This window comes from Psittacula echo (genome assembly GCF_963264785.1).
Source record: "Psittacula echo genome assembly, chromosome: 11".
NCBI classification, from domain to species: domain Eukaryota; kingdom Metazoa; phylum Chordata; class Aves; order Psittaciformes; family Psittacidae; genus Psittacula; species Psittacula echo.
The window spans coordinates 1,448,968-1,519,411 of record NC_137746.1 but is presented as its reverse complement, the minus strand read 5'-3'; the positions used below and the strand labels follow the sequence as shown (position 1 = coordinate 1,519,411).

At 47.8% G+C, this 70,444-nt stretch overlaps 2 protein-coding genes across 3 annotated transcripts in view; one reads left to right on the top strand and one right to left on the bottom strand.

The window, feature by feature from the left end:
- Positions 1–13,645, top strand: part of NDFIP1 (Nedd4 family interacting protein 1) — a 15,164-nt gene extending 1,519 nt beyond the window's left edge. The window contains exons 2-8 of one of the 2 annotated variants that reach the window (XM_080627100.1): positions 6,163–6,250; positions 7,376–7,506; positions 8,754–8,841; positions 9,017–9,141; positions 10,517–10,583; positions 10,960–11,065; positions 12,658–13,645. In XM_080627100.1, the coding sequence (XP_080483226.1) occupies positions 6,163–6,250; positions 7,376–7,506; positions 8,754–8,841; positions 9,017–9,141; positions 10,517–10,583; positions 10,960–11,063 (603 nt within the window). In that variant the 3' untranslated portion in view covers positions 11,064–11,065; positions 12,658–13,645. Of the gene's footprint in view, positions 1–6,162; positions 6,251–7,375; positions 7,507–8,753; positions 8,842–9,016; positions 9,142–10,516; positions 10,584–10,959; positions 11,066–12,634 lie in introns of both variants that reach the window. The other variant, XM_080627101.1, reaches the window with a different exon arrangement.
- A 21,736-nt stretch (positions 13,646–35,381) lies between these two features.
- SPRY4 (sprouty RTK signaling antagonist 4) lies at positions 35,382–36,281 on the bottom strand (the record flags this gene model as incomplete). The annotated part of the gene is made up of 1 exon (XM_080627365.1): positions 35,382–36,281. One exon carries the CDS (start codon positions 36,279–36,281, stop codon positions 35,382–35,384), a length of 900 nt encoding a protein of 299 aa, XP_080483491.1.
- Between the last annotated feature and the right edge of the window lie 34,163 nt (positions 36,282–70,444).

Below are 70,444 nucleotides of genomic sequence, written 5' to 3'. Positions count from 1 at the left end.
ACATCAGGCAGAGAGCAGAGACCACTGGTGCCTTAGAGCAGAGCTCTGCAGGGCACTGCAGAGAGCAGGCTGCGCCCCAGGGGTTTTACTGCTAGTGCCAAGCAGATCATGGAGGCCCCAGGAAAGCAGTGGTGTAACTGGGGTGCACAGTCAGAAACTGCCCTGTAAATATATTTACTTCTCTGTAGCTGTTTACAAATTGATTTTTTCCCTTGACCTCTGCCAGAACCCAGGTATTTCAGAGAATCCCAGCCTGGTTTGGGTTGGAAGAGACCTTAAAGCTCCTCAGCTCCAACCCCTGCCACGAGCAGGGACACCTTCCACTAGAGCAGCTTGCTCCAAGCCCCTGTGTCCAACCTGGCCTTGAGCACTTATTTGAGGTGGTGTAACGTGTGTTACTGCTGAATCAGCTCCTAGTGCTTGTGTAGCTCCCAAAACCTCTGCAAGCTGTGAAACTAAAGAGGCAGAGTTGGTATTTAGATGAAGAGGAGATGAGAGAGTGGGAGAGTCTCTCCAGCACTGAAGGTGTTTCAGCAACAGCTGATCCTTACTGTGTGCATAGATGTACAATTAATGAATGTACCATGTGCCAGTGAAGACAGACTTGTAGTGATTTGATATCTGTATGTGTGTACTTTCAGAAGGAAAAAGTTGATGGTGATGAGGATGATCAGAGCACAGCAGGGATCGGTAACTGGGCTTGAATCTGGCTGTTTCTTCTTCCACGCTGTTCCTCAGCCCTGCAGATGACGAGTGAGGGGTGGCCGTGCACCCCAGCAGCCTCCTTGGCTGCAAGCTGGCAGCCTGTGTCCGTTCACCCACGCGTGCAGTGTTCAAGGGCTGTGCAGTGGCACATGATTTGTTCTCTAAAGCTAACTTTCTAGCTCTTGTGCTCTGTGCAGGCATTAGATAATCTGAGGAAAAAATAGCCTGCGATGACGCCTTCGAATGATGTTGCAGTCTCATCTGATACATTGAGGAAGTGCAGCTCGGCGAAGAATAAAGCTAAAACTCCAGAGAAAGGATCTCGGCTTCCCCCAGCCCTTTCCCATCAGGAGCACAGGCTGGAGCAGTGTGCCCAGGGCAGACTGCTGGTTTCAGTTCCTCCTGGAACCTGCTGTCTGGGTGATGGGGCTGAGCTTGCTGTAGATGGGAATGGGAGATGTCTGGAGGAAGGAAGGCAGCAGCACGCCCTGGTGTCGTTATCCTGGGCGGTGCTGTGTTCCAGAAAGGGACACTGGGAGTCTGTTGGCATTTAGACCTGCCTCTGGGGAAGCTGTACAGGGATGTTTGTTAGGATTAGGTGGCTTAAAGCCTTTTGGGCATGACCTGGATTGTGAGTTCAGTGGCAGAACTGTAGTTTGTCCTTAGAATAGAAACCAGCGTCCATGCTGGAAAAAATAGCCAGGCTTTTAATAGATTTATTTACACTGTGTGTTCACTGCAGCTTGCTTTTTACTTGAAGCTTTTGAAGATATGTGTGATGCATATGAGTGATGTAAACCCACCTAGAAAATGGTGGGTGTGTTAAATAGTGAAGACACAGTCCTTTCTAAGTGATAGTTCTTCCTGTTCCATTTGTTGAAGGCATACATGGATCCTGAATCACTTCATAAGGGGAGGTGTCTATGGCAAACATAAGGAAGAAAGATTTTGCTGTTCCTTTCGTTTTCTTTTGGTGAAACTGCAGAAGAAATACATTGCTGAGGATATAATGTGAATGCAGCTTGAATCCATGGAGGACCACAATGATTACTTACTGTCTGGGAAGGCTGGAGTGAACCAAGGAGCCAGTTGCCACCTTGTGCTTACCTTAAGCTTGTACTTAATTTTTTCAGTTGAAGCAGTCATGCAGATTGAAACTCAAAGATGAGAATATACCAAATCTTTTAATGTCAGCAGTTACAATTAGTGGTGTTGGTGCTGTTCGTTTCCTTGGTGAGGTGCTTGCAGTATGCAGAAGATGTGCTTGCTATAGATACAGGCAACAGATAAGAACGATAAGGAAATTTCCAGAGTAGGTTGTTTTCAGGTTTTTTTGCATTCAGACAAGCAGAGTGGGAGATACCCATTGGCATAAACCCAGGAAAGATTCAGAAAAGAGTTGCAGACTAAAGTGATGCTCTTGGATTCTGCTGCAACCGATGGGGACCACACTCCTGGCCTGGAGCTGCCCGATGACCAGCCCAGAGTGTGTTGAGGTGTCTATAGTCTCACTGTTTGCCTCTGGAACACCCACCCCTGTAGGCAGCAGTACCTGTCAGGTAAGGCTGAAAGGGTTTAGTGATTCTATCTGAAAAAGTAATTGTGGAATTAAAATATAGTCTCTCTTACAGGACTTGGGAGAGGCGGTGAAACAGTAGATGTCCAGCGTCATAAATAGCTTGTGTAACAGGAGAAAATAGCCTTGCAAACTTCTAAATAAAATATTATCTTAGGTATCAGGATTCTTCCCTGTGAGGGTGCTGAGGCACTGGCACAGGGTGCCCAGAGAAGCTGTGGCTGCCCCATCCCTGGCATTGCTCAAGGCCAGGTTAGATGGGGCTTGGAGCACAGGTTTGTGCTGGCCCAGGTGCGTGTTTACAGTCCAGCCAGACCAGTATAGTTCCCTGTTTGAGCAGAGGTGTGTTTCGCAGGGCCGAGCTGTATTTCCATGTTGGCAGGCCATTAACTGCAGTGAGTCAGTGAAAAACATCCTCATGAGCACAGGTGGTATTTTGATGGATATCAAATATGTTTTGCTTTGTGGTGTTCACCTTGGTAGCTGGGGAGGTCATTGCAAACTGACCCTTCAGGTGAATGCTCCTGCGGGTTCCTGGTCTTTGTCCGTGCATCCCACTGTGTGGGTGCAGCTGTGTGCTCACTGCATGGAATGTTTTGGGAGGGGGAGTGAAGGAACAGTTCTCAGTCCTGTATTAAAATAAAGGAGAAGCTGAGGCTGGCAGAGGCCTCAGGATTCGCTCCCCAGAGCTGGGCTGTGCTCAGGGCCCAAAAGAGAATCTGTTCCCTATCATGAGGCCTGGGCAGGAGCATCAGCATCTCCCGGGGCAGGGAGGAGCTAGGGAAGGGTTTGCTTAGACTGTGACTGCTGAGTGTCACTGCAGAGCTGACAGCACACGTGGAGCTGGGGTAGGCACTATCACTCCTTGGGCTAAATGAACTGAAGGTGCTGACAGAGAAAACAGTTATTTGCTCATCAGGGAGAGGCCTGATGGATGTGGGCTGCCTTGTCTGATAGCTTATCAGTGCTTATATTATATATCTATTATATATATGTCTGACATCTTATATGTTATATTCCTGGTGATTAGTAAGGGGATGGTAAGTTACGGGAGTCTGCAACAGCACAGGGCAAAAGTCAGGATTCCAAGTCAGGGGATGTAAGGAAGTGTAAGTCAGTGAAAATAATTCTCTTCTTCAGAGTTGGCAGCAACTTTCATTTGCTTCCACAAAGCCAGAGATATGGAAGGAGAGGAATAAGGGATGTTGCGATGGGAGTGAAGTGTAACCTGTTTGTGGGCAGGCTCTTGCTGTGCTGGAGTACTCCCAAATTTAGTAGTGGTCCACATTTTAACTTACTTATTCTTAGCATTTGGCTTGCCAAAGTGATGATTCCATTGCTCTGAAAACATTGATCCTGTCGCCTTTTAAAACAAATATCAGTTCTCTTACTGTCATTAGCCTGAATATCTGCCTTCTGAAATCGCAGAGAAACTGCAGTAACAACAAAAATGGGATCTGATCAGGGTTGTCTTCCTCTGTTGGATTTGTGTGCTGTTCTACCTTGTGTGCCAGAACATAAAATAAGAACTGGAATGCAGTAAACACGGATGATCTGTGGCTCAGTTAATGTATTATTGATGATCTATTGCTAAGGCGAAGCTTGTAGTAATGCTGAATTAGTGTAAAGAATATGTGCAAAGGGCAAGGGGAGGTTAAACCCCCCCAGGATCTAAATTGTGTCAGCAGCCCCTGTGCCAAGTTCAGCAAATTTGGAAGTATTAACAAATATATTTATTGGAAATGCTTTCTGCAAAGTTCACATGGAACTGTTTCAAGACAGAGAAGCTGTGGCTGCCCCATCCCTGGCAGTGTTCAAGTCCAGGTTGGACACAGGGGCTTGGAGCAACCTGGTCCAGTGGAAGGTGTCCCTGCCCGTGGCAGGGGTTGGGATTGGATGAGCTTTAAGGTCCCTCCAAACGCAAACCAATCTGTGATTCTTTTGATTCTTTTTTAAAGCCTCAAATACAGGAATCTTGCTTTAAAAGCTAAAATTCATCAGTAAATCGAAGAAAGAAGGCCCACAACCTCAGCAAAACAGGCATAAGTCAAACCCTGCTTTCACCAGGTTCTCTGGGTTCTGAGGACTCAGCAGTGGCCCAAGGAGGAATCAGCTGCAAACCTGAGTAGCGTAACTGAGTGCATCCCTGGTGCTACGTGGGGCAGACAGAGCATGCAAGGCGAGGGCAGAGCTGCACCACACGAAGCCTGGTGATTCATTCTTCCTGCCACATGAACCCTTGCTGCTTTGCTAATAGGCACTTAGTTGAATTTTAGATGCCTGGGATCATTAAAAAGGCTGGCAGGCATTTGTGTACATTGTCCATTAGAAGAAAAAGCTGTTTTCTGTAGCTATACCTCCTGCAGCCTTGAGCTCCACTTCCAAAAGTAACTGTTTTTTGTGTCATTACCTGGATTGGAATGGTTTGAAGCCAGCAGTAAGCTCAGCTCGCTTTCTCCCACACAACATTGTTGTAAAAATAGGTGTTCCTTTTTACTATTGAAAGAAGAACCTCGTAAGAATTCCAGTGGTAGGAATTAATGTTCCACTCAGTAATCTGTGTCCTCTTTCATTTCATCTCTCCCAGTGTTGTCACATCTAGTGCTTTCCTTCCCCCTCCTTGGTGATGGTGCTTTTAAGCTGTATATGTCTTCTTTCTTGCAGACATTAGGGCTTTAGTTTCTGCCACCCCTTCACCAGGTGAGGGAGTAGTGCAGAGAATGCAGTATCCAGAGTGTTCTGGTGTGTCGGAGCCTTTCCTCCTTTGCTAATAGAGTGGGTCTTGCATCCAAACATCCGGTGAACTGCGCTTCGAACATCTGAGAAGGTTTTGGCTTTGACTTTCACAGAGCAAATGGATGTAATCTGGGCTTTGTTCTTGGGCAGTAAAAACCTGGGACACACAACAGTTATGTATGAAACAAGCCCTTCAATTAGAAGTGTGAGCTGATTTTGATTTTTTCCTTATAAGACATGAAGTAAAATAGGAACATATTCCTACCCCAACCCTTTGCATTAAATGCTTAGGAAGGACTTCAGTGGCAGCATGTCTCTCCAGAGGAGAGAAACCAAAACATCATGGATGGCTTCAAGAGTATTAGTGTGGGTATATGGGAGGGGTAGATCAAGGAGATGTTAAGGAAGAGGTTGCAGGGTTATTCCTGTGGTGATTACCCAAGAGGATAGTTGGTGAGATGATGAGAAACGGAAAGAAGAAGAAAATGTCATTAGGTGGCAGCTGATTTACAAATTCCTTTCTGGTGGGTTCTGCTTTGGATGCTTCTGCCCTGTTATTGCTGGATTCTCTGGCCAAAGCCTGTGTTCACGTGCCTGCTTCATGCAAGTGACACTCTGTGTTCGATAAGCTGTGTGGTTATTTATACAGAGCCTGTGGGAGGCACAGTGAACAAAATAACCCATCTCCTTTTCAGTCATGCAGTGTGAAAGGTTGAAAGGAAATGGCAAGATTCACACTTGTATGTATCTTTATGTAATGTATCCATGAAAAAACCCTTCCATAGCAAAGCCACAGGCAGCAAGGGAGTCTTCTATTGGGTATCTCATGGCGTCCCTTCGACTAAACCAGGTGTAACTGCAGTTCCTAAGCAGTGTGAGCTGAAGAAGTGCCAGGGGAATGGGAAGGTATGAAAAGGTGTGTGCTGCGCTTTGTCAGGTGTGTGAGAATACGACTAAAGCCACATTAAAGCTGAGATCATTTCAAGTGGGAGTGTTTGGAGGGAGGCTGCGCTGCTTCTCGTGTGTCCCATGGTGCTGCGCAACAGTTGTCCAACAGAAGAGTCTGTTGTGTGCAGTTAAAACTATGGGGTGATTTCACAGAGCTTGGGATTCCCGTTAACCTCTCTGTGTGTGGGTCTGTTCAGCTGCAGAATGAAGAGGAGCCAGGTGAAACTGCACCCGTGCTGAATGATGCCCCTCCACCTTACAGCAGCATTTCTGCAGAGAGTACAGGTACATTTCACTTACAAAGCCAGGTTTGCTCTGCTCTTCTTCTTTGCTTGTTCCCCTTATTGATGGGTGGCATTGAAGCATCCTTGCCAAGGCTGCAAAGGACCAGAATTGATCCAGAGAGACTGCTGTTACTTGTGGTTTAGGATTTGCACTTTGGCTGCATTCATCTGATGTCATCCCATCAAGTGGAGTTCAAGTTACATTTCACGGTGTTCTCAGCAGATTGAAGACAGTTAAAAATCAAAGTGCTGTGAGGATTTGTGGTTCCCCTCTCATTATTTGCTGTTCGGATGATGCTGTGCTCCTTCCAAAAAGGGCTTGTTACTTAAAAGGGATTAAGAATTCACTCTTCCTGCAGTTTTCAGTAACTAAAGACTTTGTTCTAAGGATTATACTTCTGAATCATCACACTGTTATGTCCCTAATAGGTTTTAGCAAAGCAGCTTGGTTTGTGTTGGTTATGTATCAGAGCATTTTCGCTTAGGTGAATCTCTTTTTTTTCCCTATTTTTTTCATAGTCAACTATTCAGATAAGATTTGTGAATCAAATGCAGCATACTGTCAGTGTCTGCCAGCCAGCTATGGATAGAAGTTTGGATATTGTGTTTCTCAAGCTGCCTATTGAGCGTCCTGTCTTGGCACAGTCACCATGAAGATGTCCCGTTCTAGTTCTTTAGTGCATCTCAGTGACTGGGGCTCAGAAATGTGATGTCACTTATTCTAATCCCTTTTCCATCCAGCTGGAGTCTCTGTCTGGAAAGATTGGTCACTGGTGGGCTGAGGCTTGCAGTGAGCCTTTGACTCACTCAAAGCACTTGGATTTGAAAACATGACTACTTATGATCATCAAAGTCAGAAGAGACACAGCCTGTATCATTGTTTTAAACAGGAACAGCCAGGCCTGTTACAATGATACCCAGAGCACTGCTCTATATCAGATAAGGTGCTCCCGTGTTTTCCACTTTCTGGTTTGGGATGGCAGGAGGCTGGGAGGGAACAGGAGGGGCCGGATCTGACAGCCTGGAGTATTGACGTCTTCTGAAGTCATCCAAAACACAGCTCATTCCCAACACAGTGTTCTCAGGGAACCCACAACTTACCTTCTGTATACCCTTTGTTTTGCAGCTTATTTTGACTACAAGGATGAGTCAGGATTTCCTAAGCCTCCATCTTACAACGTGGCCACAACACTGCCTAGTTACGATGAGGCAGAGAGAACCAAGGCTGAAGCCACAATCCCCTTGGTTCCTGGAAGGGTGAGTACACTCAGCCAGCTCCGTGTCCTTCACACTGCTGGTGGAGAACTTCTGGTTTAACTCCTACTGAGCAAGTGCCATGACTTGTGTTTGTTCTGAGCTTCCTGGGGTGCTGGTACCACATACTCCCAAGAGTCTGGGGCTAATTTGGGGGTTTTTCTGCTGGTTATTTTTATTATTTGTAATTGCCAGTGTTCCTGGGGGTGGCTGTGGTGATGTAAACACCTCAGCAGTGCCAGCATCCAGATTAGCGGGGCACGCTGACAGGGGAGCTGTACTGTGTCCCTGTGCACTGCCACTGGGGCTTTTTAAAGACTTAGGATTAACTGTTCAGCCTTGATACTCCTGCTTACTTAACTGACTGCCCCAGAGGTCAGTGTACCTGATACAAGGATGGTAAAGCCATTCTGTCAGAATAATTAGTTTTTCTTTTCATTTATTCTGGGTTTTTTCCAGCACTCTCTCTTGTTCAGCTTCTTCCTCTACCACTGCATTACATGGCCACTGCTTATTATGCTCCTTCGTAGAAGCTAAATTCTTTGCTGAGATGACAATTTTAATAGCTTTGATGAGTAGGGGGGTTCTTTACAGTGAGACCAAGAACAGGCTGGGTCTTGACTATCTTAAAAAGATAAAAAAATCATATTGTGTGTATAATATTTCATGCCCAGCATTGTCTCAGGATTTGAAGCATCCTGCTTACATTTGTAGCCCTTTGTGATTTAGGATTCCAGCCCTCTGCCCTACAGGGGACTTTTCGTAGAATCCCAGCCTGGTTTGAGTTGGAAGGGACCTTAAAGCTCCTCCAGCTCCAACCCCTGCCACGGGCAGGGACACCTTCCACTAGAGCAGCTTGCTCCAAGCCCCTGTGTCCAACCTGGCCTTGAACACTGCCAGGGATGGGGCAGCCACAGCTTCTCTGGGCACCCTGTGCCAGCGCCTCAGCACCCTCACAGGGAAGAGCTTCTGCCTAAGAGCTCATCTCAATCTCCCCTGTTCTGGCAGGTTAAAGCCATTCTCCTTGTCCTGTCCCTACAGGCCCTTGTCCCAAGCCCCTCTCCAGCCTTCTTGTAGGCCTCCTTTCTTAAATGTAAATGAAGCATTTTGGATCCCTCTGTTGAACCCTGCTTTCTGAAGGATCTGCAATTTGCTGGCCCTTTCTTAAAGAGCCCCATGCAGAATTTGTAGTGCTGTATGAACTGGTCTGACACAAATCCACCCATGTCTCGTCTCCCTTGGATTTGCAGGATGATGAATTTGTGACCCGGGATGACTTTGACGACACTGACCAGCTGAGGATAGGAAATGATGGCATTTTCATGCTGACTTTCTTCAGTAAGTCCATGGGGGGGCTTCCCCTTTTTTCAGGCAGTGAGCGAAAGTAGCTGGAGTTATTTTCATGCTTAGGTTTATGTAGCACTAGAAGAAAACTGTATACGAAGGTTTTATGTTTTCTTTGACTGGGAATGTAAAGAGGATTTGACCTGCTGCTTTTCTCCTGCTTTCTCAGTGGCATTCCTCTTCAACTGGATTGGATTTTTCCTGTCTTTCTGTCTGACTACTTCAGCTGCAGGGCGATATGGGGCCATTTCTGGGTTTGGTCTGTCTCTCATTAAGTGGATTCTTATTGTCAGGGTAAGTTGTGTGGTGCAAACCCGTGTGCATCGGCACTAGCTCGGTTTTATCCCCCTTACGCTGGTTAGCTGAAGTGGTTGGGAGAAGCCCGCTGGTGCCCTCTGGTGCGACATGCCTGCGGCACAAGCAGGAGGGGATAGGAGGAAGCACACTTCTGTTTTATTTCCATATAAACTCGGCATATCCGGGCTGTTTAAACATCCACTGTGCTCCCCTCTACCGGATCACACAGGAGAGGAAGGGGATGACCGGTCAGAACTGGTTTCTTTTATGGAAGCCTGGATGCAGAGAAAGGCTGACGTAGTGTTTCTAAAACTCAGCAGAGGAAAGAGAAATGGTTGTGGGGGAAAGCAGAAAGGAATTGAGATGTGCTGGTGCTGGAAAGAATGGAGGGGAAAAAGCCAAAATGTTTTTTGGAGGGAGTGGGAGAAAATGTTTCTATCAGGAAAGCTTTATTTGGAGCCCATGGGAAGGTAGTGTCTGTGAAAAGGGCACACAGACATCCCAGGCTGAGAGCTTAAACTGCAAGCAAAAAGGCTCATTAGCTGTGCATCAGTAGAGAGCATTGGGGTTAGGGCTGTCACTTCATACCTGATCTTTTGGGGCTAGGAATTAGAATGTGTCAATACAGCATCTGTTGACTTTTCCTGTAGGAAGTGGAGCTTTTTGTGGTTGCCTGGCACCAGTGGTGTTAAGAGCTATGTGCTTGATTAAGAGGTGTGACAGCAGTAGGTGACCTTACCTGTGGATGTGATTTAAACTCTGATGACAAGCTTATCTTTTGTTAGGTTTTTAAACTTGAATAGAATGAAAACAAAAAAAACCTGCTATATTTACCACTGACACAATGAGCTTCAGTGCTCTGATAGTGTCAGTGCCTTTCAGTCAGTGGGCAGTAATTTTCCCTGTAGCCTGTCAGAGGGCTCCACAGGTCTGGGGTTTCTTTTTCAACTGGACTTCTGTTTGCTGTGCTGTCCTACCTCACAGTGTAATTAATGCACTGCTGCAGACCTGGTCTTCCTTTTCACAAACCACAGCTGTGGTTTACAAGCATCAAAGATGTAAGGGAAAATAGGGGTATTCGTCCAGCAGCACCTTAATGCTCCACTGATTGCAGGAGTTTATGGCTGGGCATTGTTCTGTTCCATTCCCCTTGGTTAGAGTTGGCCTGGTGTGTGTGGAAAAACCTTAAATGAAAGTTTGTGGAGGTGGCTTGTTCCCTGCAATCGGGGCAGCTGATGAAATGTGGTGTTCTATAAAGTCTCTCCTGTGCACATCTGGCCTTGATCTGGTTCCTGCTGAAATGAGTGGGAGCAGATTTGGATTCAGGCACTTCCGTATGCTCTAAGTTGTATGTGTATATTTTTTTCCCCAGTTCTCCACCTATTTTCCTGGTTACTTTGATGGCCAGTACTGGCTCTGGTGGGTCTTCCTTGTACTAGGTGAGTATTCGGGAGAAGGAATGCATGCTTAAAAACTGTTGTCAAGTGCAGTTTGGGCTTTACTGGCTGTTCAGATATGTGCATATTGATATAAAATGAAACGTAACTGTCCTAGAACCCCTCCTCTTACTGAATGCCTTCAGGGTTTTAAAGGTACACACAAACGCTATCCTTTTGTTTTCATTTCTTGGTGGCAGCATCCTGAAGCACTGAAAGATTGGGTGTCATTGATTGAAAACCTCAATTATCTTGTATTTAATCAGCTATTGTGCATCCCAGTAACAAATGTCTCTCTCTATTAGTAATGCTGGGTTGAACTGCTCCCTCTAACTGAAGGAGCAGCACCTGTGTTAACTGACATGGGTTTTCCGTCTAGGTTTTCTGCTGTTCCTCAGAGGGTTTATTAATTATGCAAAGGTTCGGAAGATGCCAGACACCTTCTCCACTCTCCCCAGAACCAGAGTTCTCTTTATTTACTAAAGGTAAACTTTCTGCTTTCCTGATTTTGTTCTCTTTTGGTTTTAACTCTATTTAGTGACTCTTTCAGGCTGAGCTTTGCTTTGGTTTGAATATGTTTTAGGCAGCAGACAACAGTACTGACACAACAGTGTGTCCTGAATGTGAGTAAAGGTCACAAAATGTTAGAAGATTGTGCCAGTGTCTTTGGCTTATGCCCCAGACAGAACCGTTTGTGTGGATTTTGCATTCTGCTTGAATTTTCTGCCAAGCTCCTGAAGAAATAAAGCTTCTGCAGACCTTTGCTTGTTAGAAACCCCTCCTGCATACTTGAACATAATGCACTGTCCTGCCTGAGCATCCTTCAAAGACCTTAATGCCTAAAAATCTTTCATTTTGAAGCCAAACCTTAACTTTGCTGCCTTCTTAATGGGACTTTAAAGGAGGAGGCTTAAGTAGTTGAACCCTTCTAGCATAATTTCCTGCTTACAGCAGATAATGGCCTTGCATTAACTGTCCCTCCCTGAGGGAAAGGAAATCCTGTTGCTTCCCAGATGGTGAATGCAACATGATGCTCCCTTTAGAAATATCATAATAGCAGTAGATTTCCCCAAGACAGGGTTGAAGCAATTGCAGCTGGGACAGTGGTATAAAGAAAGCAAACAAGCCCCAGCTTTAAATTGGGGGCCATTAAATTGTTCAGATTTTAAAACTGAGGCTTGATTCTTCCAAATTCACTTTCCTTTCATTAGAAACTGCAAATTGCGTAAGATTCTGCCTCATTTCTAGGCTGTAATGAGAACAGGCCACACAAAACAGCCATTGTGCAGTGTTTTCCAGCCTGAGTTTTCCACTGGTGATTGTGTGTAAAAATAGTTCAGTCCATTTATTGAAGTGTTTCAGTTCTGTTTAACACAGTCATGGTTTATAGCCTCCTCCAGGATTTGTAATATCCTCTCGTATTCCTGCTGAGTCACCAGAGGGTTTCTTTCCCCCCGCTGTATGGTCACGTAGCGTGAGCGTTTCAGCATCTGCAGTTTGTTCTCGTTGAATTTGTGCTTCTTTACTGAAACTTAACTTTTCATGGAGGAGGAGAGGAGCAATGAGTGTCAGCCAGCAAATACCAACTGGTGAAACTGAACGGAATGGTTAGCTTGGTGTTCACTGTTCCATCCATGTGTGCTGGCGATGGACGTGACAAGTGCAAGGGGCTTGTGGTGGGTCTCAGGCTTAAACAGTTCCAGTTTAGAAGTAGAGGATGTATCTTTCAACCCAGACACTTGATGGAAAGATACAAACCTCATCATCACCCTGGGTGGATGCTGCAATTAAAGACAGTCCAGTTTTGTTCTCATAGTACAGTGTAATTTGGTAAACGTGTATGTTTAATGCTGCTGTTTCTAAGAGACTTGTCTGGTTCAGTGCCTGTTTTCCCCTGAGGAGTTTTAACTCTTCAAACACGCACAAAAGCAGTGAGCATTTTGCTAGAGTCATGTCATTGTGTACTGAGATACTTCATAAGCCTTTAGACATCCTGCACTCTTTGTGAACTACATCCTTCTTTATCCAAAATAACAATCTAACTATAGTTGCAGTCTTCAATATCCTTCTCCAACAGATGTTTTCTGGCAAATGTCTTCCTGCATTAGTGAATTCTCCCTCAAGAAGCAACAGGACACCTGCAGGAAGTGAATCAAGACTCTGGAGCAGAAGAAAAAATAATCACCTGCTTTAAAGTAACTAAATAAAAGTACTGTTCAAACAGACAAGGAGAAGCATTTCTTTCTATTTGTTTCTAGGTGTAAAGTTTGAATAATTAACGCAGAATTCTGTAATCATTGACTCATTAGTGGCTGATGTTTGAAAAAGCTCTTGCGGTCGAGTCTGTGACGTGCTAATAAAGCCTTCCATGGGTAGTTCTGTAGTGAGCTTGGTAGCGTGAGCCCTGGCCCTGGAGCCAGCAGGGGACAGACTTGCTTTAGTTCCTCCTCCATCCTAGGAGCCGCCGGGGCTCTGCTCTGGCCTCTGCAGCCTGTGCAGTGCTGCTGGACAGGGGAGTAGCCTCAAAGATGGGGTGGTGGCCTTGAGGTTGGGGTGATGGCTCTGTTACGGCCACACACCTTTTCCTGCTGCTTATATCCAGCAGCACCTCTGCTGCCATGGCCAAAGCGGGTCTCTGGTACAGGCTCTTGAGGGCTCATTGGCAGAGAGCGTTGCTTTGAGGGCAGCACAAGTATTAAGTTTTTGATAGTCTATACTGTCAATGTTGTAGGATACTTTACTTTCATACTACCTACTTTTTGGATATCTAGGGGTTTTCACGGTACACATTGGTAGTGGAGACACTAAAGATGATGATGCAACTTTGTATAAAAAATGACCTTGCAAAACAAAGGCCTTTTTTCTTTCCCTTTCCTTTGGCTTTGGGACTTTGGAGACAATTCCTACCCCACCTGTAATTCTTGCTTTTCTAATTTGTGTTAGCAGAGACTATGGCGCGTTCTAAATGTAGATTTAATGTGCACTCCTGTGCTTTCTGCCAAGCGGTAACTCACTTCGGAGTTTTACTATGTTAAAACTGTAAATACAGCAGAACGTTAATAAATGTCACTTATGTAGCACTTCTTGCTGTAGAGCAGTGTTTAATTTGGGTTCAATCCTTCATTGCACCTGGTCATTGATCACAAATGCAGATTCCCTGTGGGAATTCCATTGCTTTCCCCTGGAAGGTGTAACAAATCTCCAAGGTGTCTGTCTCCCCTTTGTAACCAGGTTTCCAGGCCCTGGTGCCAGCCTGGCAGCTGAGGAATTGGTGGGTCCATACAGTTTTGGTGCTGCCGTGGATTATTTTGGTAGTTTCACATATAGAACTCATCTGCCTTGTGGAACTGTTCATGGGTTTGGTTCATGGCTGAGCTGCTCACATTTATAGTCCTCACAAACAGGCTGATGGAGATAGATGGGGGTTACACAGAGACTTCCTTTTAAACCAGAATAAGTGTACACAAGAGAGAATTATTAAGTTTATCCTGTGAGGGAAAACCTGTTGCCTTTGGGAACTCTGCGTCACATTTGCCCGAGCTTGGTAGATGAGCCTTGTGCTTGCTCTTATTGAACCTGGGCCTTATTTAGAAGGTGAATATTTGGCATTCCTGCTTTGGTGGCTGAAGCTGCAGGCACCTGCTGCTCATCATCCCCTGCAGACAGTGTTCAGGGCACAGGGTGGGATGTGCAGCCAGGAGCGGGTGGGTGATGGGCTGGAGCAGCCCATGTTCAATGTGTATTAACACCAGCTCCAAGCTCCAGTAATGACTTTGGGGCTCTGACAGCTCGGTCCCCTATAAGTGGCTGGTCTGTGCTCATCTGCAGTGACCAAATGCACACCTTTGGCCCTTCTACCTTCTGAGTTGTCTTCTTCCAGCACTGTAAACCTGCAACCCCTGCCACAGGCAGGGACCCCTTCCACTGGAGCAGCTTGCTCCAAGCCCCTGTGTCCAACCTGGCCTTGAGCACTGCCAGGGATGGGGCAGCCACAGCTTCTCTGGGCACCCTGGGCCAGCGCCTCAGCACCCTCACAGGGAAGAGCTTCTGCCTAAGAGCTCAGCTCAGTCTCCCCTCGGGCAGGTTAAAGCCATTCCCCTTGGCCTGTCCCTACAGGCCCTTGTCCAAAGCCCCTCTCCAGTTCTCTCCAGCTCCTTCCTTGGCTGCTGGTGCAGGTTATTCCACGGCAACTCTCAAAATGGTTAAAACTACTTTGCGTCAGTAGCAGCCTTATGCAGAAAAGCTCGGCTGTGGTACAGAGGAGTCACTTTTTCTCGTCCAAAAACCAGACTTGTTTGTACATTGATTTTTGCAGCCATTTGAGAGTTGCTTTAAGGTTTTTCCAGGTTTTTTTAAACCTTATTTCCAGTTCCCATGAAAGAAGGAAAAGGAACCCAAGGAGAGAAGGATCAGATAAATGGAGACCAGCACGTGCTGAAGGAAATCAAATCTGCCTATGGAGAAGGTAGGACCACCACAGAGGAAATGAATGTGATCTGTCCATTGTCTCTGCTCTTCTGCCAGCTCCGGCCGGAGCTTGGCCCCCGGTGGAAAGATCAGTGCTAATTTATCCATGTGAAATAAAGGATTATGCTAAGCAATAAAACCACTGAATTGGAGACCTCCAGATCCATTTTGCTTTATTTTCCAAACTATTTGGGGAATGGACAAAAAGCCCATCAGGGAAGGAAAATACCAGAGTGTGCGGAGTTCAGTCATTGTTTAACGTGAAAGAGCAATCTCAGGATGGATCCTAGAAGCTTATTTTTAAATCATAGGACTCACACAGACACAAACCCTCTTTTGCTAAGTGTAAGCATGTAAATAAAACCTAATATCAATGGATATAAGAAATAAAGCAAAAAAGAGGGATCTGTGCCCGGGGTCTGGAGTGTCAGGAAGGGTCTGTACCAGGAGCCAAAAGTTCCAAGGGGGGGTTAAACACCATTCATGTCCCAAGGCCAAGTGGAGTGAAGCACAAGGGTGCTCTGCAGTGCCTTTGTAAAGGTGGAATTACTCCACAGAAGTTATCCTGAGTAAGAAATCAGTGTTTCCATAATATCCATTGCCTCTCAGTGAGCTCCAATGGGCCCCCAAACTGTAACCTCAGGTGATGCTTGGCTGGAGCCATCTGGGCACCAGGAGGTGGTCCTTGGAGCATCCTCCAGGCACAGTGCGCAGCGCTGCCTCCTGCCCATGGCCATCACACCCAGCAGCCGAAGGGTCTGGAGGCAGCACAAGGGGCTTCGTCGGTCAAAAAGCCCCATGCCCACAGTCCCACAGCCCATGGGCAAAGAGGGCAGCAGATTGGAGGGCCGATGAGGGGAAAAGCCCATCTTCCACCAGGGTTTGTGTTTGTGTTTGTTGTTGCTTTAACCAAAGGGGCTGGAGCTCGGTAATTAAAGGCTCAGTGGCTCTAATTGGAATAGGTTTAAACTCGAGGTCAAAATCCCTTCTGGCACTTCCTCTGCCTAATAACCATCAACAGAAATCAAACAAATCCAACTGGCTCCAGCCACTAATCTGCACCCAGCAAAGGTCGTGGTGGTGATAAGGGAGTGCAGCGGCTGCACACAGCCCTGCGTGGAGACACAACAGCCCAGCGCCGAGGGTGCAGCACCCACCCCCGCTTGGGGTGGGATGGAACAGTGTCAGTGCCAGGGGATGAGCGACAGTGAGTCAGTCCCTGCTTGGATCAGTGCTGGGGATGGAGAGAGGACGGGGCATGTTGTGCCAGTGCAGTGCGTGGGACAGGGATGGGGAGCGTTCAGCATCGCTCAGCACGGCTGTTCCACCAAAATGCCCGTTTTTTTGGGGCAGAATGAGGAAACCGAGGCTGTGATGGGGGTTTAAAAGGAGGGTTTGTAACCGAGTGGTAATTCCCTTGTGCCTGGTGGTGCTGAGCACGGTGTGTGCGGGCTGCATCCTCAGCCCACCCACTGCTGCGCTTCCTGCCACCGCCGGAGGTCACTGCCCCTGCCAGGTCGCCGTTTAACTGCCTGTCTAATTGTGCCCTAATGTGGCCGTTAAAGTGATCTGAGAGGAGGGAGAGAAAGAAAAGGAAAGAAAAGGGGTTGCAGATGTACAATGGTCAACACCGCGGGGCTGGGATGCAGCGAGTGTGCGTGGGGCCATCTGTCCATCCATTCATCCATCCATCCATCCATCCCTCCTTCCCTCCCTCCCTCCATTATCCATCCTGCCCTGCTGCAGCTCTGCCCATCCTTGCTGCAATGCTTGCAGCAGCTTTTGCCTACAGATTGCATCATTTTGGGGCTCTCTGTCGCTGCTCCCCTCTCTGCCAGCCCGCTCACATGCATTGCAGTGTGTGGATTAAAGGGCAGCACCTGCAGTGCCCCAGCTGAACCCTGCAGTTCCCTGTGCTGCAGCTGCAATCACTGCTGCCTCCCTCCTGCAGCTGTGACCAGGGGGAGTGCTCAAAAGCCCCACCTGTGCCTGATGCTGTTTCCTCTGGGACTCCTGTGCCTGCAGCAGGGGATGGGGAGCCCCTGCCTGGGGGAAAACCCATTTCCCCTGCACCCCATATAGGCTGCAGCGTGCAGCACCACCATCACCCTTTGCCATGGGGTGTGCTCCTTGTTTGTGCATTGAGTTACTGCTTTGGTTCTCCAAGTTGCACAGAGGTAAGTGGGACCAGCACAAAATGTGTGGTTAGGGTTTGTCCCTCTGTTTGAGTGGTGGAGCTGCCAATGGGGCTGGGTCACTGCTGGGGGAGCTGCTGATGGCAGCACACTGCCGCTCAGGAGAGGGGCAGCAGAAATACTTTAACTTCAGTCTAACTAAAACCCCTTTACAAGAGGCCCCCAAACCCAACCCACCAGTGCCCAGCACATCTGAAGGCTGGTTGAAGCCTGCAGGTGCAATCAGCGACACAAAGAATAACACAGAGCTTGGCTTTGACAAGATGATGTTTTAAAACTCTCAATTCAAGCCCCTGAAACAGCTGCAGTTTCTGAAGTACAGGGCAGTGGCTGCAGCAAGGGGGATAGAGCTGCAGTGGTTACCTGATGTAGATGTGAGCTGGTTCTGAGTTTGACTGGGAACTCTTCACACCAACTCTCTGGGTTGTATCTGAGACCGGTCCCTTCGCAGACCAGCCCCTGGTTTCAGGGCTGCCACTGCAGAGCTGCAGCTCCTGACAGCCTCCTCTTCCCAGAGCCATCGCTGAAGGGTGCCCCCAGTGATGTCCCTAACTCTTTGTTTCCAGGTGTCTCTGTGTCCCCACATGGTGTGATGCGGGGTGCCAGCGCTGGATGCTGCAGACCTGGCTGGCCCTGCTGACCCTGCTGGGCTGTGGAGGTGGGCGCAGCACTGATGTGTCTTGTTCATCCCTCGGGCAGCTCTCTGCTAACACCTACATGGAGGTAAATCAGGCTTGGCTTTAGGGCTGGGGTCTGGGGAAAGCAGAGCTGCAGCCAGTGCAGCATTTTGAGTGTCTGAGGGGAGTGGGAACCGGATGCTTTAGGCGCAGGACCTGGTGTCTGCAGCTCTGAGCTGCCCCTTGGCTCCTTTGTGAAAGTCCATTTCTCTGCTCCATTGTGTGAGTGGGATGAAATTGGACCTAATTACTCATGAATGGGCAAAGTGATTTTGTCTGTTATAGCAGAGCACTTCTATCAGGGAATTGAGAAGCACAACCTAGGGAATGGATTTCCTGTGGTGTGGGATGCAAAGCCCCATCCCCAGGCTTCCGGATGAGCTACTTGTGCTTAATTCCTTCCATTTGTGTGGGTGCTGATGTCGGTGTCCTCGTCTCTCGATGGTTTCAGTTGTTTGGAGCAAAAGCTCTTAAATTCTTGGAGGAATTTTACTGCCATCCCAATCTGCAGCCCGAAGAGCAGGAAGCTGCTCCGAAGGACTCAGGATGAATCCAGTGCCAGATTCTGGCACAGGGCAGTGAGGTGGTGAGCAGAGGTATCGGGTACCAGCCCCTTGTCCTTTGGTCCTGCCTGGTTTTCTAGGAAGGCTTTTATCAGACAATAGGATCTATTGCCCCAAGCTTTTCAGCTGGAAATGAGGAGGAAGAAGCATTTTACAGCCCAAGCTTTCCGAAGCTGCTGGGAATGACTTCCTCTGCACATTAAGCAGAGCCTGACCCAGCTGACAGCAGGTGAGGTGAGGAGGAGGAGGCGGCAGAGGAAGGCTCTGCCTGCTGCCTTTCCCCCCAGTTATCTCCTCTTTGGCCCAATGTGTGTCCTCCTGATTGGGATATGGCTTAAACCTTCTGATGGGAATATGCCTGTGCAGCCCTGCTGAATGACACCCAAAGGGTTATTCCAACCTCTCCCTCATACAAGAGGATTTGGAAGCTCAGCAAGTGCTAAGAGGAGAGATGCAATTGAGGTGCTTGCTTTGCTGGAGATACAATACTCCTATTAATCAAGAGCTTTGTTTCTGTCCCTGATAATTGAAGTCAATTGCTTTCTGCAATCAGGCTGGGAAGTTTCCTTTCCGACCATGATGTGAGCTGTACATGATTTCCAGTATTTAGGCTGCTTTTAGTGCTCTCCCTTTAATTCCATGTACGCAGCCGATTGCTGTCAGCCTGCAGCAGTGGTGCTGGAAGGGCTCTGTTCCTCTTTAGAACAGGAGGGATTTCTTTGTCTTGCATTTCTTGTTCTCACCCCAGGCTCTGCTCCCCGGTGCATCCTCGAGGTAGAGCTTGGGTACCTCTGAGGTTGGCTTTGTTCTACCCAAGCCGTGGCCCTGCGCTGAGTGTGGGCTGCAGCATCCCTATGGCCTGTGGGCTCAGCAGGAGGAGAACTGTTTCTAATCTGGTCCAGCAGAAAATTCCTATTCCAGATTAGAAATTAAGGCCATGAAGTGAGCGTGAGTCATTCTGTTTGCTGCGGTCACGGTTTTTCCTCTCATTAATCTTACGGCCTGTTTTCACTGCTGGGATCTGAATGGGAGGGAAGGCTGCGGAGCAGGATGGAAACGCCGTCTCCTGGTCCAGCAGCTCTCGTTGCATCATGCACAATTGCCAGTATCTTTTTCTAATTATTATTTATTTGAATTCTTTCCATTCTGTAGCGTATCTCCGTGTTGTCCCAAGTGTTTTGCAATGGCTGTGTTGGAAAAACATGATGAGGCTGTCAGTGCCATGGGTTAGTGGTGGCCTTGGCAGTGCTGGGGAACGGTTGGACTTGATGAGCTTAAAGGTCTTTTCCAGTTGATTCCAAGGTTCTATGATATTGAATTTGCATGGATCTTAAAGGGGAAATAAAGCATTCTCAAACTGAAATAAGAAAGCACACAGAAGGCTTTGGCTTGGCTTTGTCCTGTGGCTTCAATGTCTGAAGCCAAATCCATCCCTGGGCCAATCCCACTGTAGGCATTGATGCCGAATAGGCACATCCCAGGGTTTAGCTCTTGCTCATGGTAAGAGCAGATTTGGGCTGGTTGTGGTGACTTGAATTACTGTCTCTGTGGCCAGTAGGCAGAAGAGAGGAGCCGGTTGTACTCTGGATTGCAGCAGCTCTGTGCTGTGATGACACGATCTAAACATTAAGGATCCTGCTTCTTGGGGAAATGCAGGAATCCAAACCATCTGGTAAGCTTGTTTGTGCTTGTGTTGCCTTCCTTCATGCCTTTGTTCATCCCTTCCAATTACTGCTTCTAAGTATAAACTTAAAACAGAGACTAGGCCGAGTTTGTGGGGAACATATGGACAGATGGAAAATAAACAGCATGAGGAATTCCTGGCTAATGAGCTCTTGGATGATAAGATACCACCAAAAAAAAAGAGGCAAAGAGGTCTGTCCTTCCATGAGAAGCAAATTTCCCTACTGATACCCAACAGCACTTTGATGCTGCGCTGCAGTGTATCTCCCTCACAGTCTACTCAGGCTCCAGCCTGCTGAGGACCCGGTTCTCTGTTGTCTACATTAGAGCCATACTCACAGGCTCACTCGGACCACGGTGACGGGCCAGGACCCCTGGAGCATCATGGCTGAGCTACAGCTGAGGCGATGGAGGAGCCGCATCCTGCCCGGGTCTGTCCCAGCAGCACCAGCCGGTGGCACTGGCTCCGTGCTGGCTTTCCACGAACAGCACGTGTTTCCCCTCCTGGCCTCCCCTGGTACATATGCAATTAATTACTGCAGCTGAACAACAGGAACTCGGTCCTTCCTCCCCAAGTTCAAGGTTCGCGTCTCTCTTTCTTCCTGGCAGAAGAATAGATGTTTCCTTGCACTTGAGGCAAGAGCTGCTCTGCTGGCTCTGTTTGTTTGTGGTTAGGTGGCTGCTTGGGTTATTTTTGGTGCAGGGTTTCTGATTAACAGCTACTGCAAGTCAAGGTGTTCCCTCCGCCTGGCTTAGGCACCCACATCTGATCCTCGGAGCTTCTAAAACACCCTTGCCTTCCTCTGAAAGCCCCTGGAGCAAGCTGAAGGCGAGCCCTTCGCATCCAGGTGTGTGCCTTGGTTTTCAGAGCAGTGATTTATACTGACACGTTCTTTGTAAGTTCAAAGAAATGGCATTTTCCCATCCACAGCCTCTGGGAATAGTGGAGGGGACAAAACTGGGGCCATGCTGGAGCTGCGCACGCAGGAGAACATCACAGAGGGGTTCCTATGGGGTGAGCAGGGACTGCTGCCTTGCTGGGCATCACTGTTCCTTCCCAGCTCCCTCAGCCGGTGTCCAGATCTCCCATAGCTGATGGTCACAGGCACTGCTGTCTCTGGCTGTGGGGCAGGGAATGACCGGGATGCTGCCTACGGGCAGTAGCTGTGGAAGGCAATTTTACTGGGGGGTGAATGGGCTGACAGTGAGCCTGGGGATGTGAGGGGGAATCCAGCAACTGGACAGAGAGCTGGGGAAGGAGAGGGAGGTCTTGGGGGTGGCACAAGTGGGAAGGGGAGAGGTAAGAGACCAACCCCCGAAAATTAAGCCAAGAATAGAAGTGGTTCCCAGGGGTGTGTGTAAGGGCTGAGGGGTTTCTGCCCCAGCAGTGGGGGGCTGTAGGACTGTGCTGGACACTGGCTGGGGCAATACACCGATTGTGTGTGGGGGGTGTATTTCAAGCTGCTTATGATGCAAAATAGCCTCTGTTCAATGAACGCAGCACTGGAGCGTTTCCTTCCAGAGAGCAGGAATGCAGTTCTGAATGCCTCTGTGGCTCTCTTCTTCTGGCCAAAATACTGTCTCAGTGTAAAACCCGAATGAGGTGACAGGTTTTGATCCCACTCGAAAACAAGTAGTTAAAAATCAAAGCAGCGAGAGCATTGTTTGGTCCTGGTTTGTGCCTTTTTCCAGGGGAAATGGGGATTCTTTAATTGGCTCAGCTGGAGCAAAAACCCCTCGGATCAAACAGGGAGTGAGCTGGAACAACAAAGAAATGTCCTGGTATTTCTTTTTCCAAGTTTAGAAATGGAAGTCAGGGCAGCCTTGGGATTTGTGGGAATTCCTCTGTGCATTGTTAAGAGGTGGAGGAAGTGGTTTAAAGTTTAGCCACTGGATTCTGCATTGCAAAGCAGGGGCCAGCTTCCACTTACCCAGCGCAGGTTGCCCCTGGCTTGGCTGGCAGGGCTGCAGGCAGCTGCCTGCTCCCATGCACCAAGGGGCCCTACACATCTACCTCCTGACCAAGGCAACTGAGCCATGCAAACACCTCTGGGGGGGTGTCACCATGCCCCCCTCGCCATGCGGGGCTCTCTGATGGCAGTCAGCCTAGGGAAAGAATGGGGACATTTTTCCATCCCTGCTGCTATTTCTTTTGCGGCTGCTTGGCACAGCCGGGGTCGGAAAAGGTGGATTCCAGTCACTGTCAGCTCCTCGAGGAGCTCTCCCCATTCCTGTACAAAGCTGTTCATGGGGATCTAGGTCACACTTGTACGTTTTGACTGCCTGGTTCCCAAAGCCGTGAGGGTCACTAGGTATCAAACCAGCCTATAACGTCCCCGTGTAGAGTATAAACATACTGGGTGGTGAATAGAAGCACGTGCGCCGTTTGTTTCCCTGGTTTCGGTGTGCTGTTTGCTGTCCAACCTGCCTGTGCAGCCAGAGGGTAGAGCCTGTTGTCTGCTGGCTGGGTTGGAGTCCCGTGAGGCTGGGAGGCAGGGCATGAAATGGGATGTGCTGTCTCGGGGTCCCCTGTGGGGATGTGTCCCCCCCACTGGGCAAGAAGCAAGAGCCCCATGGGCTCCTTCCAAGGAAAGCCTCTGGAATACCCTCGGAGGGGATGGTTTTCCCACCCCTGTGACCCCGCGCTCTGCCTCGGGATGGGTGTTATGGTCCTGTGGGGCTGTTCCGCAGGGACCACGCTGCTCCTCTGTGCTGGGGGTTGACGCTGTTGCTTCTTGCTGCTGGCAATTGGTGGGGTGATGCTCTGGGGAGCAGCACCTGAAAAGACATCTACTTATATAGGGCATAGCACCTGGCCATGGGGCAGGAGGGGATGAACTACAGAGCGTGGCGATGGGATGTGCAGGGCTGTGGTGAAAGGGCCCCGCTCAGCATCCCTGCCAAGTACCTGGTGTGCACCTCAGGATGGGGAGGGATGGGCCCTGGTTACATCATTGGACCTGGTGCCTTTCCAGGGTCCTGTGTGCTGGGTTCTGAGGCAAGGGCAGACCTCCGATCCTCTGAGCTGGCTGAGGCTGTGGCATCTGGCACAGGGCAGCCCTGGCCAGCGCCGCGTTATCCTTCCCTGCGTGCAGGCACTGTCCTGCACCGGGGCTGAACGTGTTTCCCACTGAATCCCAGCACAGAACCCGAGGAGGCTGTCCTGGACCAGGCAGGGTCTCAACTGTGGCCCAAGAGCAGGAACCCTGAGGCCAAACCCAGGCTCTGGGTGAAGCAAGGGGGATTTCTTCCTTTTATTCCCCTAAACACCTTGTGCCCATGGGCTCTGCTGTTGGGCAGCAGCACTGCAGCTGCCTGACTCTTGTTCCAGGTCAAAGCCACCCTGCATGAAGGTGCCTGAAGAGTAGCTCTGCCCAGCACCAGGCGTTGTCAGCTCCATCACAGTGGATGACTTTTAGGTGAGCAGTTTTACATACAGCCTGTCCAGTCACGGTTGGTTTTGCTTCTTGTTCTGACTTTTTAATGCAGTTTCTTCCTGCAGTCAGTGAAGTGCTGTGGAAGTTAATGTGAACCAGTGTTACATTTTTGTGTGTTTTGGGTTATTTGCCTGGGCTTTTATTAGGCTTGTCATGCAAGTCCTCATGCAAAAATGTAAGAGAAAAAGCTCTGTGTGTGTGTGTGTGTTCGTCCTGCGGATCACATCCAAGCCCATCAATACACGATGCAGGGAATTGTTCTTTGTTTGTCAGGGAAATTAAGTCCCGGTATGAGGAAGCCCTCGGGGCGATGAGTGGTACCTATTGTTTTATTCATGCTCTCTGTCAGCCTTGTCTTTCCCAGTGCCTGCCACATGCTCCACATGCTCTGCCTTATGGAGGTACTGGGACTGGGATGTGTCTGCTGTGAGAGGGGCTTTGAGACACCAGCAGATCCTAGGGGATCCACACCGGATTTTTTTCCACTTAGTTTTTTATATATATATATATATATATATATATATACACACACACACACACACATATATATATATGCACATATATATACATATATATATGCACATATATATACACACATATATATACATACATACATATATATATGGGATTTAGGAGCTAGTTTGACATGGCTGGCACAGCCCTGGCTTTGATTTCTGGTTGGGACAGGGATGACCTGGGCAAGGGTCTCCAGCAATGTCACCCTTGTGTCCATGTCCTGTGGCTGATGCCATCCTCTCACTTGTCAAGGAAGCAGGAGACACATTTTAGTGCAAGTGATCATAGACTGGAGGAAGAACCTGATATGGAAAGAAGCTGCCCCTTGCAACACCCCAGAGATCCCAACTTGTGTTGGTGCTGCTAAACTGTGTTACTTTGGGTTTATTTTCAATCTCTGAGGAAATGGGGTGGTTTCTGTAGCATTTCCCAGTATCTGACAGCCTGCAGGAAGCTGAAAGCTTCTCTGCTGACTCCTTGCTGGAAGTGTACCTGCAGCCAAAGTCCTGCTCATTTCCTTTGGGCACCAGGCTGGGTGCTAAGGCAGCTCCTGCAGCAAATTACACCCAGCCAGAAGCTCCCGAGCTGTGATACAGACTTTTCCACTGCACACACGACTGAAAGAGCCTTTCTTGACATAAAGGGCACAACTCTGAGTGATTCAATTTGAGCAAAAAGCTTAGCTCGCGATGCACCATCCTCTGAGTACGGCAGCATCAATGCCCATGAGATGCTTCGATCCTTCTGCAGCCGTTTGCAGTGGTACAAAGTAGCTCTAAAGATCCTGGTTTGGTTCCATTCCTTTTTTCACTGCTAGGACTGAAATCTCTGTGTTGATTTTAGCCTTGTTGGCAACAGGGTCCCCAGGCACCATCTCAGGCACAGGGCTCCCCCGGCAGGGATGTGAGTGAGACGTTATTGGTGCTGAAAGGGGCTGCTGAAGCGTGTCCTTCAGTTAGCACAAACCTAACATTATAACACTTATGGTTGACGTTTCAGGGCTTTGAACTCCCTTGTTCCTTCTGAAGTATGTAATTTTGGGGGTAGCCTTTTTGTTGCAGCATAATCATTATTATAATAACTTTATTTCCAGTGCTTGTGGCAATGGAAACCAAGGAATCCAGAGGGAGCAGGAAAACTGCTTTGTGAACTGACAGAAGGAATCGTGTGAACTGGAGTTGCAGTGGAGGTGCACTGCTGAGAGCTCCTGGCTCCCAGGACCTGCTCTAGGCTGAGGAAGCAGCTCCTGCTCTGGGCTGTCCTTCCATTAAAGCTACTGTGACTGTAAACACCAGGTTTAGTCTCCCTTGAGCTCCTGGCAGTGCTCCATGCCATCACGTCAAGGTGCTGCATAGGGTTATGTGCCATTATCCCAACAGCCGGGTGTTGTGTTTTAGCCTGGAATGCCATTTTAGAGCGTTACAATCCTTATTTGTCTTTTTATCTCTACACAGAGTTAGTGCTGAGAGTCACTAAGTACATGCAAATGGTCTAGCCAGTGAATTACTTGCAGCTTGGATGAGCTGTTCAAGGCTGGCCCTGGTTTGAGTGAGGCTGGGTGGCTTCTCTTGAAGCCGTCTGAGATCCTCTGTTGTGTGAGGCTTTCACATCAAAACCCCAAAAAGCTGTTCCTGGTTCTGGTTTGTGTGTTCCAGTTTCAGCCGGGAAGCAGGAGCTGCGCATCCTTCCCCTGGGTTACAGCAGGCGCTTGCAGAGGCTCTTTTGGTCTTTGCTCCTGGGAGAACCTGGGTGCTTGGGCACCCTCTGCCCTGCCCGAGGGATGGGAATGTTCCCTCCTGGAAACCCATCAGCAACCTGAGGGGAAACCTGGGCTCTGAAGTCAGAGCACAGCTCAGGGTGGGTTGTGTGTGCAGGTGAGATGCAGTGGTTGGCATCCCAGCATCCCGGCATGGTGGGACTCCTTGGATGGAGCAGAACGGGCATGCTGGGAGAGGTTAAAAATGCTGAGATATGAGGATTTTCTTTAATATTCATTTTTTCCTCATAGCTGAAGGGAGAAAAGAAGGGGGATGGGGAGGAGTTGTTAGCAATAGAGAATGAGCTTTTACAAAGACCTCGTGTCCAAAGCTCTTTAACTTTTCCTGGCATTTCCCATCCATTCCATTGTTAAGCCCTCGGCTGTTCGAAAGCGGCGCCGGGCCAAGGCGTGCGGTGATCTTAGAGCGGAGGCTTCTGCGCTCTCCTGTTTATGCCCCTCGCAGCGTTTGCTCCAGGTTCGGTTTCCTACTTTGAAGAAAAGAAAAGAAAAGGGGGGGGGGGCAGAAAAAAGGAATCTTTCATTTGTGCAGCTCCCCCCACCCGGGTGCTGTGAGGAAAAGAGCACCTCGGTGGTTTGCAGGGAGAGGATGGACCTCAGCGCATTCCCACAACTTACGAGAGGAGACAGGAAGGCCTCAGTGACTCATAAACACTACCAGACTCTGTGTACGAGCTCCTCTTTGTTGTTTGTTATCCTTCATTTCATGGTTTTCCTTCTTTTGAGCGTGTTTGTGTGTTTTAGCCGATGCCATCGTTCTGTCGGGATGCTTTGTGTGTGGTTCCCACACAGGAGCAGCGTTGTCTGCCCCGCCGCTGTGCTCACAAGGACAAAAAAAGCAGGCAGTGGAAAGCCTCAAGGGCTCCATTTGGTGCCACATCCGGACGAGGGGATCATGGGACAGGGAGAAGGAGCAGGAGAGATGTTTCCCTGGTGTGGGTCAGCTGTTGCTGTGCCCCAAGCGGGTCAGGACCTGGCAAACAGAGGCTCAGAGCTCCCCAGCTGAGCAACCCTAAATCCATCGCTCCTTTGTTGTTCACATGGTGCAGGGAGGGTGAGAGCACCACGGCCAATATGACCTGGCATTTAGCCCTCCATGCTAGGCTGTGAGCCCCACCATGGCTCCTGGTGCTGCTGTGGTTCCTCTGAAAGTCCGGTGTGCCCTCGTGTGCTGCCAAAGGCAGGATGGAGAGGTGCTTGTCCCAGCAGAGGCAGCAGATCTTCCTGATTTATTTAAAACCAGTTATTTGTCAGAGGGACGGGATGAGTTTCCCTTTAGCAAGGAGGTCTTCATTGCTCTGTGTGGACGTTTGTGTGGTTCATGTGTCCTGCCTTACACAGGATGCCCATTTTCCTTTACCCCTTGCCCTCCCACCAAAATCTCTTCTGCTATTGCAGAGTGCATGAGTTGATACCCCCGTTTTGTCTTGGAGCTGGAGACTGTCTATGCCAATGTTATGTTGGTATAAGAGGCTTCTTAGCATGCTATAAGGCATGGAGAAAGCCCTTCTGAATGAAGCATTTCGCTGATGTAAGACATTATTTAAGTGACATAGCTGCCAGCTGAGCTGATCCCTGTGTGTCAGGAGCACCTCTTGGCTGTCGGTGTGTCCCTGCCTACCCAGGGGTCTGAAACACCTTTCCGTGCTGTGCTCTGGATTGGGGGACAAGAACAGTGAGGCTCTTTAAATGTGCTCCAAGTTTTAGAATCACACAAGCAAGCCCTAAACTTTCCCAAGGTGGCTGAGTAATCTTGTTTGCTTTAGCATCTCAGTCCCCCAATTACCCAAGTGAAGGATGTTGCCTCTTTAAACAGAGTTCAAAAAGCCCAAGAATTCTTTATAAATAGCTCACATCCTCTTGATAACAACCCGGCTGCTATTTATTGCCCACTTCCCCTCAGACAGACAGGTCGGAGTACTCGGAATCGCACTTCCCATGGAATCCAGAGGAACTCGGTTGTTCAGGTTCCTACAATTGTTTGTCGCTCTGGGTTTCCTCTGCAGTTTATGGGGTTTAGCCAGGATAACCCTGAGCAGGGGCTGGCTGAGGGATCATTCAGATGTATTGCTGCCTCGCTGGGGTCCTACACTGCGTTTCCCACTCTTTCCTTTGGGACTGGCAGAGAAACCCATTGCTTCCCAGCAGCACAGGGGCTTCCCAACTCGGTGTTTTTCCACCTCCTGGCCTCAGTGAGCAATCTCTGGCCTTATTTTAGACCCCAGCCTCCTATTCACTCAAACTGTGCGGCCTAAGCAGTGTCTCACGTGGCTGAGATGGGTGCTGCTTCTCAGTGCTCCCCCAGCTCTGGTGGTGCTGTTGCTTTTTGTCAGGTTTCCAGGTAGATCTGTGCTGGTGAACTGGGGTTTGTCCTGCCTAATTCACACCAACATGAGTCCAGTCACTCAAATATGGCTGGAGGTTTCTTAGCAGTGGGTACAGACACTCATGTGAAGGAAAAAGTACATTTGGTTGTTGTCTTTATAAGGATTAGTTACAGGAATGTGCAGAATCTGTGCTAAGAGCTCACAGTCTTCATGAAAAGCAATTAAATACTGCACCAACAAGAGTGGACTTTCTTATGCTTACATTTATGCTTCAGCATCTGTTTGGACCAGAGGGCTCCGCTGAAGAGCCAATGTGTGGACCATTTCCTTCCCAGCTCCGAGCAGGAGGATTTTGCTGCTTCGCACACGGTTGGATGCCCCAGTGCAGTAACTGGAGCGAAGGGATGTGGTGCGGAACATCCCAGTTTCATGCTCTGGGAATATCATGGTTTTGATTAGGAAAACCCAGTTACAAAACTGCACCTCATAATCACAAACATACCTGGCATCGAGCAGAACTTGGGCTTATGATTTATTCATCAGAGTTTCTTCTGCATGAACTTCTATTTATTCTGTGTTGTAAGGGGAGAAAAATATCAATGAAAACTGCAGTTCTGTGGAGCAAGCGGGTAGCACATGTTTGCCTTCCCTCTGCTCAGGTATGCTGAGAAGTACATTTTATCAGGCTGTTTATTGAGGAAATCTGGACCTTTATGCTTGGGAGCACAAAACCTGCTTGGGTTTGCAGAGCCCAGCCAAGCCAGGAAGGGAGCAGGAGATGCTGGGCTGCATCCCAGGGATGCTGCCCCACTGCCTGGAGGGGCCATGGTCTGGGAAAAGCAAGCCAAAACCTTAGAGATTGAAATCCTGGCTGGATTTCCAGGATCTCCTTTGCTATTCTCTGGGTTTAATAGGCAGTGGGGGTGAGCTCTGAGTCCTTGAGCTGTCACTCAGCCCAAGCTGCTGGTGGGTGACAGTTAAGCCTGTGTGAAATAGGTGCAGCTATCCTGGCACCAGGGAGACCCAAAGGTTTGGGGTTCTGATTTAAAACCTTCCCCAGTCATGCCTTTGGCTGCTGTTTCTCAGCTTGCTCTTGGCGTTTTTTGCCTGCCACAGCAAACCCTGAGCAAGCAGCAGAAGCCCCAGTGTACCCTGGTTGGGTGCCCAGGGCTGCTTTCCATGGGGTCACAATGGGCTCCAGTGGCGTGGGCACGAGCAGCATCTTCCACGAACCCCCTTCGTCCCTATTCTGCCTCAAAACCTGGCGTCCAGCTTGGGTCCCCAGGGTCTGTTCTGGGCATGAGTGGCTCTGAGCTCCCTGAACCCAAGGCCTGTTGAGGCTGAGCCCTGAGCTAGCGTGAGGTGCAGGAGGAGGGGTGCGACCTGTGTCTCCCTGATGAAATGTTTGCCTTGACCTCTATGAGCATCCCGTTATTCCCCCGAAAAGGAGCATTCCCTTTGTGAGCGCAGGTGCCCTCTGAAGGCTCCTGCTCATTCCTGGCTCTTTGAGGAGGTCCCTGATGTTTTACGGTGCTCAGCAGGGGCCGGGGCGGGCAGCCGGTGATTCAGTGTCTCACACGGGAGGTAGCTGTCATTAGGAAGTAAAGCAGAATGCAAAGGCAATTCATCTTTGTCCCGGCCATTTGTCTGCTGTTCACAAAAGGCCAAAATTCATCCATGGATGATGTGTGCTGGTTGTGGATCTCCTGCGAGGAGCCAGCTCCTCATCTGGCAGGGCACAGGGTTCTCCCTCCTGGCACTGCCACTATGGTGCCCATACACACCATTGATGTTGAATCCCAGTGATGGAAATAATTCATTACTCAGCAAAATCATTTTAAAGGAATTTCAAAATTAGCTTTTAATCTCATTTCTGTAAGTTTCAGCCCATTCACTCAGGGTTAATGCATTGATTAATGGGTATTTTGAATGCTTCGGTTCACTAGAAATTCCCTTTCTGGTCTGACCTCCAAGAGCTGTGCTTACTTTGGACCTGATGGTGACCTGGGAAGTCTGGTTTACTTTTAGCTCTGTGTATCTCTTTGCTATCTTATAACTTGTGCTTATGCTGCTGGAATTGTTTTCATTCAATGGTCAGATATTGAGAATGATGTAAAAAAAGCTATTTCAAAAAGGTGATAATTCCAATTGATTGAGAAAATATTACATTAACAGCTACTCGTCAAATCAACAAGAGTGCTCTGGTTTGCTTCCAGCAGAGATGTGAACGTCGGGTTGCTATTTTAAAGCTTTATGTGCAAGACATCGGTCGGTGTTGCCAAACTCTGATTTAAATTTATACATCCTGGCTCAGTCTGTTCAAAAGAAACCCCAACAAACCACCACCAGAATAACAAATCCAGCATCTTTTCCTTCATGCAAATGCCATGATCCGTACAGTGTAGCTATTGTCTCTTTATCTGGCTAACTCAACGTTATTGTTTCAGTAGTAGTATTTCAGGCCAGGTAAAGCACTGAGGTTACCTTTGCGGATGACACAAACCATGGCAGGTCTTTTAATGACTCACAGCTCCATAGCACGTGCAAACAAATAACAGGAATGGTGAAAAGTAACCCAGATACTTTATTTTTAGCAGTCTAATGTGATGCTGGTGACACACGAGGCAGGAGGAGGGCAGGGAGGGTGGTGAGTGCTGGTGGATGGGAGCCGTGGGGGCTCCAGGATGTGGCTCAGGGGCCAGGCAGGGTGAGCAGGAGCATCCCTAACTCATCTGGGTAGTGGGGTCTTAGAGGGACCTCAAGGGGGAATGGCTTGAACCTGCCAGAGGGGAGACTGAGATGAGCTCTTAGGCAGAAGCTCTTCCCTGTGAGGGTGCTGAGGCGCTGGCCCAGGGTGCCCAGAGAAGCTGTGGCTGCCCCATCCCTGGCAGTGTTCAAGGCCAGGTTGGACACAGGGGCTTGGAGCAAGCTGCTCCAGTGGAAGGGGTCCCTGCCCGCGGCAGGGGTTGGAGCTGGAGGAGCTTGAAGGTCCCTTCAACCCAAACCAGGCTGGGATTCTATGGGTGAGCTGGCCAGGGCTGGAGGATGCTCTGGACCCAGCCGGGACCCCAGTGGTGCCTGCTGCTGGTGTCAGCGCCTGGGTAAATGATGCCGTAAGAACAGCTCTGACTTTCTGCCTTTAAATACCTGTGAAAGAAACCGTGCTCTGCTGTTATGGTGGGGTGGCTGTAAGTGAATGGGCACTCATATTTGTGTGTGAGTGACTTTGTTGTCCTTGGTGCTCTGTGTATTTGGCGCTGGCTGTTGTGTACTACCCTGTGCCATTGGGGAACAGGGCTGGGGTTTGCATCCTGTACAAAAAGCACAGTCTCTGCTCCTAGAAATGAGCAGCATGACAGCAGGGAGCAGGGCTGGGTTGTCAAGGGAGGCTTTGTTGGACAGAGCTGTCGCCAAAACCCCTCTGTGCGGGGGTACCACTGACTTTGGGTTTGGTTCCTTTTTAATCTCTATCTGAATGTTAGACCTGTGGAGGAAAGCAGCCTGACTTGAGTGCAATTGGCATATTCTAGAGGCAGTGGGAAGGAGAGAATTGCTCCTGCAAGTGGACAGAGGAGGGTATTCCTCCTCACTGAGGAGCTCTTCCCTGCTGCAGTGAATTGCAGGACATTTAATGCATGTGCACCCTGATGAGCCATGCCATAGGGTGGAACAAGCCCACAATTGCCCTGAGTTCCTTGGCTGGGATGAATGGGGCTGGAGAGCATCCCACTGAATTTTGGGCTGCTCTCTGCTTGCATTTTTAGAATAATTGCTATAAACATTGTTTGGGTTTTTTTTTTTTTTTTGCTTAAAAACCACAGCAGCCATTTGTATATTTAACAATATATATTTATATATATATATATAATTTCTAGATCAGTACATTCATCAGTACTTGTTTTTCTTCACAAACAGAAGAACTCTTACAATAGTAGACTTTCTAAAATAAATACTATTAAAATAGAGCTTCAAAATAAATATTCTATACAAAGAAAACCTTCTGTGGTAACTTCTCCGGGTGTGTATGTGGTGGGCTGGTAACAGAAGGGGGGACCTTTATCAGCGTAGGAGAGGAGGGGGAATGCCCCGTGCTGGGAAAGGGTGAGGGTTTGTCCGGTGGGAAAGCCAGTGCCTGGGGAGCAATGGTGTTGAATTTAGTAGCTGCTCATTGTAGCAGCACTGGGCTGGAGGGTGCAGGGAGGGTTTGTCTGTCTGTTGAAGCCGCCCTGCTGACAGTGAGCTCCAGCCAGGGATGCGATGTGGCGTTGCCCATGAAGTCACCCCTTCTTGCTTCTGCGTGTGGGCAGGGGACAAAACCTGGCAATGAACCTGCAATGAGCAGGTCAAGGTGATGAAGCCGAAGCACCCTGCCACCCTCCTCCTCCTCCCGTGGAGGCACAGTGCCTGTTCCAGGGGAATCAGCCCTCACCTCCCTGCTTGCCTTTGTCATCCCACGCCACTGCACTGACACAGCCGGAGGCCAGAAGCATCCTGACAAGGTTTGTGCTCCTTCGTAGCCATTCCTCAGCTTGCAAGGGGGGATCTGACCTGCAGGAGGATGGCCAGAGCTGGGGTTGCACCATGCCCATGGTACGTCTCAGGGGGTGGCAGGAGACTCAAGTACCTTAAAAGGGGATGGGAGAAAGGAGGCATTGGGATGAAGGAAGAGAAGGGATAAGGAATCCTTGATTGGAGGTGTACCCTCCAGCACAGCTCCCCGCCTTGGCTGACCCCAAACCTTTATGAGTGCTCTGCAAGGAGCTCAACACTTCCTTCCCTTGCCTTGGACCATAAGCTGATGGAGCAGGGTCTGACCATGGGGTTAGGAGGCTGAGGAGAAGAAGGAGGGTTGCTCTGCTACATTTACCACTGCTCTAACACATCCACTAACGCTTTACAGTCTTCCAGCATGGGACCGGCTTACAGGACTTATATATTAAAAGAAACCAACAGAGAAATAGTTTACAGCTATGTACAATGAACATAAATCCATACGGGATTGCTGGGTGTATGTATGTACATGAGTGTAGATTGGCACAGTGGCGACCACTCCAGCGTTGTGTTTGCTTGCAAGGACCATGCATCTAAGCCATGGGCTTTGCTATTGCAGGTTTTCAGCACAGGTCCCCCCTGAAACAGCCAGGGACAGAGGGTCAAAAGGGCAAAACAACCACTGGTGGAAGCCGCTTGGATACTGTATGGTCCCAGTAGAGGAGGGCAGCATTTTCTAGTCTATTTGCATCTTAGCAAAATGATTTCTCTTATTAAATACAATACCTTATACATTCAACCAACAGCTCAGCTAGTTTGGGGTTGGTTTTCCTTTTATCTCTTCCCCTCCAGTTTGTGCAAGATAATCAGTACAGTTCTGGATCCCCACCTGCTTCCTTCTTTCTGGTGTCCCCAGAGGTGTCAGCATGAGGATAAACTACAGGACTCGGTATCTGGTGACAGATGTAGCATCCCTTTTTCTATACCTGCAATTGAGCTGAATTAAAACTCAGACATCCAGGTTGAGTGAATTCCAAAACCAAAAGACACCACAAGTCCCCTCAGTCCCTTCTGCCAACCCCTCCACAGCAACTGTATTGCAACCAGGTCAATGGGATTCCTGGAAATGCTACATGAGCTCTGCCTATTGCTTGTCTAATTGGAGAAGATATTTCACTGTCACTGCTGTGCATTTACTGAGGAAACTTCCTCTAATTACAAAGGGAAAAGATTAGATCAGGTTTCTGCATGCAACAAGTACCTGCCCGCTTCTGAGTGTTGCATGGCTGGACAGAGATTTTTACTTAGCACCTTGTAGCTGTCGAGAGAAAGGGGTTCCTGCATCCGAAGGGAATGCAGAACCAGCCTCAGGATGAGTGCACAGGCAAAGCCAATGATGTTCTCTTACCGAAAACCATGGGCACACTCTTTAAATAGCCTCTCTTCCCTCCCCTGGCTTTCCCATGTGTTTGTTAGCACTAAAATAAACATGAACAGCATTCTGTACACTGAAAAAGACATGTTTTTGTACAGAGGAGGCAGAAGTGGAACAGCAGCAATAGAGATGGGGAATGGGCTCTGCTCCAGCAAATGCCATTCATCCCCCAGACACAAAAATCTTTATAGTTACTGAGCAAAGAGGAGCTTGCTCCAGGAGAGGAGGTACTGGATTGATATCCCTATAAAATACACCCAGGTGTATCGGACACTCGGGGTTTTGTGACTTCTCAACAGAGCTTAAGAGGTTTACAGAAAGAAACACCGAACGTCTTCAATTTGTGGCATGAGTTAAGATCCAGCACCGGGGAGCAAGCACGTGCGCTGGGAAACAGGGTTTGAGCAACCTCCTCCTGGAGCGGGTTTGTACTGGTGGTGTAAAATCAACATCCCATTGAGCAAACCCTCTGGATCAGCTGCGGGCAGAACAACACCACAGCGTTGGTACAACAGCCTGGGCACCTCCTGCTGCCGCTCCTCCCGGGGAGGGAGCACCCTGCTACCAGCTTGCTTTACAAAGAGGGTCCGAATCGCTGTGGCCAGGTGGGTTCAGAGAGAGCACCATGCCTAATGCGGAGAGGCTCTTGAACAAATGAACCGTATCTTTACTTGTGGTTCCAGACCTTTGAGGGACACGGAAAGCTGTTGAGAAACGTGGACTTTGTGTGCAATGGGCCCTTCTAACGGGGTGCAGGTGGGGAGGGAGGGTGGAGGGACTTAACCCATCACCTTCAACAGGCTGCTGGTAGCGAATCGGTTTGGAAGGAAAGCAAAAGTGAGAAGCCCATCCTGGACATGAATCCAATGCAGCTGGGAATGGGTATTGCTTGTGTGGCCGCACCTGCCAAGCAAGCAGTCAATGGTTCTTGTGGTGTGCAGGCATGGTGAGCAGCCGTCCATCCAAACCAGGGGTTTTTAAGCAGCTGTACTTCACAATAGACATAGGTTTGCAGCCTTCACTTTACGTTATTAAGATTCCTCCTTTGGCCCCATCTACTTAAACTCTGACCAGTTCCAAAACCCTGAATAACCCAAAGTGCTTCAGTTTGTGGAATCAGTTGCTTCTGCTTTCTTCAGATGCAAAAGACTAACGTTATCCTCAGAACACAGGTTATTAAAAAGAGCCAATGCCACCGTGGAGTGTCCTCCCACTCCCCATCCTCCCAAACTATCAAAAGGGCTTCTCTGGCCTGTTTCCTTTGCTCTCAGGCAGCGCCTTGCAAATTACACTGTTTGTGTTTTTACATCTGCATCCGGGCCGGCTCACTTGGTCGTAGCATCTCTGGGACAGCTTGACGCAGCCGGTGGCTGGCAGGTAGCAGAGCAAGCAAGGGAGCACCAGGGAGAGAGCGCTCATGAAGGACCAGCGGGCACAGCAGTTTGAGTGGGAGCAGGAGCAGGGGTGGTCGGCGCATGTGCCCTCGTCATCCTCGTTGGTGCAGTGGTAGAAGACGCCCTTGACGAGACACATGCAGGTGGAGTAGTTGACCAGGTTCTGTGCTGAGCAGAGGCACTCTTGGTTGCACACCCAGCACGAAGGCAGCGTCCGGGGCAGCGCGCACTCCTTACACTTGCATTTCCCACAGGCTTCGCACAGCAGAAAGTGCTTGTCCAGTTCCTGAGACACAGGTTCCTTCAGGTCCAGGGGTTTGCAGTTAATGGCCTTGGGCTGAATGCGAACTGCTCGGGGGGAGGACTGCTCCGCCACAGGCGCTGGGGCCATGTGGTCCAAGAGCCTTTGGTCTGAGGAAGTGCTGCTGCTGCTGCTGATGGAGCTGGGGCGCCCGCTGAAGGAGATCCAGGGGTGGGTGACATCCTGCTCACAGCGCTGCGGGTGCTGGTTGGTCAGGACCAGTTCATGGGGGCCTCGGGGACGCTTCTGGGCTGCCAGCTGGGCAGCGGTGGGGTTGTCGGTGTAATCGTTCTCTATGTGAGTGGTCTTCATTTGGTCAATTGGCAGGATGGTGAGCGGGTGCTGCAGGCGCCCATAGGGGATCCGACTGTCCAGCAAGGGCTGGACCATCACAGAGCTGGGGACAACGGTGATGTTGTGGGGAATCCGGGGCTCCATTAGTCAAGCAGTCTGAGTACGGGTGAAGAATCTGTTCTTAAGTATTCTAGGGGAAGGAGAGGAGAAAGAAAAGGGGTAGGGGAGAGAAAGAGTGCATTGTTATTGAGTTACCCTTGAGGGCCTTGAGCAAGCTGCTCTAGTGGAAAGTGTCCCTGCCTGTGGCAGGGGGTTGGAACTGAATAAGCTTTAAGGTCCCTTTCAATCCAAACCATTCTGTGGTTCTACCCTTGCATCAAACAGAGCTCTTTACTGAGGCTGATTATTACACAGAAGGTCTTCTAGGGCAAACTTAGAAGAGAGTCAGAGCATTTGCCCGTGTACAGAATATATCACCCTTTGCTGCTGTGCTCCTGTCCCTAACCTTGGCCATATACAGCGCCTCTGGTCCTGGGAAGGCTACCACTGCTGCAGGGCCCTGAAGTGCCCGTGTCTCATTTTTTCAGGGGGAAAGCACATCTTAGGGTTACTGCTGTATGTTCACATGCATTTTGTCACCAAACCACCTGAAGTGACTTATCTAAGGTTTGGGGTTTTCCTCAATTGACCCTGATCCCGAAAAACCCTGATGCAAAAGTGTGTCTCGTGGGAGCATTGGGCTGGTACAAAGATGCTTTGGAGCATGGGGTGAGCACTCAGCCTTGCTAACCCTGAATCTGCCCGTGGGAGGGTGGCTTGGCTTTGGGGAGGAAATGTCCTGTCTCCATTTGGAGCCGCTGGGCTCGGAGGCTGCTTTCAGCCTTCCTGCAGGAGGTGGAAGTTCTTGCTCAGCAGCTTGGCTGGGTGCAAAGCAGGGCAGGGGAGAGCACACACGCGGGTCAGGCTTGATTTGTCACCTCCTGCAGGTAACCAGGCACTCCTCTTTGAAACACTTGAGCGGGCTAATACTTGCTTTGAGCGCTCTTTACCAGCTACACCAGCTCAGCCGTCTGCTGCCGCAGTTTCTAATTTCATTGAAAGAGTGCAATTTATCCTGGAGTCAATCCAAACCTTCAGCAGGACAAGAAACCACAGGAAGTAACTAAACTTAAATCAAAGAACGGAAACGACTCGGTTCAAATTTAGAAAGTGCACATTGTTTTCTAGTAGATGTGCCATTTCCTCATGGGGTGACCTTTATTCATAAATAATAGAATGCTGAAGAGCAGTTTAAAGAAGGGGTGAGGAAAGCTTCAGAGCAACTTGCAGGAGGGGAAAAGCTTCTGGTATCAAGAAAAAGGAAACAATGCACAGCTTAAGGCATTGACAGTTGTTTGTGTTCAGATAAACAAGGCTTTTTCCAACAGCATGGGAGAGTTTAATGTTAGAGCAGTCTGAAAACCAGTCAGGAAAAACATGCATCAAACTACAGCCAAGATGTGTGTGTGTGTGTGTGTGCACAAGTAAATGTATGTGTATTGCAAGAACACGCTCCCCTCTAACCTCAACACAACAAAAACTGGAGCATGAACTAATTACTCATTTATGGAAGGAGAAGGGGAAGTGCATTTTTCTTTACCCACTGAATAATGTTACCAGAGGCCACTCTTACATTAGTAACTCATTGCTGTGATAGGTCACTTGGCATTTGAGGGGCTGAAAATCTGCCAGTTCTCCCAGGATCAATAGGAGTGAGGGCTGATGCTGGATGGAGACCAGGGCAGTGACACAGAGTGCGAAGGCACATGGCACCTCTGGGTGCTGGCACCGGGTCCTGCCTGCTGGGCTTCTTCTCTCTGCTGCACAGGGTGGGCAGGAAGAAGTGCTTTATTGAGCAGTGATAATGACTATTGGAGTGCAGTCCTCAGGCTGTTTCTCTTCACAAAGTTAAAATCCTCTGCTGGGTCTTAGCCATTCATTTGGGGTTTATTTCATTATTCATAGCTCACTGACATCCTGACTTGAGCAACAAGGGAGTTTTCAGAGCATCTCTTCTTATTTACTGTATTTCAGAGCAAAAAGCAGCAATGATTCTGACAGCTGTGGGGCATTGCTTTTCTTCTGCACGTCAGAATCCAATGTCATGATATAAAAAGGACTTGCTGCAAGTCATAGTTCAGCAACAGATTCAGTTCTGCATGAGCTAGGTGGTTTGTCTGCAGCAAGACTTTGACTTCACAGGGCTTTTGGGGTTTGTTTTCTTTAAGGAGAGATGCAGCTGTGTTGGCTGCCAAGAGTAAGTGCAGCAGAGCTGGTGTTAGATGGAAGGTAGCTGGAGGAAATGGTGGCACACTGAAGGATGTTACAAGCCTGACCACTCCTTCACGTCCCTGGCATCAGTGCCTTCAGTGCCTTTCCCCTCTAGCACAAGGATCTGTGTCTGGCCTGAACCCACCCTCCCTTGTTATCAAGCCTCTGGAGTTTGGTCTGTTTGCCGTATATTTAGGCTGGATTCATGGAGCATTATGTTGTTTAAGGTGCAGTGTGTGCCAGCACTGTATGGAGTAGAGCTGGGCAGCATCTGCTGCCTCCATCAATGTGAACAGCCTGACTTGATGCTGATTTTCCCAGCAGGGCAGCTCTGGTGGCACATGGAGGGGTTCTGCTTCACTGAGGGCACCCCACAGGGAGCCCCAGCACCATGGGTGAGCAGCAAGCAGGAGGGCAGCAGCCCCGGGACAGGAGTCAGCACCTGGGCTTTACATTAACTCTGTAATTGCACAGTCTGCCATGGTCCAGAACCAGCGATGACATCACATGGAAGTTATGTTATCAGATTAGTTTGGAGATGTATTATAGCCACAGGCACTCTTAGAACACCCAAACCCTGGTACACAGACATGGCCATAGGCAGGCAGACATTAAAGATGGCTTAACTAGATATGCTAACGCCGATCAGGATTTCAGAGTTTACTAGCACAGAAGGGAGATGAACCCCAGCCTAAATACTGCACTTCAGGATAGTTCATGTTGAAAACTCTTCATCTTTTTCCATTATAATGCTGCTTCAAACTGTCTTTCTAAGAGGGAAACTATTTCTGCAGAACAAGAGGAATGGAAGCTCCGACATGGCAAAAGACCTGCAGCTATCTGGGCACAGGATCTGTACTCGGATAAAAGCTCTGGAGGGAAGACAGAAAAATAAGGCCCAGCTCTCCTAATTCCCAGACCCCTGCTCTGGACACAACCTCTCTCTTCTTGAAGATCACTTTTAAATCACTACGGATACACACCCTACCAGTTTTTGGTGCTAGTGTTAAACATGGTCCTTCAATGCCTGCCCTGCCGCAGTTAACTGCTGTCACTTTTCAAGCTACTCTCATAAGACATAAATTTCTGGCACTTATAGAATTTTCCAAGGACCGTGACTACGTTGCTGCTGCTGGTCCTGTCGCAAGAAGTTTCAGCAGTGCATAAGATTGCTGGTGACAGATCCAGGTCAAACATCTTGTGTGCTGAGCTAGAGAGTGAGCTCAGCGGTGCTGGTCCTGCAAGCAGGCTCTCCTCCACTGGGATCTGCCCAGATGACGACAACGTCAGTATTTAAGGATGTGGTTACTTCAGGTTTTATGTCTCCATGCTTCCCCTAGCACGTGCCTTCAGCACATCCTTCCCTGAGCTGTTTCTGCCTTAAGCTTCATGTCTGCATTGCATGAAAGAAGAGATTGTAGCAAAGGGTACTAGGCAGCTGTTTATGTGCACAGCACTGCACCTCTCACGGTAAAGAAGAGGAACCCAGTCAAGTTCTCAGGCTAAGGACTTGTGCTGGACCAGAAGCAAGTCAAGAAGCCAGGCTGTTCCCGTGAGACTGGGTATGTGCATGGATCCTGGCGACTTCCTTGGAAGATCCTCCGGGACATCATAACTTGACCATTTTTGGTTGCTGTGCTCCCCAGAGGGAGGAAATGCAGCTGCAGCCAGGCTGAAATTGTTCCAGGATGACTGGAACAATACAACCAAGTCATCCTTTGAAATGCAATCAGTTTGCAGGATACCTCATGGCTGTTCACAGGAGTATCTGCTGTGATGTCTGCTCAGCAGGAGGGAAGCTCATTCCCACTCCAGAAGCAGGACACTATGCTCTTCTTCCCCTCCCCACTGGGAACACACCATGCACAGGATGCTTGTCAGGAAGGACAACATTGCTTTGAGCAGCAATGATTGGCATCTTATAAACTGCAGCTTCATCCCCAGTCAAAATTAATGTCTAGGGTGACCTGGCAGAAAATAAGACCTTGGAAAAGAACAAGATCTGAAGGGCTGTAACCCTGGGGTTCTTGCATTGGCTATGAAGGCCTGTGCAGGTGAGCAAGCTGGGGTTCCGGGGGTCTTGTAGCTGAAGTGACCTAATTCAGCATATAGCCCACGGAACTGGCCACTGCCTGAAGCAGCCCTGGGTAGAAGTGGTGACAAATGGGAGGCACTTTGGTTGGGAGGGGATGCACAAGGGAATAGGCTGAGCTGTCTCCATCACCCTCTTCAACTGGAGTGCCTGAAGGTGCCTGTGGCAGCCGCCCAGGGAGGGGATGGTTACTAGAGATGAGCTGTAAATGTTAAACCCCCTAAGAGAGAATAGTTCTGCTTGTAGGACTCATCCACGGTGGTACGGAAGGACTGAAGTTTGTGGTGCCAGTGTTGTGAACAGATCTTCTTCTGGCAAGGGCAGTGGGGTTGTGTGTGCAGGTATTGAATTAATTGCTCAAATTGAGCAGATCTAATGTAACCAGATGTGTCATTTAAAGAAAATTGTACATTAAAAAAGAAATACAGAAGAGATAATAAAGTAGAATAGTTCAGAAATACTTGAGCTATGAAACTTTATGCCTTTGTTGTCCACTGCACTAATCCAGCCAGACTCTAAATTGCATTTTAATTGAGGAAAAAAGCCATACAGAATACTTGTAAACAAAATCAGTTAATCTTTGATCATCGGTAATTACAGACCTATTACAGCATTAACATAGGCACAGATTCACTGGGGGCAATTGTGCAGGCAATTGGCTGAAAGTAGACAGCAAGAAGGCAAATTTATGAGCATGCTCTTGCACTGGGATTTGCTCATTCCTTAGAGGTAGGTGAAACAATGGAGTTCTTTTCAAAGCAGACGTGTCAGCAAGCTCCCAAGCAGAGGAAACTTCTCTTCCCCATGCTATCCAGGGCCTGGATGGCTGCTCACCACATGCAATTTTCAAGTCAAAATATACTTCCCTCCAAGGAAGTACAATGGATTCAGAAGTCAAGCTCACAACGCGCTCTGGTGCTGCCTTTGTCTCCTCAGCAAGATATTGCCAATTTCAAATTACTGTTGTACCAGATAATTGCAAGTCCTAAAGTTGTAGGAAACCAACTGTTATTTTCAAGTGTTTGGGTATAATTTCAGACTCAAACAGTTTGTGAGGTTCTTCAGTCACAGGAAATTAAAACAAACGTGACCGTATGTTTTAATAGGATTTTGGACTTGCCTCCATCCTTTTATAGAAAGCTACATCCTTGTAGGCAATTCCATGAGAAAGCTGTATAAACCCCCAGGAAAGCTCACTCTCGTTAGTGTTTTTCAGAGCAGTTTTTGAATCAATGAGGTTGAGTATCTTTATTTCCAAGGTGGGGTTGGGTGACTTGTCTGCCATGTACTGAAAACCAAAATGGAGCTTGACTTCAATAGCTCAGGAGTGCAGAAATACAGGATGTTTACAACTGTCTCGTTATCCCTTAGTTAATAACCTTAACAAGTTCTTCCTTACGTTTAAACAACGTTCTAGATGTAGGTGGGAACAAGTCCCTTCCTCTCAGCATCATTTTAATTCCAGAAGCAGGTCCTGTCTGGAAGCAGAACTGCAAAACCCAGCCCTGGGAAGCACTGGTGTCACTCAGCCACGTCCCCAGTGCCCACAGTCCCAGTGAAGTCAATGGGAAAACATGTTCCCACAACCACCTCCTGACACCCAGCACCAGGTAAGAGGTACCATGGTTTCGTCCAGCCTGTTTCTGAAGGATGCAGGGAATTTCCACGTGAGATGCTGACATGCAAACATCTGAACGTAGCCTTCAATGGCATAGAAAAGCCCCAGATGTGCTGTTTGGTGTGTGTTTGTTAACAGAGACACCAGCAGGATGCTCAGAGCAGTAACGCAGCCACCAATAACTTTCTATCCTTTGTAAGCTGCATGTACCAGATCAGGGGTCACTTTGCTTCTTTCTAATGAATTATGCCTTAATGACACCTCATGAGCAGCTTGTCCCTTCTGTTGACACTGAATGGCACCAGTGTCAGGGAAGAGCCATTTGCCTCAGCAGACCAAGACTTCCCCTGGGGTTGCTGGTGCTGGATTGTCCTGTGCATGCTCCTGGGCTGTGGTACAGCCTGAACTACTCGCCTGGAGCTCTGCTGTGAGTCAGCAATGGTGAAGGGACAGACCAGAGACCTCTGAATCTTGTCACCTCCCAGCTGGATGACACTTCCTCTTGGTTACTATGATACTAGACCTGTTATTATCCAGGCAAAAGCTGCGTTACAGTCTCTGAAAGTGATGTGACAATCACCTCATTAAGATCAACATGCAGGTAGGAATAGTTGCAGTAAATGTACTGCAGAAATTGGCTTATTTTCTTTGCTATCTGGGACACGTGAATTTCTAAAGCAGGGCAACAGAAAAAAAAAACAAACCAAGAAAAGCAATAGACTCTTTGCAGGTAAGTCTGAATACAGAGAAATCATCGTAATTGAGAACTATGTACTTTGAAGTAGCATAGTGTCAGGTCAGGCATGTATTTCAAAGCCTGTGCAAGTCAGCACCGTTCAGACTCAATGTAACCAGTGCAAAATTCCTCTGAATTATCACTGCTTTCAGAACAACCATGGCGAGTCCCTCTCCTGTGACGAGTTTGGTTACAGGGTCTGGAAAACCTTATCCAGGAGGCGTTGATCACAGCAGCATTCCATGCTCTCGGGATGTGCACAAACCCTGCCTTGCTGGCTCTGCACAATTATTTACAGCTCCTCCCTACAGCTGCTTGGAAAAGAGGGAAATACCCAGGACATGCATTGAAAATGAAGGCAGGGTATCTGGGATAAGAGCTTTCCTTGCCATCAAAAAGTACTTGTAAAAGGAAGATCTATAGGGCTTCACAGAGTGTGTGCTCCAGCTGGGTCAGGGCTGGCTTCTACCGTAGACAACCAGGGTATCACCCAAGGACCCATTTCTGAGGAGGTGGCAATAAGGGAACAAGTTCTGCCATTGCCTTTGTCTGGAATGAAGGACATCCTCTTGTCCAGAGATCCCAGGCCATGCTGCCACTGACGGAAGTCAGAAAGCTCAATAAAAGCTTTTAATGAGGGAGGACTACACTTGGAGTTAAAAGAGACCTTTTACTAAGCACGTGTTTTTAATGTGTGTTTAAGAATAATATATAATGTTGGAGTTCATTAAGCTGAGTTTGGCTGAATTTCCAGTCAAGCTCTAAATGCTTTAAAACCAAAAAAAGCTCTTTTCTATAAATCAGATATTAATATTATCAAAATATTGTTATTAACTTTTCTTGTTCCCCTCCTGAACAGCCTCATCTAGCTAAGGAGAGCTGGGATTTTCTCTATGAGTAATAAGGGAAGAGGGGGGAAAAAAAATAGAAAGCTGATTAGGGAAACCTGCCATTTTTAAACGGAGACGCTCGATTCTTGCCAGAGTGTGGAAATTCGGAAGCTGGGAAATGAGACCTGTAGACTTCCAAGAAGCTGTCTCTGTCCAGCTGAAGCCTGTTCCTATGGTGCGAGTGAATAAAGCACATTTTGAACCACTAACGTTCAGACCTCTCAGGACTCAGATTTCTCAGTCAAGGCTTTTTATTGGAGAAGAACATTTATTTTAAGGACAGAAAACTAAGCTCAGATATGATCTATTAAGCTAATGGCAGTAAATGATAACCACATTAGAAGGATTTTCTGTGTTCTTAAGGAAACACAATGTATTGCATTTGAAAAGAATAAACCCCAAAGGATACTCGTGCAACTGTTTGCCTATAAAAAGGCAGTTTTAAGTACTGGGCTGAATGTGAAACATTGTACAGCAATATGATTATTCCTTTTGCTTTTAATATTTGGAAACCCATCAGAACTGTGAATTATCATTGCTGTGGTGCTGCAAAGGTGGTGAATTTTAGTCCTCAGTCTCAGAACAGGGTATTCTTTTTTGGGGGAGGAGACTGCTTTTTGAGATGTTGCATTTCCCACTATGGTTTAGGAATTAGTCATGATTCCATGCAAACAGCTTTTGTTTTGCTGTTTCAGGAGGAGAACAAATAATTTCTCCCTTGCACATACATCAGAGCATTTCAAAAGGACTGCAGTATTCAGAAATGGTCCTTTTAATTTTATAATACCAAGATAGAGTCCCTTCTAGCAACAGAAAACACAGTAGCCCATGGAAAATGGCACATTTATCAATGAGACATCCCCAGTGGGGTTCCAATAACTGAGAACAACCCCTCCTCCTGCTATCATTCATTTTTTTATGGAGAAGGGGGAAGCCAGTCATCAGGATCATTGTGATTCCGTGCACAAATTGTAGCTTTATTCTTGAACCCAAAATAAAGGGAGAGGGGGGAAGCCTTAATATTGGGGAAAGCTGGGTTTCTCTTTACCTAATTAAAGAGCAATCCCTGAGCTGATTTTTGACATGCTGTACTCTTAGCATGGTATGGGAGAAAGGCAGCAGCTGAAGAAGTTTTAAAGAATCTAGAACGTGCCTTTTCTACCCTGGATAATGCAGGGATGTTTTTCCTTTCCTCTTTCTTTCTCTCCTTCACCCTTTAAGGAAAAACCTGGGGGTTCAAACAATTTAAATCAAGAAATCAGACCCACGGTCACTTAAGGAAATAGAGGGAAGCCTTTTCCTCCCGCGATTAACGCTGATATTCATTTGCACTGCCATTTCCAAGGTCTGCATTCCCAGTCCTGCTTGCCTCTAAGACCTTTGTGCCTTTTATATGCCCCTTTCTGTTTTTTCCATTCCTCTCCTAATACTGAATTTTCAGAACATGTCGTCTCCAGGCTTGTCTTTCTCCTGTGACGCCAGGACTGGTACCAGAAAAGAAAATCCTGGCTTATCTTTGCTACGCAGTTGGTGGGGAAGAGCAGCCGAGACAGGTTTTGTCTCCATATATAATATATTCCACATACTTTTATGAAATGATTCTTAGGTACACATTTTTATTACTTGTATTACTTATCTAGCCCTTAAAATACATCATCCATCCAGATTTAAAACAAGTGTACAGCAGGACAGAGAACAGAACAGTGATGGAATAAGGCACAGAGGCCAAAAAAAATAAAAGAGAAAAGGACAGTTGTGTGAAATAAAATGCTAAAGAGCAAAGGTCACACAGGAAAGCTCTGACACACCAGTGCTGAGCTCTGAAGTGTCCTATTATGGAGACAGCTCAGAACTACTTGACACTAACAAGACATAAGGCTGTGGAAAAGAGAGGAAATGTGTACAATCAGTTTTCATATGCCAAAGCAAGAAATACCTGATTCTTATTTGTCAGCCCAGGTGACCCCATATTTATGCTCCTTAGGGGAAGGAAGAAGGGATGGAGACGACATCCCATCAACAGAAAGAAGAGCCTTATTCTGTTATAAAATCCCTGCACGCAAACCCAGCACGAGTATGGTGAAACCTGCCTGCCATATATGTACACCAACTGCAGATGTTGATGAACAAGCACAGAAAAGAGGTATAAATGAGAGACATAGGCACACAAATGCAAATTCTGCAAGAAATGTGATATTCCTTCAGAATGCGAAGTCTCCCGTAGGTTGTGAGACACCAGGCAGATATCCACTAGGCATAATTAGACATAATTGCTGTTAGAAAAGTAATAGTCAGAAATATGCTTATGATCAGGGATCTTGAAGGGTCTGGCTGAATTCATCTAGAAAGAGGACAAGATTTTCCCTTGGGGAACAGGCTTGATTTTTCTTTCTCCACTTAACAACATTTAACATTTGCTCGCAAAAGCAGATCTCGTACTTACTTTAAATAATTCAGCTAAGACCATCTCTCCATAGGCGAGTTAATCCTAAATCCGAGGCGGAGGAGGGGGCCGGACCTGGGAAAATCCTGGCAGGAGCCGCTGGAGCTGCTGGAAGGGACCTGCGAGCACGGCGCTGTCAGCGGCCGCCGCGATGCTGCAACCGCCGCTGCCTGGGAAAATGGCTATTTTATGAATGGGAGGGTAGCGGCTCCTCCTGCGCATGTGCAGCCTCCCAACTCTATGAATGGGTGGGCACCGGGGCGCCAGCGCGCATGCTCGGCTGCCTTTTATGAATGGGGGGCTGGCGCGGCGCGCTCCCGGCGGCGGCTCGCGCTTTTTTTTTTTTTTCTCCTTTTTTTTCTTTCAGTTTTTTTTTTTTTTTTTTTTTTATGAATGGAGCGCAGGCGGCGGCTGCGCGTGCACCGCGCCCCCCGCCCCCCGCCCGGGGCTGCAGGTAACGGCGGCCGCCGCGGCGGGGAGACGGGACCACCGAACCCCCCTTACCCCGCTCCCATCCGGACACCCCCTGGGCTCGCCCTGTCCCGGTTCCTCCAGGCGTGGCCGTTAGTGGGGGGCAGCCGTGAGCGTGCCGCAGCCCCCCCGTTACCCCCGCCCCGCCGCCGCCGCCGGAGCCCCAGCTCGGGAGCGGGGCGGCATCGGGAGCGCTTCTCGTGGGGGGGCGGTGGTGTCGGTGATTCCCTTTCTGGGGCGTGCGAACGGGAAGCAAGAAGAGATCCGTGATTTGTTCCCGTGCTCGGCGCTGCGGTTTCCCCTTCCCCCGCTGCACCGTCACACGCGTCCGGCCGCCGCGCTGGGAAACCGCGAGTGAAAACCGCGGCTGCATCCGCGTGTGGGGTTTGGAACCCGCTGGTTCCTTCTGTGGCTCTTGCCTCTCGAGAAGGCTGGAGCTGTGCGGGTTGCACAGAGCCACCCAGAGCGAGAGGCTGGTCCCCGTTTGGAAGTGAGCCATTGACGTTCCCAGCCTTGCTGTTCTGTCCGTGTCCTGCTGGACCTCACCGGGCGGTGTGTAAGGCCCTCAGGGCCAGATGTTTAAACGATCCTTAGCAAAGAACTGCTATTTTGCTGCTCAAAGCTGAGCTCCTCTGAAAACCTTGCCCTAACCGCTTGCCGAGAGCTCTCAAGCGTCCTTATGTGCTTCACTTCCCATTCAGCAAATGGAGAATCTCCATCCTCAGCTGGGCAGCAGCGGCTGTGGGCCGGCTTTCTGGCAGAATCCTCTGGGATCCTCGGAGGCAGGTCACTTCACACTGAAAATGCAATAAGAATAAGAATGTATTTCTAATATGTGTGAAAATTCATCTTCAGAGCACAAACCAAGACCCTTCTTGTTTCCTGCCATGTTTATGGCACATGTATTTCAAACCTTGCACTGAAAGAATTCTGGATTATCTATATATTTAGTACTAATATGAACGGTGAGTGTTACGTTATTGCAGCTACACCCTACAGAAAAGATTGCTCTTAGAGCATGTGCTCCAGGCCTGATCGTTTAATTATGTGTGTGTGTGTGTGTCTGCGACCAGTGGGAGCCGTGTTCACAGGCCATGGGCAAATGCAATTTGACAAGGGAAGGGCAGAAGGAGACTCTCTAAAGAGTAACCTATCTGAGGGGTATGTGAAATGTTATGAGACTTCAGATATGCCCAATGGGTGCTTGCTTTTGAGGATGAATAGAATATGGTTGTTAAAAATGTTGCTTTGTTATTGGTTGTCTTCTTTATGGTAAAATACTACTTGAAGGCCAGGCAAGCATAGAAATTCTGTGTCTGATTTTGAACACTGGCAAGTAAACTGGTAATGGATGAAAATGCAGTCTTAAAAGAGCTGATAGAGAGGAAAGAATAAAATAACATCTCTTTATTTAGTGCTGGAAACCCTCTCAAAGCTGAGAGATGCCAGTGCCTGAACAAATAAATATCTGCTCTGATCCCCTCACGTTACAGCACTGGCAGATGTGTAAATTCTGAGCCTTGGTTGGGGTTTGCAGGCGTGCTGTAACGCTGCAGCAGTGTCAGGGTCTAGCATCTTGGAATTAAGGGCTGTTCTAGATGAATGCTGTGTTCTGTGTTTCAGGGCTGTGTGTTCAATGCACTCGGGAAGTCTTTTGTTGCAGGACAGTTTGTGTCTCCCCATGAGACACAGCGTCTATGTGGCAACTGCAGGCTGCTGTGTAGTAGCGAATGAGCCTGACACTAATTACAGTGCAGTTACTGGCAAAGCCCAGCTAGACCGTGCTCTCTTGACAGGAGCCCTAGCAATAAAAGTGGAAAAGGATGTAAAGATTATTGTATGTGTGTGGAGGGGTGAGGAGGAAATGGGCTCTGGCCATATGGTTCCAGGAGGGAACATTCCGGAGGGGCTTCCACATGAAGGCTCTGTGGCCTGTCCTGTGCAGCGTGCACATAACCTGCCTCTGAGCACACAGTGGTCTCAAGGCTCAGAAGCTGGGTCTAACTTAGAGGAATGTGTGTTGCTACCCATGTTTTTAAGGTTATCTTCCTTTTTCCCTCCTCTTAGAGAAAACCAAACAGTTCCCCTTGCAGCTGGGGTGTTACATGGAACATGCACTTCCTCCTCTGGGTTTCTCAGTCACAAAATTATTGGATCAAGCTATAATAACAAAACACCATAAGCTGAACCCTGGGCCTCGATGAGAGGAGCTCCTCAGCCAACCGCTCTTCTTTACCTGCTCTCCCTCCGGCCCAGGAGAGCTGGGTCTATGGTGAGAGCCTGGCAGTTGCTGCAGCCGGCTCCTGGGCTCCGCTCGAAGCAGCTCAGTGTTGGAACGTGGCTCTCCAGCTCTGCCTCTTGTGCGAGTGCGGGCTGGCAGGTCTCCAGGAAGGGCGTGTGTGTCTTGGCCAAAAGCTGGTGGTTTAAGGAAATGCATGGTTCCTAATCTACCATCAGAAAAAGGCAAACATGCAGGCAATTTAGTCAAGTGAAAGTGCAACCCCCTGGGGAATGTGTAACTTGTGCTTCTGAGCCGTTCTGAACGTGTAGCAGTGTTCTGTCTTAAATCTTTGCTCACTTGGCATTTTACTATCTTTAAACTGGATCAAGAGCATATGTGTAGACTTTATCTGCTGTGGTTTCCATGTTCCTCCAAATCCTTTCTGGCTGGTGTTTGTAGGCTTACGGTAAATTGGCGCGCAGGCATTGCTCCCGCGTGAAGAAGTAGCTAATTCCCTGTCTAAACTGATACTGCATGTGCAATTTCCTAATTTGCTGGCAGTGGGCTCAAGTTATTACAGAAGAAGTGGTTTTTAAACTTGGCCTTGCCTCTTGAAACCAAAGGATGCCCTTATGGGATGTTTTGCCATCTGTTGGTAACACAAGAAGAACATTTCCTTTCTCATCATTTATTTAACTGTTTTTCTGTGTTAGAAGGATGGAAACTGTAGATTAACATTTCCTGTTAAAAATGAGAAAAGGGGATTTCAGTTTTTTAGCACCTCTTAGAAATTGTTCATAAAACCTGGATAACTGGATCCATCTACTGAGATTGTATGCTTCTTGCGTGGAAATGTATTGCTGCAAAATCAGTCAAGGGCAGCATCATATATTTCTGATGGCTTGATGCTCGTGATGAACTGTTAGAAAGTTGCTATAGGAATTCTCCCCCCCTCCTTGTGCATTGTTAACGGCAATTATTGTGCTGGTCTCTCATGCCTGGAAATAAACAAGGAGTTTTTGATGTGGAATGAAAAAGGTGTTGGTAAAATGGGGACTGTTGTGTTGGCAGTGGCATCGTGAGCTGTCAGTCACAACCTGAACCAGCTCCTTGTTGAGATGCCCAAGAGAAATGAGGTGATATAAAATAGATGCCAAACAGAAAATTGGGGTGCCTGCTGAGATGCAGAGGTATTAGACTTGCGTGCAACTCCCGTAGGGCTGTGCTGTGTCTGTGGGCTTTTAGCACTACCAGAATCTGGGAGGATTGAAAATGATTTACTGTATTAATCCAGTTCTTTGGAGCTTCCTTTTGGATTGCACCCCTCAGCCTCTGTGGGAAGCAAGAGAGAAGCCCAGTGTTTTAACCCAGAAAGGGAGGGAGGGATGGATGAGTGGATGGATGTCAAAGCGGGCCCTGGCTTCCTGGTGGGTGGAGGGGAGTGCTGTGCCCATCTATGCATCATGAAGTGTCCCTGAGCTTTATCTTGCTGCCTTGAAATGCCACAGCACATAGCAGGGGCCTCTCCCGGCAGCCAGGCTCCCTGACACGGGGCAGCACATCCCTCCTCTCATGATGAAATTACTTCAGGAACCCTGTAATCCACCCTGGAGGTGACTGAGTGTCGTTATCTCTGTTAGAAATGGAGCTATTGCGGTTGTCCGCTCCTGCTGCACACATGAAAGGCCTGGGTTTCCTCCTCTCTTATCAGGCACCTGTTGCTTGTAGCCAGACATTACTCACATCCTTTAAGTCACATCTTGTTTTGCATAATTAACACCAACTGTGCTTCATTTCCTTCCTTCGCTTGCTGCTTTACTCTGTGCCCTTACCTGGCTATGGAGACAGTCAGGATTCTTTCAGAGTTTAATGCAAGGAATGGAAATCAGGTTTGAGGTGGGATGCGTAATGCCAGGACTTCTGCTTGCTGCAGTAATTCAGGATTCACTTTTGTTTGATAATTCGCTTTGGCTTTTAATAACCATTGACCTGGTTTTCCATGCATAATTCAGTGTTTATGAGCAATTACAGTAACTGCCACTGATAACTAAAGTGTGAGCTCAGCGAGGTGGAATGAAAGTGCATAAAGAGTAAAGTGAAAGGTAATGAGGAGTTTGGAAAGATGGTCTGTGTGAGGAAGATGGAGAAATGGGATTCTTTAATGGGGGAGAGAGGAGAAAGGAGATCCTGAATGAGCAAAGAGAGAGCATCCAGAACAAAAACTGTCCCTGTCCTTCTACATCCCATCAAACCATTCATGCTTTGCCCTCTCTCCTGAGCAGGCCAACAGGAGCTCTCTTTTTTACTCCTTTATTTTATGTATTATTTCTGACTTGCCTGCCACTTTAATTCCACCTGAATGTACCATTCTGTGCACTTGCTTTTCCAGGTTTTGCTGGTTTGAGGCTGTTTTCTGATTCACGTTTGCTGTGTGCTGGCTGGCTCAGTCTAGAAATCTGAACTCACTATATCAGAAAATTCACCATCCATTGGGGTAAAAAATTCCATTGAGGCAAATGCAAATTCTGGAGCTGGTGCCTTACCAGAACACAGGTTTTAGCTCTTCTGCATGGCTGCAGCTTGCACAGGTAGAAATCCTTGGGGTAGAGAGCAGGCGTGGCCTGGTTGTAAGGGGTAAGCAGGGCTCTGAAGCTGCTGTGATTGTTCCTGCTGTCCAGCTGGCAGAATAACAGCGCCTGTTATCAGGCAGAGACTCTGTAAATCTGAGATATGGATTTTCCCATCATAGGCCCCAGGTCTGAAACTGGATCCACTCCTCCTCTGCGGAAGGGCTGTGGGTTATTTACCAATCTCTAGGACTGGGCCACTTGGTAGGAGGTTGGTGAGGGCACTCTGGGAACTGTTTCCAGCCATTTCTGATTGAGCAGCTCATCTGACGGACCATAAATTGTGAATATTTCTATCTTTTTTCCTGAGTATTTATTTACAGTTCAGGTCAGTAGTCTCCAGAAACACAATTCTGCTTACAAACGACATTCCCGGGCTCCATTCCCAGGCGTTCCCATGTGACTCCAGCATTTTTAGCAACTAAGCGAACAAACGCAAGCATGTTTTCAGGGCAGTGGAAGTGTTGCTATCCACATTCTCCCAGGGTGCCTGGTCCCAGGTCTCCTGAAACACAACAGGGAGAAGGTCACTTCTGCAGAGCATCCTGTGTGTAGGGGGAGCTTGGAATCAAACATGGAGCTGCACAGGGCAAGCACAGGGATGTTGGTCATCCTGCAACTTAATAATGCAAACGTAATGCTTTCTGTGTCCCATGTCCCCACTGGATGCTTGGAGCTTTATGTCCCATGGCAGTGTTCAGCCCAGAAGACAAATCTACTCCTGAGGAACCCCAAATCATGTAAACCCTCCTTGGGCCTGCCTGAGCCTTCACTCCTGCTGTCCAGGGCAGATGTGGCCAATGCCCTTGCTGGAGGAAGCTGGTCCCCTGGCATGGCACAGCTGCTTGTCTCTGTTGGGTCTGGAACAGCTGGGGATTGTCTTCCCTAATGGATTTATAGGCTTGTGATAGTTGGTGTATGTATGTATGTTTTAATGCTAAGGAAGAGTGGGCGCTACCAGTCTGTTACCTGCTGGCGCACCTTTCCCACAACCCGATCAGTTTGCTTGTGACTGAGAAAATGAATTTTCATATGGAGGAAATTGTGTTCCCTGGCAAAAAAAGCAAACTGTGGAAAAGTACTGACACTAAACCCTGGTGACTGTAAAGCAGGGCTTTATGGGCCTTTTGGTGTTCCTATTGCTATAGCAGGCCAGTATGAGCCCGAAAAATCCAAGTATTGGCATTGTTCTCACTTCTCTGGCACCAGTCTATAAGGAGAGCTACCAGCTATTGACAGCAGCCTGAAAAAATGCATCATCCTTCCCTGAAACCATCACTAATAACCAGTTACACTTTGAATAACCCTCCTCTAACTCCTTCCTAAAAAAGCTCCGTAACTTTCCACTCCAAGGCTCCATTTAGAAATGATGTCATTGATGAACAGCAAAGCATACACTTAAATATCTACATTTTTGCTCATATATTGCAATGAAGTGATCAAAAGCAGACAGCAAATCCATCTTTGCTTTGGAAGGAATAAGATCTCTTCCACCTGACATAGACAAGGATACTGATCACTCATAGCCACACTGAATTAATCGTGTCAGCGTAAAACTCCAATAAGTTACTGTTATGTGCCTGTGCCCCCATCTGTAGAATTGAGTTTGTCCTGAAAGAAGACTACAGGGAAATGATCTTCGAGGTCCTTCACTTAAATAATCTGCCTTCAGCTTTGAACAGTTTTTTGTGGCAGTTAGTTTTGAGGTGTTGGGTAAGATGCTGAGACTGTTTCTTTAAAAAGAGCTGGAGTCCTGCAATGCAAATGTATAAATCACTTGTGCTTACAACTGATTGCTGAGGCACCGCTGCTGTGTCTTTCCTGTTGCCCTTCTGCACTTAAGTTTATGAAACCTGTAGCAAAAAGGAACATATTTAATTCCAGCTTAGCTACTGCAGTGGTTAACGGCATTTCTGCTCCCCAGTTCCTGGTATTTCTGAAGTTAAGGTTTAAAATGCAAAAGCTTCATGGGAGATGGAGTCCGTGTGCTGTGGCTGTGCCGATGGAAAATAATTGGGGGCTTTGTATACTATAAACTCATTCTGTGTTGTAGCTCTTTGCTGTTTCCCCAGGATTGGTGATGATTAACTGTGTTTTAACCTCAGCTCCTTTGTGCTCCATAACGTTAATACGGGTTGTGTGTCTCCCTTTTCCGCCCCCATGCATTAATTTTTAACTAGCTTTGATTTGGGATGTGATGTGTGTATGTAACACGTAGTACGATAGGAAAGGATGAAATATAAAGTTTCATTAATGATTTATAACTTCTAAAGTAAGCTGGAAGTTAAAGATCCTTAAGGATGTGACATTGACCAAGCCACTGGTGTGATGTAGCTCTGAATCAACGTTTAGTGTGAACTTCCAAGCAAGTCGATGGGTGCGTTCCCTCCGGAACACCCTGGCTGGGTGATGGGCAGCTTTGCTGTTGCTCCCTGCTGAAGGAAAGCCCCAAATAACACATAAATCAAAACACCTCTTACAAAGAGGTGCCAAGTGAATGTCCTGCTTCTCCCTCCCCATGCTCTGCTGGAGCGGGATGCCTGTGACCCACGAAGCAAGGGGAATTCTGCCTCTCCCTGCAAAACCAGCTCTGATCCCCCTGTTTTTCCATCCCTCCCGCTTTGACTCTTCCACAGGGGACAGCAGTAGAATAAAATGAACTCAGCCCTTCCCTCTTTGAAGTATTGCTGGGTATTACAGAGTCACATACTTGTATATAATTATCATATTCTAACACTTAAATATTTTCCTGACTAATTTCCTCCTGTCTCTGCTTTGAAAATACCCAGATTATATCCATTAAAAAGTTACAGACTGGAAAATATATGATTTCAAAGGAAATTCTTTTGAACACTTAAACCCCACTTTTCTTTGTGGCCTCAACCTGTTATTCACAGGTATTCACAGAATTACTGGGGTTTAGTGTTCTGTTTTGGTTTGCTTTTTCTTTATAATGAAACCCACCAGCCCACAGCACCCCTGATGTTGTATATCAGAATGTTATGACAGGTCTGCTGGGCCGAGTCCAGCATTCTATGCTCTGTCAAAATACCCATCAGTTCCTGTAGTTTTGCCTAATTAATAGTGCAGTAATGTGGAAACTTAAAGCAGCTACAGAAAGGAAAGCAAATGTTAAATGATTTGCCTTTAATGGATCTCAAAAAGCTCTTCTTCTTGCTTTGTTATTCATGAGATCTTTTTTTGGGCACCTTCATGTTCCTCCTCTCTGCTGTTACTGGTTCTTTCAGAGTGTTTCTGTCTTCCCACAAGCCAGTGATCTGATTGATGTCAGAGATTTATCAGGATTTTCCCGCACCTCAAAACCTGTGTCCTCTGCTGCAGCTTAATGCTGTTACATCGTGTTCCGTTCACACTTGCTAATGAATGTAATTAATTCACGTTCAGCTGATAGCATCCTTTTGTTTCTGTCCCTCCTTAGCTTCTATTCTTTGAGTAAAATACGGGTAGTTCGGGTAAAGCATCCTCCAGATCCTCATTTTCCTGCTGGGATAAGGAGTGAGGCTGTGCAGCTTGGGGCACAGGGAATGGTGGGCTTCCCTTTTGTTTCTTTTAGAGTGGACGTTAATTAAATGGTAGTCAATGAACATGATACAATTGATTAAGAAAAGACCCTGATACAGAAAGGGTTTCTCACCCAGGGTACCCTTCAGAGCCATGCTGGCATCAATGGAGCTCTCACCCTGCACTAGCCCCAGGTCAAGGGCAGTGGCTCTGCGTCCGTGTGCCAAGACTCAGGAGGACGTGGGGACGAGCGAGTGGAGTTTGCTGATGCTGGTTTAAGGTGGTTTGGGTAGCTTTAAAACACTCTGTTGTGAGACGCTCCAGATGGATGTGAATGTTCTCAGGGGTGGAGGGAACAACTGAAGGGAGAAAGTTAGTCATCGTCCTGGCAGGCGAGAGCCCGTGAGGACAAGCGCTGAATGATGCACAAGGGCAAAAATAGCCCGAGTTTCAAACGTAATGGGATGTGACGGTCGAGTTCCTCCAAGGGAAAACACTCTGAAGTCCTTGTGCACGTCTTCACAAGCGTTTTGGTGCCCAGCGCAGTGTAGGAGCTTTTCTTATCTGTGGGACAAACAGGAAATGTTTGGGAAATGGAAAACTAGAGAAGAGAAACTGATGTAAATATATGTAAGGGCCTAGAGTTACAGGAATGATGAGGTACGTGTTTCAGTCCAATCTAAACATCCACTTTCTCAGTTTAAACGCCAAGTCTTCTGTCTAATGTGTGTTAACACTTTCCAAGCCCATTGAGTTGTGCCTGATATTCTTTTGAAAGGGTTAATGTTAGAAGGGAAAAGTTATGTGTGTGGATTTTGAGCTGTTTACCCATTGGTTTTGTGCATTCCTTTTCATTAGAGTATGTGTTGAAAGAGACTGGAGATTTCCCCTCAGATGTTGTCTTAACTATCAAAGTCATTAGAAATGGAATGGTTACATGGAAATTTCATAATCAAATCACATTTTGTCCCCCAAACTGTCAGGAATGTTAAATTCTGGTAGTTGATTTGCTAATGGATATAATGACAGGAGCTCGGCAGCCAAAGGGGCAGGAGCCCTCAGAGTTTTTTGTCATATCCAGAGAAATGCAGTGATGTGATTAATAAAATGCGTGTGAATCTGTCCTCCTGATGCCATCTTGGGTATTTTAGACAGGAGGCCCTCATCCGGCTGCTGTGGACTCAGCTGAAGGGCTCTGAGGTTGGATGCTCCAAAGTTACCTTTGCTTTGTCCAGTGGGAACCTCATCAGATTGTTTAAGGACAACCCTGACTAGGGCCCGTCTTGCACTTGCACACTGCAAACTCCTTCAGGGTATCTGTGTTAGGAGCAGAGTTTCTTTCATTGCTCTGTATTTGATTATCCTCGTGCTTACAAATAGAATTATTCCATGCTGCAGTCTCCCAGAAAGTGCTTGGTGTTTTGTCAGTGGGATATTTGCGACAGGCGTGTCCGGGACGTGGTTTATCCCCATTTAAGGTTTTCATGCCTTAGGGATTGGATAGCCTTGTTTTAATGGAACAGTGTGTATCTCCCGTGGAAGTGTTTTTGTTTTCAAAGTCAAACAGCACATTGTGGACACATGGAAGTGTGTGGCTTTCAAAAAACAAACCCCTATTTATGGATGCTTAAGCAGCTAGCGCAGGCCAGTTTGGTGTATTTTTAGCAGTAAAGAGTTCACCATTTGATACAGGGGGATTAGGGTTTGATGAACTGAAAGCTGGAGATTTCAATTTGGGTTTTGTTGTTTATTTGGAGCTAGAAAAGCTCTGGACTGTTAAACTGCTGCCTCTAGCTCTGGAAAGGCAAGTTAAAGTCTCTAGCTCTGGAACAGCAAGTTAAAATGTCCCAAGAGAATCCAGGGTCTCATGCCACTCAACAGGCAAACTCAAGCTATTGCCTGGGAAGCTGATCCTAAGACTGAGTAAAGTCCTAGTCTTTGGCCCTGTTAGTCTCTTGTAGGCTACAAAAGAAGATTGTTGTGATTGAAAATCTATCAAGAAAACCTTCTTCTATGATTAAAATAAAGTAATATTATTAAGACAAGTAATATTATTATGACTTTAAAAGGAACGCATGCCAACATGATCTCCTCATTTGCTTCTTTTTGGAGGACATGCTCGCATTCTTAGTAGTTTTGTGTTCATAGACATATGTGTAGTCAAGGCATGACAATAACCTGGGATTTATGGATGCACAGGTTAAATGAATCAGCAGCCTTCAGCAGAGCTGTGCCCCAGTATCACAGGGTGAGACGATTTCCTACGTGCTGTTGTACTTGGGCTTTAAGGCAAAGTGTAGGGGTGTGAACTGCCTGTTGCTGTGAGCACAAGGCTGTGTGTGACAATGGAATCACTGTACAAACAGTGCCGGATTCTTAACGTGAAACAAGAATGCAGGGAGGAATTTTTAGCACGTTGTCATGCAGCACTCTGTTTCCTGGCTTGTACATTCAAGCTGTGTAATAATATTTATATACAAATGCTGACTGTGATTTTCCACCCCGGAAAAAGGAGATGTCATTTAAAAGTGCTGCGTGTGATGTAAAGCAGAGATTTTTGACTTGTGTACTTGCGTATGGTGTGGGTGTGTGCTTTAATTGTTCAAAAAGAGATCCGTTACAAAAAAACAGCATTCTTGCTACATAGGCACGTTCTGCTAAGGTAAAGGTCATTTTGCTCTTTAAAAGCTGTGCTTGGAAGGGAGGGGAAGGTCCTCGTGTTGTCTTTTCCCTGTTCCTACTCTTGAAATGCTCCGAAATACATAAGGAATTAACAGTTGGGCTGAAGCAGCTCTTAGACCATGAGTTGGGATGCAGTAACACGAGAGCTGCAGCCATGACTGTATGTGCAGTGGTGCTTGGAAGTTCATTTTTCCCCTGAAGAACCACACTGTTCGATCTGGAACCAACACCTGCATCCTGGAAACGCGCAGACTCTTCCTACTGTGTGAATGATCACATTGAGCCTCTTCAGCTTTTCTGGAGCCGGGATTTAGAAACAGTTCCAAGGCAAAATCGCTGCTTTTCGGCTCCAGCCAAAGGAGCTGCTGTGATATCTTGCCAGTTACCAGCACATTTCTGATCCTGGTGTCCTGGGGCCTTGGTTTTCATGCTGAAATCCCTTCTCCTTACAACCCCTTAGCGGACTGTCTGTACAGAAAATGATGACACACCAAGCTGAGACGTGTATTCATCTTCTGATCCATGCTTAACCAAAGAAGGCTGGATCACAGCTTTGTTGTATCTTGCTGCAATGACAGAACCCAGACATGAGGATCCTAAATCTTCAGTGTTCCTGTTTTTCTCCTTCATAAACTCTGAAGCCAGGGTTGTCATTCTCTTGGTGTAGTGGGGTCCTCCACCTCTCTGGCTCTGTAATAGTGGAGTTGTTGGGCTACAGGTGTACCTATGGCAAGCTGTCTTTCTAGGTAATCTCTTTGTTGACAGCAAACAGAGGGGTCCAGAGGATAAAAAAGTAGTGGAATAACAATGGATGGCATAAAAACCCATCTGCTGATGTGTGGTGAGAGGTAAACCACCTTCTGCTCTCTGCACCCAGGCAGTATCACTCTGGCCAGCGTCCCTGCTGCATCTCTGTCCTCCTGGTCTCAAATCCAAATGAACATGGGCATTCCCAAGTTGAATATCTGTAATCCTGAAAGGGCTCCACTATCAAAATACTGCTGCAAAGCACAGCTGGGATATGCACATGGATGTTCATAGAGGCAGCCCAGCTCTGCCTGCTAACGGAGACCGAGGCCAGTGCTGCTGGGCAGGCTGTATGTGCTTTAAACCTCCTTAACTCTGCCCAGAGTGGTGAAGCTTTGTAGACATATGCCTCTTTACATAAATCATCTTTAGCCTCTGAGCTCCTGGATGCCCTCTAGATGCTTCCAGTGCATGTGGAGGTCTCCACTGTAGTGAGCGGTCTGTGGCTTTGGCTGGGCACTTGGATGCCTGGGGGCTGAATGGGTTACCCAGGGCACTTGGAGACATTTCAGACATTAGTGGGTTTTCTTTTGTTACACGTTTAAATTACAGATACTGCTTGATGCAGAGTAAGTGATCCTGTTTCCTCCCTCTTCTTCTTCCAAAGAAAGGAAGCACAGTACCATTTGGAGGCGTGCAGTCAGGCTTGCCCTGGCTCTGAGCATGGCTCATTGTGGCAGTGCTTTTGCTTTTCTTCTTTAAACTCGGGAGTTCTGTGCTCTGTTAATTTGTGTGACCAGACGTGCCACTTTGTCACATCAACAACAACAGGGTTTGTGTCCCCGTGCCATGGCAGGGTCACAGTTTGTGTTTTCCTTGGCTTGCCTCTGGACATCTGATAAATTTTCCATGTTGGGAAGAATAAGAGCACTTTGTGCTCTCAAAACAACTTCACTCATCAGGCTTTGCAGTGCCCTTTACATTAAAGCCTGCACAGAGCTCAGACCTGCAGTGAAATGAGTGTCTTTGATCGCTCCCTGCTCCTTGTACCTATCTATTTTCACAAGTCTCCAAGTGTCTTGCCAACAGTTTGTCTCAGCGCTAGTCAGTAGAGCCTTTGGATGGGACAGCTGGTACCCAAGTGCTTGCTGAGGTCGGGGTGGGGATGGGGGAGCCCCTGCAAAGGGACAGGGTGGGTTGTGGCATGGTGTTTTCCCAAGAACAGGTTGTTTTCCTTCATCCACAAGGGAAGATGTAGCAGCTGAAGCTTGGTCACCAATAGCTGTATTAGGTTGTTTTGACGATTGCTTCATGCTGATTCCCTTTGAGATTGTATTTTTAAAGGAAGAAAAGTAGAAATAGTTTTATGTGCTAAGTTCAACATATGTTAAGGAAAATTCTCATCCAGATCCACACCACAGAGCTGCTCTTTATCAGAGTCTGTGCAAGAGATGCTTGTTGCCATTGGGTTGGCTGTAGGCAGGGTTGTGATGCCAGCAGGGCTCATTGCAGCAAAGCCAGGCCTGCCCAGGCCAGGTCCAGGGCTTTGCCTAGGATGAGCAGTTGTTTGGTGGATCTGATGCCAGCTACGGCAGGTTACTTGGGTCTCATTTGTATTGGGATTCCTATTCCGTGACCCGAGATGTTCATGTGCCAGGTGTCCATGCTCAGGCTCCCTGGTGTGTCCATGGAATAACCATGGGTTAAACAACAATATACTTTGTGTTATTTTCAAGTGTTTCTCAGTGAGTGCCAGCACTGAGCTGCTCTTGCTCAAACTGCGCTCCCCAGATGAGAGCTCAGTTACTGGGGAGCTGCACAGAGCCCCAGCAGCCCATTAATTACTGATCAGTTGGAACTGGCTGGTTCTGCAATATTGCCATTGCTCGTCAGGGAGCAGAAGGGTGCTCAAATAAGGAGATGTATTAACTGTCCCTTCGGAATACCTTTATCTCGAGGGGGGTGGTTTTGGCCTAAGCAACTGCTACCCGGGAGGGGAATACTGGGGTTGTGCACACAGAGTAACACGGCTTTAAAGCCCTGGGCTGGACAGGACAGCAAGAGCCAGCACTTCTTCCCTTAACACATTCAAAAGCAGTTTTAAATCGGATTAGGATTTTAACAAACACTTCATGGTTTACTCACTGCAGGGAGGATCAAAGCCCCAGGAGGACTCTTCAGCTGTTTGCTTTTCCTCTATGTAGAAACTTCACTGTGGCTGCCCTAAAAAACCCACGATAGAAAAAGATCCCTGCTCAGAAAAGCAAATCACTTGGCCACAGCCAAAAATAAGGTGTTCATTATCAGCTGACAATTTGTATTCTCTGTTTGCTGCTTTACTGAGCTCCCATTTGGAGGCAGTGCAGGGAGCAGGTCTGTATTCCCACCTCCAGCTGAGCTGATCCCAGGAGATCCCAGAGCCAGACCCTCTCTTTGCCTCAATGTGCTCTGTCATTGTAGCTCATGGGCAAAAAATGAGGTTCAGCATTTACTGCACGGAACAGTGCAGTATTGTGGTGTCTCGCTAGAGAAAAGGGCTGCTGCAGCGTTGCACAGATTTGTGTATGGGCTTTCTTCTGCTTGTGTGCATAGAACCCCAGACTGGTTTGGGTTGGGAGGGACCTTAAAGCTCCTCCAGCTCCAACCCCTGCCATGGGCAGGGACCCCTTCCACTGGAGCAGCTTGCTCCAAGCCCCTGTGTCCAACCTGGCCTTGAGCACTGCCAGGGATGGGGCAGCCACAGCTTCTCTGGGCACCCCGTGCCAGCGCCTCAGCACCCTCACAGCAGAGAATTCCTTCCTAATTCCCAATCTAAATCTACCTGCATGGCCCTGTTCTTGTTATCCTGCTGATAACAGTGTGAACACAGATGTCTGAGCCATGCTAGTATGCTGAGGAATGCATGCAAGGTCAATGGGCTATGATACCCATGATGTATTTGTAGACCGATGCCTGATTTCTCCTGCCCATGTAATGTGGTTAGTTCAGAAAATGAACTAAGTGCAGAATGAGGATTACACTGTGTAAGCACTGATGGATGTTTTGTAGGTGATGCCTTGCAGAAATCATTACTTTGAAATGTTGGAATAGAAAAGAACATTTTTGAGGCTTTTCAGACATACCATGTTGTGGAAAAGAGGCTTGGAACAGAAGTACTCATAGTTTATTCCATTTATCATATTAAAAATAAAGAAGAGACAATTTCAGCTCATTTACTGCTTTATTAGTTCAAATAAACAGCTTTTCTAATCAATGTGTATGGCAAACACAATGCTTTCATAATTGGCTGTAGTGGTTCCAAAATTAATGAGATTGTCCTTGTTTATTGTCTGGTAACAAGTCACACAGTGAATGCATTGGTCTAATCCTTCTGATCTCTGTTATTTGTGTTGGTATAGGAAAAAATGTAGTCTTATTTTGAAGATTTAACACATTTGAGAATTGATTTTTTTCCCCCCATTCATCTGAGAAAGTGCAGCTAGAAATGAGAAGAGCTGCACAGGAAATGTTCACCAAGGCAGGCATCTAAACTACATCTGAGGGAGTCTTTTGCTCTTATTTATCTAGAGGTATTTCTTGAGTTTTTCCTTCCTTTCCAAAAATACTGATTTAATTTATGGGGTGATAGAAGAGGCTGGGAGAATAATTTTACCTATGAGAGTGCAGCATTGTCTAGCTAATTGCCCAGGAAAGAGAGAAAAGATCTGATCTAGCCCTGCAGATGTTTCTCATCTGGAATACAGAGCAATTCTAGCCATTTCTTTGGTTTTGTTTGGATTGCCGTTTATGTTGATGCTTTGTTGCACTGCCATTACCAGCAAGGAAACAGCAATCCATCAAGATGCTATTTGTACTTTGATAACATTTATTCAGTGACAGTTTGGGGGTTAACCCCTTTCTCTCCCTTTTCTTTCTATAATTGTGGTCCCTCACTTCCATTCTTTCATTGGAAACAATAAACCATGCTGCTGGGCACGTGGGCTGATGCCCATCATGGTTGTTATTAAGGTATCTGAAATTTTATAGGTACCTTAATGCTCATTTCCAGAGCATAATAAATAGGGACCTGTTGGCTCTTTTTGCCACCTAGTGCTTCTGTCCCTGCATTACTGTGTGAGGTTGGTATGTGTGAGCAGTGAGGAACAAGACGCTGCAGCCTGCTCAGCCAGGAGCAGGTTTGATTTGTCAGAGACGTTTCCTTGCACGCGTGGAGTAAACTCAAACCTTCTGTGTTTTGCTAGAGAGCTCCCAAGGGCTGTGTCAAACCTTTCCTGTGCTGAAGGGGATGAAGCAGCTTGTGCGGTACCAATTGCTTGTGGACCCATTGTGATCTGGATTTCCAACCTGGCAAATTCTTCTTTACGAAAGGCGCTAAGCTTGCTGATGTTTTCCATGTTTGATTGGATGATGCAGATTCCCACTGCGGACAGGGCTTCAGATCTTTTAGCTGTGTCCACAGAGCATCTTTGTCCTCCGGATCAGTAGCCAGTGATGCTCTGACATATCTATGCTATCATTCCATGTGGTTAGAAATGTCTGGAAAATTAAATACAACCAGAGCCAACAACTTAATTTCTCCAGATTTCTACTGTAGGTGTTGCTGTGTGAGGTTGGTATGCCTACATTTATTACATGAGCTTGTATTGATGCCCACAGCTATATGTGTAATTTAAGGTGATGCTGTGCATTCTAGCTGAAAAGGGGCAGAATCACATCTGTATTGAACCTGGGTGGCTGCAGGAGCCCCAGTCTGATCTGAGGGGAGTGTGCGTTCCTACTGAGGGAAGCCCTTCTTTCCCCATGCAGGTTCTGGCTCAAGCAAACCCTGTGGTATAATGGAGCTGTTCTGCTCCAAAGGGGAGCAGGAAGGTGGGAGGATTAGGAAAAACTTCGTATTAGTAGGTTTTTTTCCACCGGGCCATCTCACATTCGAGTGCCATCATTGCTTTATGGCTTAACAGGCTACTTGCCCATCAGCAGCAGACCTGCTGCTGTCCGTCTGTCTGTCTGTGGCTGTGGGTCCAAGGCAGGGCTGTGGTCATGCCGAGAGGTGGATCAGTGCTCTGTAAAGCTTTACAGCAGCGATGGCTGCAGGTTAGAGCAGCACCAGCAGACTCCTGCAGTGGGTAATATATTGCTTTCTGGTACCTTGCTATGGCATCCAGACCTCCCAACATTTCCTAATCCGCAAATGGAAAAGTGGCACTTAAAATGAATTTATTCAGGTGGGAGCACTGTAAAACATGAAAATAAGGCTTTTGACTTGCTGCACCTACATTTGAGTGTCAATGAAAAGCTTTTTATTTGGTTTTAGAGCCAGACTTTCAGAAGCCAATGTGCCTTGTGGTCTGGAACCGAATGCTACTGGTAGCAGATTGGAACGGGGCACTGCACAGTGAGAAAGGCAGTGCTAGCAAAGCTGCATGGTGGAAAAGCAAGGAAGCTTTTGGACATCTCATCGCCTAGGGGAAGGCTGGAAATGGGAGGGGGAGAAAGGGAGAGGCAGAACCCAAACCTAAATTCCTTTGGGATTAATAAATCTGAATCTGCTCCCCATCCTTTCTTTTTTCCTTCACTTTTCTTCCTGGTGCATGGTGCTTGCCTGCAGCCTGCTTCATGCAGCCATCGGTGTGTGCTGTGCAGTGTGGTCACCCAGTGTACCCAGGCTGCAGCCTGCCTCGCAGCGTGTGGGCATCTCTTTCAGGAGCTCTTCAGCTCCATTCAAGCAGGGAAGCTGCCTGTACCCTGAGGACAAAGAAGAGAGCTGTGAAACAACAGTGGAGATGCTGGGGGAGCGAGCAGGCATGGTTTTCCTCTGCCTGCTTATTTTACTTGACACTGTCCTTAAACATAAGGTCATTTTATAGCCTGCCCGAGGGCTGCCAGACAGAGGAAGTTACCTTGTGAAGGAAGGAACTAGCCCATACTGTCTAAATATTGTCAATTGTGTGCTGAATGGAGGCCATGGCTTGGGGAATCTCAATAGTAGCTCTTTGTGCCGCTGGCTGCCTCCTGCCAAAGTACTTTCCATAATTAGGCGTAAAGCATATTTACATTCCTGTCGTCCTTGGTCCCGGACCCACACCTGTATGTGTGTGTATGTACATGTATGAGGTGCAGCCACATGTATGCTACGTGTTTAGGAGATGTGTTTCTGCCCAGTGCTCCTGACAAAGGCTGCAGCGACCGATGGAGGTGATGGGGATGTGGGCTCTGAGCCTGTCAGGGGGTCATAACTCTGAGAGGCAGAAGAAATCCATTGGATTCATCCCTGTGCCTAGCAAGAGTGTAATCCCCATATAGAGAGATACTGTTATTTTGTCTGAATCAGAAGGTCCAGACTGAATGCTCTCTTTTTAAATTCATTGACGTTTGCATGGAAACCAGAAAAATGGGCTTAAGTCAAGAATGCAATAACCTCCGTTGAAACTGCTCTCCATGGCAGACCCTCATCTGCTCACAGCCTTTCTGCCTGTGTGGAGATAAATGGTGGAGTGAAACCCTGGGAAGAGCCCTATCGCTCGTGTCTTGATAACCCAGTGCTTGATGCACAACAGCTTTTCTGTGTCTGTTTCTCCCCCAACCCTCCCCATGATCTTTAGGAGCCAGACCATGATTAGTTCAGTTTGGGGCTGGGGGGGGGAAAGGACAACTGGAGACAGCAGCGAAGAGATTCCTGAAGCGTGTCCAAGGGAGAGCTGAGCGGTCTCGTGGCGCTGGCTCCGCGCCTGCTTCCAGCTGCTGAGTTTCATTAAAAGACAGCCAAAATACATTAATTAGTCTTCTAACGTAACTTTCCTGTGCAGGCGATGCTATAGCTTCCACAGCCGTGCCATTGGGATGGAAGGGATGGTCTGTACAATGAGTGGGTGATGGCCATGAGGCAACCTCAGTGTTGGGATGCCCACCTGTGTGAGATGGGGCAGGCGAGGTAGCCTGGGCTACCAGGTCTGGGCTTTTCCCAAGTCCGGGGTGGCTCCAGATCCCAGGCTGTTTCCATCCTACCTCTGCATGAAACCTCCTCTGACAGCTCTTCCTACCAATAACTTCAGGCAGATACTCTCAAATGGCTGTATCTGTGTTCCTGTCTGTATGGCAGTCGAGGGAGATGCTCTCAGACTTACCAGGGCAATCCCTGCTCCTGTTGCAAAACTACTTGTAATAATTGTGTGGAAATCCAAGCAAAAAGTCCTGCTCAGTCTAATCATGAGTTTACTTTTTCTCCAGATGCTTTTGGAGCTTTCAGGCACTTAATGGAAACACCAATGCTCACACTTGGAGGACAGGCTGGAAAGTTTGCGTGGGCTTGTGTGTGTGCCAGGGAGTCACTTTTTTGTCTATTGGAAGCCTGTTTCCATTATGCTTTTGTCAGACTTTGCCTCTGTGAAGGGGAATTGGGACTTTCTGTGTCAAAGTGCTCTGCAAATATAACCCAAGACCTTTACCTCTCCTCAGTGCTGTAGTTTGCCCCAGGAACACCTAGCAGGGCTCGGCCAGGAGCGGGGAAGGCAGGGCTCGCACTCTTGCCCTTTGAGGGAAATGTCTGATGATTTGTCTCTTTAATTCCTTCCTTCCTCTGCATTCCCCATTTCAGATGCATGCTCATGCACATGCTCTCTCGAACAGCCTGTTTTTCCTCTAACCAATTCCAGCTCCAAAACCTCTCCGCGTCTTCTCAATGTAAATACGTTTCAGCTTGCCTGGCGCAGCCCAGGGAGACAATAGTGACCTTCAGCTGAGAGCAAAGCATTTCAGTCTGACCTAGTTTGCTGGAGAGTGGGTTTGGAGGTGGCAGGGTGGTTGCCGAGCTCTCTTCTCCCCTGCCCTCCTCTTGAGGAAGGTGCTTGGGAAGCCCTGGGGATGGGGAAACGTCCCCTGTGAGTGGCAGAGCAGGACTTAAGGAGATGAAAACCTCAGGGCTGGAGGTTTGGATGGTGTTTGGGTAGCGAAGATGCAGGCAGGCTGGGCACTGGGTTTCTCTGTAGTGCCAGCTTTGATACTTGCGGCTTTAGATGTCTGAATGTGTCTTAAAACCCCTGCTGTAGGTTAGTTACACAGAACGCCCTTCACAAAACACTCCTTTTTCTTGTACTACCTAAAGTTCTTTTCTTTGGTTGCTTTCCTCAAGCCCGCTTGTGTGAAGGCAGCTGCTGAGGAAGGAACCGGGCTGCTGATGCCCAAGGGCACTTGGTTGCACCAAGAAGGGCCATGGGTGCTCTGCCAGATCTCGCTCATCCACTGTAAGATCTCCTGGGCAGTACAACTACTGCTTTGCTTGGGCATTGATGCCACCACAAAGGGCCTGGCCTCTCTTCTGAACCCTTCGGACAATACTGAGTGTAGAGGAGCTGCAATCCCCTGAATCTCATTCTCATTTGAGTGTGTGTGTGCATATATACACACACATACACTTAAATTGAAGCTTAACTGTGCTGCTGAGTCACAATTACAATTCCTTTAGCCAAGACTTCTGAGATCTATAATGTTGTGTGGCTGTGTGGCTTTGGACAAGTTATTTCTCTCTGGATGGAAAGCTTGGTCCCACTAATGTTGGTGGGGACAGTAACTCCTGAAAGGCTTAGTGGGGATTTGCCAGAACTTGCCTGTCAATGGCTGCAGCTAATGCAATAGCTCAGGTTTTACCTACAGAAATTCAGCCAGTTGTTGGCTCAAATGCAGGCAACTTTGCAGTGGTTTATGCGGGTTTAAGTTGGCTTAAACCCACACCTTTGAGCAGCACAAACTGGCCTGTAGTGAAATGAAGCACTCATGAAGCACTTTGAAAAGTGAGGTTTCACCTGGTGTGTGTCTTTGTACATTACCTGTGTTCATCACACACAGGTAATGAAGCAGCGATGGCCAGATTTTACCTGCAGAGACCTGCTTTGGCTTAACTCATGGAGCAGAGTTTGAGCTCCGAATGTAACCAGCAGGTGCCTGACAAGGTGGACAAAATTCAAAAGAAGTCATTTTCACGTGGGTATTTCAGTGTTGTGTTTCTCTAACAACCAGTCAGGGAGGGGTGCATTAAGCGGGGATCATTCAATAACTGTGCATGAGAATCACAACAGCTCTTTAGAATCTGCTGTTTTCTGCGGTGCTGGTTTCTCAGGATCACTGGAGGCTGGCCCCTATGGAAGTGTATTTGTCTTTTGTTAGGGGACATGTGTCTTTAAAACAAAGTTCTCTCCTTATCTCAAGTTTAAAGTGCAAAATTCCCAGGTTGGAAGCGAGTTAAAGTTTCCTGTTCCAGCTGCATCTGCGTTCAGTCTCAGAGCAGATCCTTGGCTGCAGTGTAAAAAAAAGGAAATAAATGGGTATTGCAGGTAAAAAGGGGCAAGTGAGGAAAACCATTCCTCTAAAAGCCCCTTGAGCAGTTTTCAGGATAATTTCCACTTATTTCCGAGTAACTCCAACCACTGCTCAGCATTTAAAACTAACAAAACTGAGACCAACCCTACATCCCTGCTGATAAACACCATGGACTCGCTCGTAGCTTATCTAATGCCTGAACATCTGTTTCTCCCTTGCCGAGAGCCTCTCTTGTGATGAGTTAATGCAATTCCCTACACAAAGGTTAAACAAAGTTGAGAGGCTCCGACCGGTGGCTTCGTGCCATGGAGGCCTGTGCTGCAAGAACAGCTTTGCTGCTGAAATGTCCCCTTCTAATTCAGAAGGAAACTCAGGAGGGGGGAAAAAGTCACCCTAAGCATGGGCTGCAGCTCCGAGCTTTCTAGTTGGAGGGGAAGATACTTCACTATGGAAAGGGTGCTTTGAAGCAGCCACTTCTCCCAGGTCTGAAGAGCTGCCACAGGTGGGGAGGGATGCGGGGTGACCTCACCATTGCAAGGGACGGAGTAACTTAGACCTTGGCATTTGGTTTTCCAAGTCTTGTTCCAGTTTTCCTCCTCTAAGTAGTTGTTAGCTTACATGCAGTGTTAGATGTTTGTGGGATTGGCACCTGACAGCTTGCTCATAAGACTGCTTGCGGTATAGAGCCAAACAAGATCCTTAGGATTACTTCACAGCTTGATGCTGGGAGACACCAAGTGAGTGTGACTGGTGCAGGAAGCCCTGCCTGCTGGCAGGCTGACGTTGAAGGTGCCTTCAGTTGGGTTCTTTTTCCTTTTTGGTTTTTTTACTCCTTGTAGCTTTGATCACGATGAATTACAGAGTCAGCTTGATCCAGGAAATACCAAATGTATATAATCCTGTAGCAGTGGTTCAATATTTAAGGAGTTGTAAATGCAGGATTATATGGTGCCATGTAATCCTTTCTTTGCTCTTTCTGTCTGTTCTCTGACAGGTTTTGGTTGGATGGACTTCCCAGCCAGCCGCCACTATTCTTTATCCCCATTGCTTCCTGCCTTGAGCTTTCCAATGCATGTGCCCTTGGGGGAGCAGGTTGGGACATACAGCCCGGAAGTCAGCACGCTGGGTAAGGAGAGGGGCTGCAGCGAGTGACTGACAAACACCACCTCCACACTTCTGCTTTTCTGTCCTTTCCCTTCCATCTCGGCTTTCGGCTCCTCGGGCTCCCACATCCTGCGAGGCTGTGCTTCACACACAGCAGCAGGAGCACCAAAGAGGAGCTCCTGAATGAAAACACTGCTTTATGACACACCTTCAAAGTGCCTTGTTCAAAGTTCAAAGGACACGAGGAAAGGAGGGGATGAAAATCAAAGGAAGACTCAGGGGGAGGGGAATTAAAGCCTCAGAGGAACTTTATGGCGCGCTTTCTGTAACACTTTCAATGCCAAAATCACAAGTGCTGCTCCCAGCACCGGCTCCTCTCTTGCCATCAGACTCACTCACTTGCACTGATTTCAGTGCAGCTCAGCAGTTACCAGTAGCTCCTGTCCTTCATGCAGGTACAGGGCACCCACAACGTCAAATTCTCTCATGAATTTCATGTAAGGCCAAAACTTCCCATTCTGTTGCCTCCAGGCCAAGGGGAGATGCTTGTTCTGTACCGGCTGGGAAGTGCTGGGGCTCCCAGTGCCTCCCCTGACAAACTGCAGCTCCTGGGCAAGGAGATGAATCACTGTCTTTGGAAACTTCCTTGGGAATGGGGCTCACCTTAAATTAAAAGCTCTTTTTCTTTCCAGAAGTGCATCTTGCTCTCATCTCTTATTGTCTTCTGCTGCAGGGCCAGATGAATTTGTCTGCATTTGGGAGATTTCTGTTACTGTTAGGTTTCCACCTGAGCAGAGGCTGTGAGCAAGAAAAGAGAAGCAAAGGATGCGCCTCTGCGCGACCCCAGCTACCATCAAGAGACTCTGCTTTATGTATGAAGGCTGGGAAGAAACCCAAATAGATGAGGTACATACTTCTGAACATTCAGTTAGCTCTCATGAATTTATCATTTTCTTGCTTCTCTGTGTCTGTTTTTAAACAGCACAGAAAAAAAGTGATGTATGAGGCAAGGGACAGAAATCAGGCTGGTTTTGGCCCAGAATCAAACCCTCTTTATTGATGAACATGTGCCCGCTGAGGTGACCTGGAACTACTTCACTGCTGTAACTGAAGCTAAAAGGGACAGATAAGCATTGCTTAACAGCACTGCCAGGCTGGGTTACAGTTCTGAGAGCTTTCAGGCTTGTGTGTTTAAATGGAAGCAGAAATACTGAGGGTCCATATGAATTGTCTGAGCAAAGGAAGTGGGAGGCTCATGCTCAAAGGAGCCGTGGGGAGTTTCCTCAGGGTTCCTCAAGCTGCCAAGGAGCAGCCTGTGGATCCGTCTTGGTAACCACGCTTAAACCATCAGCCAACAAATGTTTCCTCCACAGGGGTGATGATGGTGCTTCCTCATCCGACTGCTTTTCCAGAGCTCATGGAGTCAACACGTGTTGTTCCTGCAGCAATGCTCAGTCCCCATCCCAGGTGAGCTCACCTCAAGGAAGCGCTTTTCCCACAGATGCTTTCCAGAGCTGCTGCTCAGAGTAAGT